This window comes from Dipodomys spectabilis, unplaced genomic scaffold (genome assembly GCF_019054845.1).
Source record: "Dipodomys spectabilis isolate Male_0828 unplaced genomic scaffold, ASM1905484v1 ptg000207l, whole genome shotgun sequence".
Lineage (NCBI taxonomy): Eukaryota > Metazoa > Chordata > Mammalia > Rodentia > Heteromyidae > Dipodomys > Dipodomys spectabilis.
In genome coordinates, this window is record NW_024870884.1 from 1,850,862 (window position 1) to 1,922,950 (window position 72,089).

General features: G+C 35.2%; 1 protein-coding gene across 6 annotated transcripts; it reads right to left on the reverse strand.

Moving 5' to 3' along the window:
- Positions 1–23,942: 23,942 nt before the first annotated feature.
- On the reverse strand, positions 23,943–40,900 carry Zwint (ZW10 interacting kinetochore protein). Of its 6 annotated transcripts, none has more exons than XM_042696542.1 (8): positions 40,835–40,900; positions 39,766–39,856; positions 39,497–39,620; positions 39,176–39,330; positions 38,990–39,046; positions 38,668–38,810; positions 38,477–38,587; positions 23,943–24,181 (listed from the first exon to the last, which is right to left on the reverse strand). In XM_042696542.1, the coding sequence occupies exons 1-7, from the start codon at positions 40,873–40,875 to the stop codon at positions 38,479–38,481; spliced, it is 720 nt and encodes a 239-aa protein (XP_042552476.1). In that variant the 5' UTR covers positions 40,876–40,900; the 3' UTR covers positions 23,943–24,181; positions 38,477–38,478. The 6 variants fall into 6 exon arrangements, with proteins under 6 accessions (XP_042552476.1, XP_042552474.1, XP_042552472.1 ...); XM_042696540.1 differs by having other exon boundaries at positions 23,943–24,243; XM_042696538.1 differs by lacking the exon at positions 23,943–24,181 and adding an exon at positions 37,393–38,020.
- Between the last annotated feature and the right edge of the window lie 31,189 nt (positions 40,901–72,089).

The following is a 72,089-nucleotide window of genomic DNA, read 5'->3' on the forward strand; positions in this document are numbered from 1 at the left end:
AATATCCCATCTTCCAAAATATGGATTCTGGGATAATTAACCTTACAACATGTAGACCATCTTCAGCAAAATATTCATTTAAATCTGTTGCCTGTTTTCTTGTTTGTTCACCATGAAGTTGGAGTTCGTCTTTAAAATGGTTTTTATTAAAGGACCTTCTACACATTCTCAAATCTACAAAGTTTGGGCAAGCAATGCAACATGGTTCAGCCACAAAACACTGACAAACATCATACTGTTTTAGCTGGTTAGCTCGTCTTTCTCTTCCATCATAGTGTGACTGTTTTCCTTTTGTATGTTTGTCTTCACATAGTAATATTTTCTCCGTATGTGTACGTCTATTACTGTGTCTTTTCTCCTGTTATTTTAGTAATTTAATAAAAATCTTATAAAATTAAGGAAACACTGACTCCAGTAAAAATCTCAACTTAAAATTTAAGTATATCTATAAAGTCTCCATTTCCAATGAATCAAGAGGTTAAGGGTTCAGCAGACCTTCTACAAGGACATAATTATGATGTTGGTATAATTTGTGGAGGAGAAGGGAAAAAACAAATCGTTTAAATAGACAGGTGGACCCATTGCAACAATGAGATGTGCAAGTGGAACTTTACAACTTTGGTGGGGGGGGGGAGAGATGGGAAGGGATGGGAAGAGGAAACAAAGAAAGAGGCAACAATGCTTGATAAGAAATGTGCTTATTATCTTGCCCATGTAATTGTAACCACTCTGTACAGTATTTTCACAATAAAAAAGGACATAATTTATCCACCATTAGGTGTTTCACATGTATTAAGGGGCCAGAGCAATGTGGCCTACATGATGTTAGCAAGTCCTAGGCATTTGAGTGGTAAGAAAATAAGTCTAGTTAATTACTTTTTGGTTAAGTGCTTTGCCTAACAGTGGTAGTCTCCTCAGACATTCTCATCCAGTAGTATTCAGATAAATTCATAAGAAGATATTTTAAGAAATGACCATCTTTCTCTGGATGCTTCTTGTTCTGTATTTAGTTGCCTTTGTTCCTGAAACTTTGGCCTCTGCTTTTCCAGCTGCTTTTCTAGTCTCCAATGAAGACCACTAAATTATATTAAAGTCTTTATGGAATGCAGCTTAGAATTTTTTTTTTTTTGCTCAGGAGGTAGGGGCATTTGAACATATTCTCTTATTTCATTCTGACAGGTTTAGTCATCTCCAGGGTGCCAAATATCTCAAAACTTGTTTCAGATGGAGTGTGGGGTATATTTTAACTGTGTAAGACAGAAGGAGGACATCTCAAACCTTCTTGGATTTTTCTCTAGTGTTCCATCATATTTGTCATTAAATTTATATATGCCTTTCAAATAATCTCTAATCCTTGTAAGTAAATGTATCCTATGAGCTTTTATGTGTCTATCTTTAATATTTCCTATAAGCATATTTGATTTAAATGTATATGTTAGACTAACTTACATCATGTATTACATTATATTTATTTTGTGTTGTTGTGAACAAAAGATCTACCACTCAGCTGCATAGCAGTCATATGCTATCTTTTCATGAAACCATATTAATATTATTTTACTAAAAATATTAGTAGGAAAAATAATATCGTGGCTTAAGGACATTTAATAGTTTGCCATCAAAAATTTCTTGATCTTAGCATGGTATTTATTGTATTGTATTTAACACAAGGCTTCTCACATGCTAGGCAAGTATTTTGTGACTGAACTACAAATAGATTGTCACACAAAGTCTAGCATTTAGCAAACTAAAATATATTAATTAGAAAACTCACATAAACTGATGCTAGATTGATAGTAACATCTCTTATCTGTGGGATAATTATAATTTTCACAGCTTGCATAGAAAAAAATCACCAAACTATTATTTACTTCATATCATTAACATAAAAATAAATGATATCTTGGTTTTTTAATATGTTAACTGTATATGTACATGACATTTCTGGTTCTATATTGAAAATGACTTAGAGGGCTGGGAAGGTGATTCAGTGGTTGAGTGCTTCCCTTGCATCGAACCCATGCCCTGGGTTCGATTCCTCAGCACCACATAAGCAAAAAGAAAAAAGAAGCCAGAAGTGGCGCTGTGGCTCAAGTGGTAGAGCGCTAGCCTTGAGCTGAAGAGCTAAGGGACAGCGCCCAGACCCAGAGTTCAGGCCCACTACCGGACCCCCCCCCCCAAAAAAAAAAAAGAAAAAAAAGAAAATGACTTGGAGAAGTGCATTTACTAGAACAACCAGTATTTTTTCACATGAAGAAATTGTCTTCTAAATGTAGTGCTCAATACAGTGAGAGTTTGTGTTTTGCTTATTTCCAAGACAATCTTCAAATTTTAAATAGTGTAATTTGGTGGTGTTATTACTTCACTTTTTCTGGTACTCTTTTCAAATATTCCTCTTTAAAACTGATGGATTGAGATGACATTTCTATTTTAGGCTGGTCTTGTCTTATCCTTGTTGTCATTTTTAGTTACTCAACCTATTTTCTTTGATAACTTACATTAAGGTGGACAGGAACATTCTCTTTGCAATATTAGTTTAGTTTTCTCATTGTTCTTATACTAATGAATTATCTGAGTGTACTTAGTGAATTTAGCCATATCCCTATGCTATTCAATGAATAGCTATTATATATGAATTTCATAAACTCCAAAGAGCAGAAGCATCATGGATGCTAAAAGAGAAATACAGGCAATTTTGTTCAAATAATCCATTTCTAGATTTCTTGAAATTTATGGCCAAAAAACCCCACCAAATAAACATGTAAGACTGGTGTGTTGGCTGACCTCTGTAATTCTAACCATGCAGAAGGCATATAGAAAGAGAGAAGTCCATGGCTAGCTCCAGGCAAAAATACAAGACACCATTTGAAAAATGATTGAATCCAAAAGGGCTGAGGATATGACTCAAGTGGGTGAATGCTTGCCTAGAAAATGTAAGGCTTTAAATTCAAACTCCAATACTGAAAATAGAATATATATTATACATTATACTTACAGCACTATACAGGAATTGATCAAATTATTTTGTTTTTCTGTCATTTTTCAGTTTCATTAACAACATTCCACATTTCATTTAAATAATCATCCTTCAAAAAGGTTACAATTCTCTAGACTACATCTGTATGAAAAGGAAATGCTACTAAGCTTTAATCTAGTGCCTGTAACCATTCCCGTAATGGGCATTGCTGGTATTTCAGATATGCTTTGCTTGCTCTCCCACACATCTCAATTCTCCCAAATTTTGTTGATTTTTAGTACTTTTACTATTGGAAATTCAAGGAGAGGCCATAATTGTGAGAAATGTGAAAAAATTTTTCAGTTAATGCATCTCATGGCTTGCAAATGATTATTTTTAGCAATGAAGTACCACATAGCCTTGTGTTTTGTATGCAGCATTATTGAGCATCTCAAAACTTTTCTGTTTCAAGTAATGCCTAGTATTTGTTATTATGGCAGATTTAAAATGTCTCCTCGCATGCAAATCAGGCTTGACTGGATAAAGGGTTAAACAACACTGTCAATTCCACTGTATTTTCCTTGTTTGTTTCTCTGATGTTCATTTAATTTACTTCTTTTGTTTTCACAGCTGATGCCTAATATTCACTCACCTGTGTTTTAATCACTTCTGCACCTTGACATAAAATCCACTGTCCGAGACAAAATTTCACTTCAGTCTATAAGGCTTTGACTCTGTTAGTCAGGGCCTAACTAGATTACACAGAAAGCTCTGGAGGACTTTCAGGATGTGATCATCTGGAAAGCTGCAAATCTGTCTCTTCTCATGAATACTGATGCTTTCATTCAAATATAAATTCTGAAGGTTAAAGTTCTTCCATAATGAAGCACAGTATTTCAAAAACAGAAGATGATGAAGCACAGCACAAAGGGAAATCATGATTTCTCTGGCATTGCTTCAGAGAGGCCTGCCCACCCTGCTCTCATTAGTGTCAGATAAAATAAATCAAAAATATTTAGGAAAACATTAAGCTCATGTGAGAGAGAGATGGGCACCCCTTTCTCCACTTTGCTCATGGTGAGACTGAGACCATGTGGCTAGACCTATGAGAACAAGCAATCACAGAAGAGAAACATATTGGTAGAGAGGTTAAAAATGAATGTGTGCTTTTTTTCCTTCCCAATAAGTATTCACTGTATGATATAAAAAAAGGAAAATTTTTGTGAGAGTTCCAAACCAACGAGACTGGCATAGAACTGTGGTTGTCATTTTCTGATCATTTCTATAGATCTTTCTTTTTTAATTTAATACACCCCTCCCTCACAGTACTCTTGCTTGCCAGACAGGTGTTCTACCATTTGGGACACACTATCCTTCCTCCATCTTTTTTTATTTTGTGAGATGTGATTTACTTTTTTTCTTCAACAGCAGTGATCTCTGGGAAAAAAATCCTGACCACTTAGATTGTGTCAGGCTATGCTCATTCTGTGATAGTATTAAGAGTGGTAATAAACCTAGAAATAGTGTATGTGTGAATTACATAGAACGGTTCAAAGTGACTACTGTGAAATGTAATGAGCGCTTTTATGAGAGGTTCTTTCAGACCTGCTGTTCTCCACATTTCATAGTCATGCAAGTGATTCATCCTCCCATTAAAGGCTTGACATAAAGAAGGTCTCTGCTCTGGAGTTTTGTACATGCTCCTGGATTCCCAATCTGAATATTTCCTAAATAAAGGTTCCCAAAGACTTCCATAGTCCTGAATCTGTGAATGTGTTATTTTATGTACTAAAAGGGATTTTATAGATTTAGTAAAGGCTCTTGAGATGAGAAAATCATACTTGATTAGTTGAATGGGACCCATCTAATTAAGATTCCTCAAGTGAGTGATGCTGAGCTAACTATAATCCAAGTTACTCAGTAAACAGAGATAAGAGTATCACCATTCAAGGTCAGACAAGACAAAAGTTTAAACTCTATCAAGAAAAAGTTGAGCCAAATAGGCTGGAGGAATAGTTAAGAGGATCTTAATCCAAGTCCAGACTAAAATAAGAGACCCTTCCCCAAAATAACAAAAGCAAAAGAGAGCTGAGTGGCTCTAGTAAAAGAGTATCTTCCCATACCTCAAAAATGAAAACAAACAAAAGACCCTCCAATAAAATACAATGGTAGGGCTGGGAAGGTGGCTCAGTGGTAGAGCGCTTGCCTTGCATGCCTGAGGCCCTGGGTTCGATTCCTCAGCACCACATAAGCAAAAAGAAAAAAGCCGGAAGTGGCGCTGTGGCTCAAGTGGTAGAGTGCTAGCCTTGAGCTGAAGAGCTGAGGGACAGCACCCAGGCCCAGAGTTCAGGCCCCATGACCGGAACAAAAAAAGAAAAAAAAAATACAATGGTAGACTAGAGGATGTGACAAGGATTCCAGCCATTAGAGTGAAGTGAGGAAGGAATACAGGGATGCTGAAAAATGTAGCAGCAATTAGCAGAAGGAAGAGTTAAGCAGAGAAGGGAACCTTGCTGCATTGTTAGTGGGAGTGCAAACTTGTTTAACCACTTTGGAAAGCAGTATGGAGGTTCCTCAAAAGACTCCACATAGAGCTCCCCTATGACCCAGCAATCCCACTTTTGGGCATTTACCCAAATGCTCACAAACAAGACCACACTAAAGCTACCAGCACGACTATGTTTATTGCAGCATTATTTACCATAGCTAAGATATGGAACCAACCTACATGCCCTTCAGTAGAGGAATGGATCAAGAAAATTATATATATATATATATATATATATATATATATGAATAGTATGCCTCCATCAGAAAGAATGATACCACCCCATTTGTTAGGAAATAGAGTGTCTTGGGGAAAAAATCCTATTAAGTGAAGTAAGCCAAACCCAAAGAAATATAGGTCTCATTTGCAATAATTTCTATGACCATATAAGATGATGCTAAGCAAAATTAACCCCAAGATATGGACAAAGAAGTCTTTCTTTGTTGTTGTTGTTTTTAATGTACTATGTGATTTTTTTTCCTTTGTATGTTCTTTCTCTTATGGTATATCCCCTGTTGTCATTTACTTGATTTTTGTGCCCTGCATCTTGTATATACATTTGTCGAATTTGGGAATGGGAAGAAGAATAACAAAATGTTGAAACAAGGACACAGGATGACCCATTGCCACAGTAATACCCACAAGACACTATACTGGCAATGAACTTTACAACTTTGGGGAGAAGAGAGAGAGAATTGGGGGAGGGAAGGGTAGAGAGAACAACAAAGAAAGGAGTAACAATGCTCGACAAGACATGTAGTACAGAATCTTACAATAACGCATTTAAAATACAATTCGTACTTTGATCTGAAACTAAGGAACAAACCTCCTTTATGTATTAATGCCTGTGAAGCAGACCTATAGCATACACTTAATTTCCCTTCCTTCCTGATAGCGGAGATTAAACTTAGGCCCTCACAACTGTGATGCAAGCAAATCTCAGCTTCTATTGTTTTGATTTATTTTTCAGGTAGGGCTTCTTATTTTCAGCTCCTTCTGGGCTAGCCTCCAAATATCTGCCTCCAAATATTCTGCGGTGGTTATAGGCAACAATTCATCAAGTCTTTCTTTTGCTTTAAATTTCTTATATCCCTGAACAAGAAATTTTATTTTTAGTATTTATAGGGAATAACATTTGTTGTGTGAAGTAATGAGACTTGTGGATAAGGACTATGTAAAATTTAGGCCTCAGGCATTTGGGAAGAAATGCCTAACTTTTCTCAATGAGTTACCTAATTCTACTCACATCTAATAAAAACTGATGCGGACTTCAGCTCTGCTTTATGGATGTCATAAATAACATTTTTTCTTTCAAGGGGAACTCTTTTTCTTTTTCTTTCTTTTTTTTGGTCAATCATGGGGCTTGAACTCTGGGCTTGGGCGCTTTCCCTGCGCATTTCAGCTCCAGGTGAGCCCTCTACTGCTTGAGCCATAGCGCCACTTCCAGTTTTCTAGTCATTTATTGGAGATAAGAGTCTCACAGCTTTTCCTGCTTTTCTTGCTCGGGCTGGCTTTGAACTGCGATCCTCAGATGTCAGCCTCCTGAGTAGCTAGGATTACAGGTGTGAGCCACCGGCACCTGGCTCCAAGGGGAACTCTTGAACATGATATTAATGATATATTGACTCAAGTCTGGTTCATATTTTCTTACTGACTAAGTGGTATGGAGAAAGGAAGGTTTTACTGGTGTTCTGTTGGTCATAGGTACTCAGAAGACTTAGAATATAAGCTCTACTGATGAACCAATATTCTTAAGTAAAACGTAGGTATTACTCAACTGTATATGAAGTCACGGGCCTCAGGCTGTGCATTACTGACCCATTTTGGTCTCTAGTGTCTCACATGAGATTCTCTTTGTCGCTTCCACATTTGTGCTATTAATGAGGAATGAATTTTACCCTCTGGAGCTAAAAATAAGTAAACATAATTAATGTTATTTTCTTTACTAGCACATAAAGAATAAGAAAAGTAAAAAAAAAAAGATAATTTAATTGCCAATGGATACAGAGTTTCAATTCCCTGTGATGAAAAATTCTGAAGATCTGTTGAAAACCCACATAATTATGAACCAACATTGGTATTATTAAACTGTATTCTTAAATATAGTTGGGATGGTAAATTTTAAGTTAGACGTTTATGTCACAATAAAAGACATAGTAGAACTACAGAGAATATTTTACCCAACATGAATGTCCCTATTACCCACAGCTAAAAATGTTAACATTGTCCAAGTGTAGTTCTGCTTATCTAAAAACATTACATGATTAAAATTACTGAATTCCCTTTTTTGTCTTAATAATATATCCCTCCTGCTTTCCTCAGTACAGTGTGGAAATAGCACTAATCCACATTAACAATGCATGCATGCAAACACACACACAAACACACACACACACACACACACACACACACACACACACACACACACAAACCACACACACACACAAACCAGGCATAATTTATAAAATCTGCATGTAGATTTCTTCAAAGAAATCATACTAGTCTTTTTTTTGATGGGATTGAATCTACTCAATTTGGGGAAAATAAACATTTCACAATGCTTTTTTTTTCTAATCTATGATACCATCTTCATTTCTTAAGATCATCTTTAATTTATTTCAGTAATAATTCTTATTGCATACTTCTTTGCAACTTTTATTGGTATTATACATAAAGAGGTGATAATATATAAACTAAACAGTGAAACATATATCCACAGGGTTAACTTAGAAAGTTCACAGTAGCAGATGAGCAAACCACTTTACTAAACTCATTTTGATACCAGCTTTATAAATTATAAGGTAAAAGTATATCACATTTCAAGAGGTAAGAAAGAGGTCTTATGATAGTGTTTTAAAAAACTACTTTCTTGTGTAATTATTTTAAAATATTTAAATTCTATAGACTATGTGGAATGAATAGTATTTAGGGAGATATTAATGTTATTTAGATCATTACACCTTAATACTTGTAGTTAACTGTACTGTAGTATTCCACAAATGAGGAAAATGTTGCATGATATATTAAAATAAATTTAGAAGTCCATGTAACTTGTTAAAACGATCTTTGATGGATGCTGTTAGTTCACCTGTAATCATAGCTTCTAAGAGGTCTGAAAACTAGAGGACTTCATTGTGAAGCTAGCCCAAACAGAAATCTCGGTCTCTAAAATAACCAGAAAATAAAAGGGCTAGACCAGAGATGCAGTTCAAATGGTGGAGCGCAAGACAAGCTAGAATGGCAGATCTGAGTAAAAAGTGACAAGAAAAAATAGATTCATATGCTAGGCCTGAGGAAAACAATGTACTGATATCAAATTTATATGCTCTTCTATCCATTATTATTTTAATAATACAACTATTATCCAAATTTACATTTTACTAGTGAGAACATTTGATTACAGATGAGATTCATCACTTACATTATATCACATGGCTAATAATGTTGGAACACGTTTAGGCTTCAAGCATCAGACTCCAGAATTGAAGCTCAGAATATTGACATACTATTTCATACTTTCTAAGATAATCGTTGTTACTTAGAAAGCCCAGACCCAAATTATATGCTTATGATTGTCAAGAATAGAAGTGAGATTAAGAAAACTCTCATCAGGGGTTGGGGATTTGGCTCAGTAGAAGAGCACTTGCCTGGCAAGTGAAAGGCTCTAAATTCAGTCCTCAGCTTGGAAAAAAAAAAAAAAAAGCTCATCAACCCATTAATACTGTATCATTTCTCAGAGTTAGGGCTTCAAGTTCCCCATTGCACAATGAGCTTTTGAGTAATTTATACTAACTTCCATTGGAGTTAATGTCATGCATTCTAATAACAACAGTAGATCAAAATCATCAACTGTTATGAAATAATGAAGAAATGTTAAATTTAAATCTTAGGTGTCCAGTACTATCACAAATGAGAGATACATTTATCTTCATTATAAGGCCTGTTGAATTATTCTAAATTGGAAAACTATCTTGCAATTTATTTCTAAATGTGTTGGTCACAAGAGCTTACTTGAGCTGACTAAAAGTCAACATTACATTATTGAAATAATTTTAAGACTGTTTCCATAGTGATTGTTTTGCATACAAGATAAAGCCATAAATATCTAGGGGCATGTATATTTGTTACGTATGACAGAAGGGTTGCTATATGAACAAATCATGTATCTGAAGTGCTTAAGCTTTTATTTAAAGATCAAAGCACTAGTAAACTCCAATATATCTATCGTCATGTTCTTGAACATGATCATTATATAGATTTATATAGCTACTTCTTTGTATTGGCATTGTGTATACACGAAATTCAATAAATATCATTAAAAACATACCACAGATCTTCAATATAGTTAATGATACTGACATAGGATACAGAGACATGATGCAGATGATGATAAACGTGAATAGAAAGAACCATTTCCCAAAAGTCATGTTGGGAGAGAGACAAAGTGATATGGACAGAGTCTAATTTTGTCAGAACTTACAGTGAATGATAAAGTCTTTCCACATCCCTGTGTCCCATTTTTAGGTGACATATTCCATCAGATAAATCAAGGCCTAAGTGGGATAATCATTTATAGCTTAAAAATGAGTTTTTAAAAAGCTTTGTTCTTAGAAAACATGCAGAAATATAACTGAGAGTTAGTAATCCAAATATCCAAAAATCACTTTAATAACAAGATAAAAGTGGCAACATTGATCAAGATGCCTTATATTCATAAACTACTTTGTTAAATGGCAATACCTTTGTACAACTACTTAAGTTTTGAAAATTAAAGAAAAAGAAATAGAAAAAAAACAAAGATTTATAGTTTGGGGCATCGAGAAAGAACAATGGTTTTTGAAGCTCATGGCTGCTTCTGAGTAATCAAACATTTAATCTTTATGCCTTTTGAGGAAAGAAAATCTCACATCAATAGCCCCTTAGCTCCAACCCTCCTTATATAAGGTAAAATTCAGCTTCCTGTTTTGTTAAATTATTTTGTTAATTAATACCATGGAAACCCACATCTGTCAGTTTGATTATGTGTATAGATATATATATGCATATAGCCCTATATTTGTTTTCATATAGGTTTATATCTTAGGTCTAAATTCTATATATGAGAGAAAATATGTGCCACTTGTCTCACTAAGCCTGATTTGCTTTAGATGACATGATTTTTTCCCTAGGTCCACTCATTTTCCTGTTAATATTATTCTTGTTGAGAGAATAATAAAATCCATGTATGTGTATATATCACAGTTTCTTATTCTGGGTTGTTTTCAAAATTTTCTGCTGTGAATAGTGCTGCAATGAACAGGGGTGAATGGGTGCCTTTACTGTATACTGATTAGATCTAGAAAAAGAATTTCAGAAAACACAAAACTGTGAGAGAGGATCTTGTGGCTGGCATGGAAAGAACTATAGGAAAATTTCTGAAAACCAACCTCAGCGGTTAAAGGGATACTCCTCTGATAGCCAAGACAGAAGGAAGAAGCTCATATCTATAGGTAGTTTAATTCAATCAAACAAAGGAACTTTGAAGACTTCCCCCAGAAGTTTAAGTAGGAGCTGAGCATGGGAAAAATTGATTTAGAATTTATGTGACCCTAAACGAAGACTCTATCCACATCATGTTGAACAGACTGGGAACTATGGAGTGGGTATTGCTTTTAATCACAAAACTTTGGCAGCTAATTATGTAAAAATGGGAAATGAGTACATCAACCATGTCATTATGGCCTCAATTAATTATAACATAATATGCATTTTAAAATGTTATTATTCAAAAACCTTAAGAACACAAGAATTATAGACTCAGTGGAATAATCATTGAATGGATCATGATGATCAATAGAAAATAGATGAATAGATGATAGCGGTATATACATAGGCAAAATAGTTAAAAAATTAAATAGATGACATCCTTGATGTTAGAAATTGTACTTCACAATTTAAATATATATAATATATTGTATATATACTATACAGTGTGTATTTATATTATATTATATATATATCATCCATACAAGCATCTACCCGCATCTATTCATCCATTAATTCATCCATTCTTGTATACTCTCAAGAAACTATGGCGAATTGTATTCATCTCTAAATATTCAATCTAACAAACAGAATGTAAATAGTTTCTGTCTTTATCACCGCTTTCTATGAAAAAAGTAACTTCCCATTGCAACAACAAGATGCCATGTCGAAAAACAAACTTTACAATTTTGGGGGGGGATGTAGTTGAGGAGGTGGGAGGGAAGGGATGGTAGGAGAAAAACAATGGAAGAGGCAACAATGCTTGATAAGAAATGTACTCATTACCTTGCTCATGTCTGTACAGTATTTTCACAATAAAAAACTTATTTTAAAAAAGTAACTTCTACACTTCTTTTAACTGTGAATAAAGTGTGATATTGTATGTTTGCTCTTCTATGGTGATATTGGGATTTAGACTCAGGTCCTCAGTCTTGCTAGACAGGAACTCTACCATTTTTGTTATAGCCCCAGTCTTGTTTGCATTAGGTCTTTTTCAGATTGGGTCTTGTGTTTTGCTTAGATTGGCCTGGACTGTGATTTTCTTAACAATGCCTCCAAGGTATCTGGTGTTACAAGTTTATTACCACCATGTTCAGCTGATAACAATATTTTAATGTTATAAATTGTATGTTATTTCCATAATTTTAAGTTATACACTTTTGTAGCAGGAGTTTTAATAAATTCTAATTTGTGTTTTTATCAATAAGTCTACAACGTCAATTCTTATTATTGAGAATGTAAAAGAATCCATTATGAGATAGAGCAACCTGCATAGAGCAATGGGTGTGAATTGTTCCAAAATTATTAGAACCATAATGGAATTCACAAATAACTTAAAAGACACTTTGAAATATAATGATGGAAAACATTTTGTAGGCCTAAGTATCACCGTACTATAAAAATTAAAAATATTAGGTCATTCAGAGTTATTTTTTAGAATTTGAAAAATTATATTCAGTGACTTAGAAAATGTAAGACTAGATAAGGTAATGTTATATGAAATGAAAATCTATTTTGCAAATAGAAGACAATTCCAAGAAACATGGAAAATTAAATCATTCTCTAGAAGAGAACAAACGCCTATTGACACAGTGCAACAGTTAACTTAATATTGTCAACTTACCTCACCCTGATATACCAAGAAAAAAACCACGCACAGAGGGTTATATTAATGGGGAGAAGAAGAGGAAGAAGATCAACTATTTGATGCTCCTTGCCTTCTTAGCTCCTTCTATGTTCCAGGATAGCTTGTAGGAAGACTATATACATTCTATTTTATTCCTCACCTCATAATAATGCATCAAGTATCAACTGTTCCTAATAAAAAGGAGAACCATAACTCTCAAAATGCTAAAGAATGTATTCTGATTTTGAGTAAAATAAAAACTAAAAACAAAGAGGATCAAGGATTTGAACGTAAGATTATGCAGCTTCAAAAATCTTTACTTTTACCTTCTATTCCAAAAAATCACCCAAAAAATCAATCATATATTTTCATATTCAAAAAACACTTTTAGTCCATGACTCATGTTTATAGAAATTTTAGGAGATCATGATTTCTGAGAATACGAAGTAGAAAAAAATAGTTCTCTCTTGGACATTTCAATATCACTTCAATAGATTGGCATATACTCTTTCAGCCTTCACTCTTCTTCAGATCTTTATCTATGAAATGAATTTATTTCAGATTCCTATATTCAATTACTCACTGAATAGCTTCCACTAAATTTGCTAAGTATCATGTGGGAAATTTCACATTCAGCCTTTAATCCTTCCTTTTCTGCACCTGACAGAATAATGTGATTTCCTGAGACATATGTGGAGTGAATGGTATTTATTTCTCTATCTGTTCCATTCTTTGAATCCACTATCTAGTGTTGTCCATCGCATTTCTTACCTATTTTTTTTTCTAGAAAAGGACCTTCTTTGTTCCAGCCTGGCCATCTCTTTCATTAGATTGGAGAGTAGACTTTCTGGAATGCACACATGCTTCTTTGTACATAACATTTTCGTGTCAACTGTGAATTTTAGGACAAGGTCAAGTTATTTCTATTTTTAATCACATATAACAGTTCATGACTTTCTTCTACTTCCTTTTGTCTTGTTTTCCATCCTTTCTTGAAAAGTATAATTATTTACGACTTCACTTTGCCAAAGGCATTAGTTTCACAATGCTGTTTCTGGGTTCAGTTTCTCTGCTTCTTTTCCCTTCTTTTACATTGACTTTATAACTACAACACTTTCTCTTCTATATGGTAAACACCAATTTCCTTATGGCCATTTATCCAGTATTTAAAGAGTCCAAAAAAGTAAAAATTTGGTGTCTTTATAAGGCTTATAACAAGTGCTCCCTCCTTGGAATAATTGATACATTAAAAAAGGGATTCAAGAAAAATAGTTACAATTTTGAAAGACAAACTAAGATTCATGAAAGTTGGTGAAATTGACCTAAGCCTTGAAATACAGAAAAAAGTAAAGAATTTTGTAAAATTCACTTTACGGAAATGATATGCTAAGTTATCAGTGAGATACAGCTTGTGTATGGGGAATAGAAATATAAATTATATTTTATTATGCATTTAGAAAGCCAGTCTTGGGAGATAAGGATAGAAACTAGATGGATTGGACCATGATAAGTAATGTTTTTAAAACAAGTAAAAAACATAATTAATTCTGAAAACAGCAGGGAATCAAGGAAGATATTTGATTTTTTGAAAACTAATTAAATATGTTTGAAAAAAATCATATAAAAAGTTTCATCATCCCAAAATGAGATTTAATAATATCTGATCTTCCACTTTTACTTCAAAGTAAGAATATTTCAAAGTATTGCTATCACACAAATAAAATAGATGCATGTTCTCTGAATCCCCTAATCAATTATGAGCAACTTGGAAAAGTATTTTATTTTTCTAATCCCAAAATTACATACAATGTTGTATGTCTCAAAGAAAATATACAAGAAATATTTCATATATTGAATACTCTCTATTGGCATTCAATATTTAATATTGGCATTCAGCACACCACATTTAACTCAAATGATTTCTGTCTTGTCGCATTGTTATCCTAAAAGGTTTTATGTTGATCTACCTTTGTGTGTTCTATCTATTATTAGACTGGCTAGATGACAGTATTGTGCATCAACATCCCATCCTGTGCAGAATGTTGATGTTGATAGTTTCAGTTATTAGTGTAATTTTCGCTATTCGTCTGAATTTTTTTCTGAGTCTTGTTTTGCATAAGCCAGGGTACACCAATAATATATCTAAATTACAAAAGCAAATACAATCATTAATACCTCTGATTTTACCCAAATCCAGGACATTTGACTAGTTCTCCATGGTTATATGTATAAACTACCTGAAAGTAGTGCTTCATCAACTTGCCTCATTAGTATAATTGCCATTATGAACAGATTAAATAAAGACATAAAGCCAAAAGAAGTGTCTTGGAAACCTCTCATCTTGCAAAGCATTTTTCTGGACAAAGAGTAGATGTGCTTATTTGTTATTACACAGTATAATTTTATTATAAAATGACTGATATCACGCATGTATTTGTTCATATTTTCTTGTGGTATAAGTTTGGATATTTGCAAGTTCAGCTAAGTTTGTGGACGATATAACCCAAAAATGAAAGCTTACACTTTGTTTCCTCATATTTTTGTCATTATTTCTTCAACATTATACAGTATTACTAACCCTTCCCCTGCCCCTCTCCCCCCTCAGAGGACATGCAGAAAATATCAGCCAGGCCTGGTAAAATACCCAAATGAAGAGATTACTACAGTTAATCTGAGTGTGTGTATGTGTGTGTGTGTATGTATGTGTGTGTGTGCCAATACTGTGGCTTCAACACAGGGCCTGGGTAGTCTTCCTTAGTTTTTTTTTTTTTTTTCTCTCAGGGTTGGTGCTTGACACATGAGAAATGGCTCCACTTCTGGGGCTCCTGGGGATGAGTCTTACAAACTTTCTTGCTAGGCTAGCCTCCTTCCACAATCCTCCAATCTCAGCCTCCTGAGTTGTTAGGATTACAGGCTGGAGCCAGCAGCTCTGCAACTTGTTCTATTTTTGCAGTGGAATGGGACAGTTAATTTGAGGTCCTGTACATGACTCATATTTACTTAAACTCATATTCTTTGGGCCCAATATCTTCGTTTTATAGATGACTCAACACCTTCCTTACAGACAGAAGTGATGGCAGAAAAATAGTAGTGTACCAAATGTATAAAGTGTAATCTCCTACACATTACACATATGCCCTAGAATGTAGATGCAGATCTATAATCAAACTTCTATCATATTGCTTCCTGAATCTGATCTTAAAAGAATGACTGAAAGCTCCACAATGCCTAGATAGCACCTTTTGCAATGAATATTAAAGTACACACACAATACTAAGTCTGTCCTTGATCAAGTTAACATGAAACAGTTCAAGAACAAAACAGTGCCAAACTATACTTAGCTGCTATTGTTAAAGAAGAACAGCCTGAAGTATTTGGGGAAGAATGTCAGTTTTCTTTTAGAGAGCAAGATTTCAACATTTGTTAGCCATAATATCCCTATGAGAAGCCCTGGGTGTTTGAATGGCATTTTGTTTAAATTTAATAAAAATGAAACTTCTTGAAAGAATTTTTTGTCCTGTTTAGAAGCCCAGTGGTGGATAGCCTGATAACAAATGGTTAGTTGCGAGCTACTCTATGGAGTTCTGCACTGAGTTAACTTATTGCCATCATCTGCTTCCTAAGCTCATTTGGAGTCTCCAACTGTCAAGGGGAAGTTTTTCCATTTAACAACAGGAAACATGCATCTGGACACCAGATTTCATGTAGTTTTTATAGATATCTGTCATACCCTTTTAGAAAAGAGAAGCATTCATGAAGTTGCAGTTGTAAAATTGTTTCAGAATATTTATTATGAATATATTTAATGTCTTTGTTTATGTGTCATGTCTTCACATGGATACATGTTATTGACTTTAATTTTACACTTAAATAACATCCTGCCCATAATTCAGAATAGTTTACTAAAATTTATATTAACAGATTTCTATACATGAAGGGCTATCTAAAAGTGAAACTACGTAGGGACGGCCTTCTGTTCTTGAATAAAGAGTTAATCTTCTGCAGTGTGGCATTTTCTAATTAAAATTTATATCATTGATGACAACTATCATTAATGTAAATACTTTAAATGAAGCACACCCTGTGGCAGATCCTTGACATTTTCAGAAAATAGGTCATAGTACATTTGAAGTTGTATTGTTTATCATGACATTGGTAAATAGTTGGAATATCTGAATATTAAGGTATATTCTAAGGGTTTTCTGTTTTAACAATAAAAAAAAAAAAACCAAAACAGTGTGACTCTGACTTGTGGTGCCTGGTCTCATTCCCTCTTTCTGGGTTTCAATTTAAATATTGATCTTGTTTACATTTTGTATTTCAGCAAAATGCTAAGTAATTACATAATATTGATCCTGAAACTCACTCTTAAATAATCAATTCTACAAATGTTAAAAATAGAATGGTTACTTTGATTCTTTCAAGTTTCTTTCCAAATGTTTCTTATTTTCTGCAAGTTTGAGGTTATAAGGTCATAACTCCTAAATCATTAAAATTTTATTTCTCTAAATGTTTTTAGATCAAGCATTTTTAAATGTGAATTATTTGTGGGAAAGAGATAAAAAGTATAGTTTCGAATGCACTGCTATATGACATATTTAAAAGAAATACAACACAAGATGATCAGATTATCATGTATATTATTTGAATTATGATTAAATAAAATGGTAATTTTTATCTTCCATGGGAGTCAAAAGTAAGTTAAAAAGTCTGCTTGGCAATGCATTTTAGTAATGTCTTACTCATTACAATTGCTCATTATAATTGCTAAATATTTATTAAGGGGAGTTATTAAATCTTTATCATATGCTGCTTGATAGGATGACTTTAACACCCAAAGGAAATGAATTCACATTCTAAATTCAGAAGTTGTCTAGCACTGAAATTCTTAATTAAGTCCTCTAATTATCAGTTTTCCCAAGTAAACATGGAGGTTGTACTTTCAACATTAGTTTGATTAGTAATATGCTAGATGTATTATCAACACCTTCAACACTCTATTATCTGCTGATAAAATTTTCTATGTGCTACATCAGGTGAAGATTTCAAAAGAAATTTTTATTTTCTAGGAAAGGACTGGAACATTGAAATAATGTGACAACAATCTGACCAAAAGATGTAGAATTAGGTAATATATTTATCATATGCTTAGAAAATATATGTAAGGAAATAAGAACTAACATCTGTCTGCCTTTTGCATGCATATGACAACATAATCTTCATTTTAGCCACATAATTTGCTATTTGTAATAAGTAAAAGAAAAAATTAGTTCTCAGGCCAAACATACATTAAGAAAGCCATCAGTAAACCAAAGAAAAGTAGGCTTATAATTCTCTCATCTTTCTCTTATATTTTAATTCTGACTCTTCTGGTGTCCACACGTGTCATTCAACGCTGCAAAGTGAGTATTAACTCTAAATATTGCTGTTAAAATTGACCATCATCTAACCTGCTACCCATATTTACTTGCAAGGTTCTGGAATTACAATATAGTCATTGCTTTTGAATGATAATGAAATAAAACAGAAGATATGAGTGGCCCTCTACCTCACTGTTATTATTTTGTCTCTGTATGTAAATTAATAGTGTGTGGTAGAAATGGCAAAATCTAGGAAGTAAGCCTGATTCTGCATCTCATTTGAAGCAGTCACTATGTATGTATCTTCTTAGAATAAGTAATCATCATGATGAAACAATGAATCAATGTGTACAGCCTATTTCTGTCTATATAATATACTCACAATATATAGTGAAAGTTACTATTTGTAACTGTCAAACATTCTAACACTCTATTAGGAAAGAATCATGCTTTTAGTTTCATCAAAATTATTTGAAGTCTTTATTTTCTTAAATATATATTTTTATTGTAAAGATACTGTACAAAGGGATTACAGTTACATGAGTAAGGTAATGGGTACATTTCCCATGGAGCACAGTTACTCCCTCCTTTGCTTTCCCCCTACATCTCTTCCCTCCCTACCTCCAGAACTGTGAAGTTAGTATCTTGTAGATCTCATTGTTACAATGGTCAAAATGTTTCCTTATTTCAGCATTTTGTTATTTCCCTTCCTCTCCGCAAATTAGAAACATGTATATATAAGATTCAGAGCACCAGAATCAAATGGAGTGAAAACAGGAGTTATGTTATGGGGGAAGAACATACAAAAGAAACAAAAAAAAAATTACACAGTACATTATAAGTATGCCAGGTCCAAAGAAACGTAGAAGTCTTTATTTTCATGTTACCTGTTGGGGAAGTTCTATTCTGCTTTCCATATGCCATGAAGTCTTATGGCTTGGTGGTGCAATATTCTTCTTTATAATAATTATGATTAATATCTTTTGCCTGCCCAACATGTACCATAATGTTAAGCTAAACTCCTTAGCTGTGACAAATTATTCAACATATCCCAAATCTTAATTTTCTCATGTTCATACTATAGGTAGAATTACTGACTCAATGCATTATGAAGATGGTCTGCCACCTAAAACATTAGCACAGTGATATAGAATATATTTAGTCTACACTATATTATAGCTATAATTGTAACTCTATTATTATTATGAATGAGCAATGCAATAGTTGTTAATCAAGTGCCAGCTCCATGTATCCATTTCACTCTCCATCTTTAGATGACTTAGCTCCCATCTAGAGACAAATCCCAAATTCAGTAAAGTTTTATGCTACTTCTGTTCATTTCTTTCTCTTAGTTACACATACTCTTTTTCAGAACTTCCAGAATAATTTAAACTGTAATGTATCTTAATAAAAGAATGCATCTTGCATATTTGGGATCATTGTCTAATTCTGATGAGACTATAGAGTTATGTAATATGACCTTACAAGACAGGGGAATTTTGCCCCATGCCAGAGAAATCAGAGTTTATGAAGATAATTTAAGAATACTAAATCCTACATGAGAGCTCTCATGGAAAACTGACCTTCTTTTAAGTTAAAATTGTAGATAAAGCTTAGAATTTTCTGCCCATGAATCCTAATATATTCACCTTCATGTATTCTTAAATGTTCTCTTCTTTTGTACCTGACTGCAAGTCTCTGGAGTTCTAGGAGAGTTTTACTCTGAGAAAATGGAAGGAAGACACAAAGCCATACATGTAGTTCTTTGATTAGGCTTGTGGTAAAATATCTGAATTATTTTACCACATAAGTTTTCAGAGAAGTGGTATATTCTTTCATCTTTTTTATGTTTTTTTTCCTACCAGAATTCATGATCAAGAGCAGGTAATATACTGTCAGGGCTTTTTTTCTCACAATACACTGACAAAGAATAATTTGAAATTAAGTGCTGGAGAAGACTTCTATTCTTTCTAGAGGCATATTTTTATAACTATATTTCTGGTGTACTAATAAGGTTATCAACCTGGCAGTGCAAGTAGAAAATGAAACAATATCAAAATGTAATAATGATTTAGTAATTTAGTGATGAAAGCAACTATCTATGATGTCTTCAAGTGTTCTTTTCACAACTGAGTGAATAGCTCATTGTATCAAGTTAATACACCTTGACTTATAAGCTAATATTCTACCACATTGCAGTATAACACTAATTAATCAAGATCAGATTGAATATAATAAATACCATTATTTAGAGATTTACTATGAAGATGCAGTGGATTTTGAACCTTATTTACTCAATGTATATCATATACAATGGGGCTTGGTCTGTACAAACCCATTCAGAGTAATACATCTCAACAGTACAGTTGTACTTTGTCAGTCAACTCTTTTAGGTGGATATAACACAACTTTAGCTGCTAAAATAAGTTTTGGGCTGGGATTGTGGCTTAGTGGTAGAGTGCTTGTCTAGCATGCATGAAGTCCTGGATTCAATTCCTCAGTATCACCTAAAAAGAAAAGGACAGAAGTGGTGCTGTGGCTCTCAAGTGGCAGAGTGCTAACCTTGAGTAAAGGAAGCTCTGGGACAGTGCCCAGGCCCCGATGAGTTCAAGACCCAGGGCTGGTAATAAATAAGTAAATAGAAAAATAAATCTTCTTAATTTAAAAAAAGGACATCTTTGACCTTCTATCCCACAATCATAAATCATATCATTTCAAGGAAATCTTGACATGGGATTAGAATTGAAAATTATGTTTAGGGTATTTATATAAATGATATATACTAATGGACATTGTAAACGTAATACAACCAAAATTGAACTTCTGACACCAGCCCCAGGTCTCCAAGCCTCTTCATCTCTGCATGGAATGGCTGGCATGGTACATGACTTCCACTCCCTCAGGACAAAAGAACTCTGGAGTCCTCTTTGACAGGTTGTTACTTTAACATTTCATTTCCAATCATTGAGAAGCTTCTGCTGGTTTAATCTTCAAATTCTGTACAAAATGTGATCATTTCTTGCCATTTATATCTGACCTAAAAATAAATCATCCATCAACTGCTTTGCTTTCATAACTTCCTAACGTATTTTCTCATTTCAATATTGCTATCTATAATCTAATCTCCACACAGAAACTGAAGTGATATTTGTAAACTTAAAACAGGTAGTGTTATTCAAAATATTCTAGTGGCATTCCTTTCTCTCTAAATAATATTAAAACCTTTATAGTAGGCAACAAGGCCTAATATAGTTAAGATTTACATGTTTCTTCATACCATATTTCTAACTGTGAGTAAACTACAGTGACTTTGTTATTTCTTCAATAAATGACAGTCTCTTAAACATTACATAGAATCCATACATCCACATACATCCCATAAAACATGCCTAGCTCACGTTTCCTTAGCTTTTAAATGTTACTATGTCAGTGTGGCATGTTATTGCTCTAGTCAGATGGTCTCTAACAAACACCAAATCCTATGATAATTATCCTTCTTTGCTGGAATACTCTTTCCCTACTTTCTAAATTTTTATTTACAGAGTTTTACAGTTATTTGTCTGTTTCACTACCTCTTACTAGGATGTTAGTGTTATAATGCTAGAAAAAAAAAACAGTAACAATTTCTGAGTATATAATTGACAGACAAGGTTAATGAGCTCTTCCTGTTTAAGTGACATGGGAAAAAGGCTGCAGGAAATGGAAATGAAAAAAAATTCTACAAGATGTTTGTTGTCAATATTTATATACTGAAATTAATTTTTAAAGTTGTGAATCATCCACAAAAGTTGGGAAAAAATAAAGTCTATCTTAGTGTAGTAATACTTATTTTGTAGTTATCTTACAAGCTTATTTTACCTAACTATCTCTGTTTTGCAGTATTTGTTTAGGCCCCAGCATTTTTTTAGGGAAAAGCTTTTCAGTATTACAAAATGAATGAGTCAGGGAAAAATGACATTTTCTATATCTGACTTCATTAAGAATTCTGAAAGCAGTCTTTCTTTTGGATTATTTTTATAAATTGCTATTGGGAGAAGTGTTTGCCATTGTTGATGTGACTGGCAAGCAAGCACACTCCAAGATATTGTACAAGTAACCAGAATTGAATATAAAAGAGAGTTGATATGAATCAAATTTGCCAACAGCTACGCTCAGCTGAGAAGGCCTGTGGCTTGGTAGGGAAACCTCAATCCCTCTACACCTGACTTTTAATAATAATGATAAGCTAGGTTATCCTCAGCATGACTGGGGCTTGCCAAGCAGGTAGAAATACAACTATACAGTAGGTAAATCTATTCTGGGGTTTCTGAAAGAATTTCAACATGCCTCTGTACTGACATCATTACAGTGATTTTTTTTTTCATGTCTAGGAGATATAAAAGGGCAAATTTCACTAAAAGTAGTGCTTTCCTCTTTGGAAGAGTTTAGGAAAAATATTTTAAATTCTGATAGTAAAGTCCACAGTGGACCACATGTGGTCAGAGGGGAAAGCAGCTCCCATGCTGAAATGTTATACTTCATAGATTTTCAGAATTTCGTGGACAATCCTATCGTCTGAAACCCTTCCCAGAATCAAAGTTTTTAAGCTAAAGAAATATATTGCATGTATGATTAAAGCTTGTGAAACTGAAAGTAAAAGACTATTTTCAGAATATATTTACTAGAGTGAATACTTATTTTTCCTAATGTGCACAGTTTAGAACCAAGGTTAATATGAGTGAGAAAAAAAAACACTTTCATCACAGAAATGAGTTTCGATGACATGATGAAGAAAGTAATTAACTAGTCTTCTTACATTATATGTCTAATTACTAAATATTTAGCATTTCCAATAGTAGTTTGTTTCCTACAAAACTGTTTTAAGCCGGGCGCTGGAGGCTCACGCCTGTAATCCAAGCTACTCAGGAGGCTGAGATCTGAGGATCGCGGTTCAAAGCCAGCCCGGGCAGGAGAGACCATGAGACTCCTATCTCCAATAAAACCACTAGAAAACTGGAAGTGGCGCTGTAGCTCAAGTGGTAGAGCGCTCGCCTTGAGCTGAAGAGTTGAGGGACAGCGCCCAGGCCCAGAGTTCAAGCCCATGACCGACCAAAAAAAAAAAAACAAAAAACTGTTTTAAAACCTAGCGAATAGGGTGGCTAAAACAAACAACAAACAAAATAGGCCATAAACATAGGTCCCATGGTTTCCCTTATTTGCAATATCTAGTATAGGTATGAGTCAAGCGGAAAAAGTCAGATAATGTGATGTTAGGAAAACGAACCCTCAAATATGTATTTTAATGTTTTTGTTTCTTTCATGCATGTGTTTCTAACGCATTTATAAGATTATTTCTTTGTTGTTTTGTATGTCCCTCCCCCACAGTGTAACCCCCGCTTTCACTATATTTGATGTCAGTATAACATGTGGAGGAGACGGGGACAAACATGTCGTTTAAGGATTCAGGTGGACCTGTTGCAACAATGAGAAGTACAAAATGTCATGTCAAAACCAGCTTTACAATGTCGGTGTGGGGGGGGGGGGAGGGGGGTATGATTGGGTGGGGGTAGGGGGGAGGCTGGGAAGGGAGGTGAAGGGTAAACAAAGGAGGAGGCTGCAATGCTTGGTAAGAAATGTATACATTATCCTGCCCATGTAATTGTAACCCCTCTGTACAGTATGTTCTCAAATAAAATAAAATAAAATAAAATAAAAAAACAAAATAGGCCATAGAATTTTGCATTTGAATTTGTGTTATCATTACCTAATCATTTTAAAGAAGTTACTAAATATTTCATAGCTGCATTCTCCTTATCTCTTTATCTTAAATGTGTCCTAAAACTTGAATTAACAGATCAATCGAATGTAACATATTAAGCACAATGTCTAGTTCATGGCAATAGGTATCTGAGAAATAATTACTAGTATGCATTAGTCATTGTAAGAAAATACAATCATTTGTAATTTTTAATGTCATTGATTAAGATAAAAACGAATGCATGGCTGATGTTACATGCTATTTAGTGGATCAGTAGTTTTAAAATGGATAAAATTCATGAAGACAAAAGGGAACGTGTAAGTAATTAACTTGAAAGTCATCCACATGCAGAACACATCCGTAGTCCTGGTTCCAGACTCTCACCACATCCTCCATCTTCCAGCCTCTCTTTCTGAAGACGTTCACAAGTCTATTTTACAAATGTTGTTAGTCACGTTATTTGTAAGCATATACGCTTTGCAATTAATTTACCTAAAATCACAATTTAAAAAACAAGACGTTGGTAAACACACAAAAAAGAATATGCTATTGGTGGTTGTAAATACGAGTTAAGGAAACAGATGTAAACATGTATAATCAAGACTCACATCTGAATACCCCCTATTTGAACATATACTAAAGTGAAAGGAACAAAAAGATTTAGCATGGCCACTGAACAGGGACAGCAAGCACATTTTCAGATTTCATGCTTTTGAAATCTAGATCTTAGCAAAAAGAACATGAACATAAAAAGGGGATGATTTTGTGGAGAAAACAGTGGAAAAGTGAAGAGAAAAAGATAGGATGATGGGAATTGAATATGACTAAAGTTCCTTATTTATACACATAAAATGCCATAATGAAGCCCTTGAATAATAGTAAAAATTCTAAAGGAGAGGAAGATAAAGGGAATAAGACAGTCATAAATAATATGACTTAAGCACCTTAAATACATGTATGAACATAACTTAATGAAACCTCATACTCTGTACAATTAATATACATGCACAAAAACATTCTAAAACCAAAAAGTCCCACTTGAAGTGCATATAGTGTGTTGGATCAGAAAGGTGTAGAATGACTCTGGCAGACAAGAGTAAATATAAAATCTCAATAAATAAATCTTAAGACATATTTTACCATACAACAAACTTAGAAAAAAAAACCTCTGCAACATTTTATTGATATTTATAGATCATAACTGAGGTTGAATAATTTCAAAATACTAAGTAACTTGTAGGAATATGACATAATGAAGCTCGGTGAAAGTTGTTGATCAATAAGGCATTAGGGAGCAGGGACAGAGTAATGAGGAGTGTCATTCTGATTAAAAGATAGTGTGTGGATATCTGAAAAAGGATGGTAAAATGTTTGGTATAATTAATACAGACTTTAAAAAGGAAAACAGGCTCCGTTGGAGGTGGATAAGAGTAAAAAGCAGGATGGTAGATGGAAAAGTTGAATGAGGATAAATATGATCAAAGTAGTTTGCTGACATATATGAAGATAAAATGAGAACTGCTGAAGCCATTTTACAAGTGGGGAGAAATTAAAGGAGAGTGATAAAGTGGATGAGTCTGATTCAGAGACATCATTTGCATGTACAGAAAGTCAAAATGAAGTGCCCCCAATACTACTAACATATACTATTATCAAAACTATAAAAAAGATATTCAACATAAAAATGGTACTATTTGGTGGAGAAAACTTTTGGAAGGGTTGGGAAGGAAGAGAAGGTGATGGAGTGAATATGATTGAAGTACTTTGTATACACATATGAAAAGGTCATACTGAAACAATGAAATCAGTGTTTAAAAGGAAGAAAAGGGAAAGGGAATACGAGTGACAGAGGGGTGAATATTGTCAAAGTGCATTAAATTAATTTATAGAAATAAAACAATAAAACCTCTTGCTCTTTATAATATACACACCAAAATGTTAAAATATGAAAGTTCCAACTTCCACAAGGAAGGTAAAGAATGATGGACAGACAAGAATCATTCAGTCAACAAATCTCAAGACAATGCTTTTCTATACAAGAAACAGAAAAAAAAAAAACATATCCTCTGTGACATTTTATTGATATGTAGGAATTGCAGCTTGGATATAAAGGTGTCCTTATAGAATTTAGAGAAGTTATACTGACAAGAATTCTTTTTTTCAGTTCTCATGGGCAATTAGCAAGAAATTAGCAAACATTTCCTATCCAATATCCCTAATTTGCATGTATAGTTTCCATATGCCACTGCCCCCCCCCCACCAAAAGCAATATAGAATAGATAATAATATCCTGGGGTCTTTTGTACAGTTTTCCAAGATGGAGATGGATTTTATAAGTATGACTTACTTTAAACCATTCACATAGTTCTGTAATAATTTTTATCGATTTATTTTATAGAATGAAAAAGCAGATAAAAATGAAATGTATAACATTTTTCAGGCTTCTGACTAAACCAGACGGAAGAATTCTGTTTCTGTCAAAGCTCCAAAGATAACAAATAACTAAAGCTCCAAGAATAACAGAACAATTACAAGTCTAGGAGTTAAAGGTGGAATTAAGCAGCCAAGGTTTTCTATCTACAGGTCTTACTTGATTAAATCTTTACATATCAGGTTGACTGTAAAGGATAGGCCAGCTATCCATCTGAGCCTGTAAACTAGTCCAGGCTCTGCTGCTATTCTCCAGTGTTATGACAGAGGATTAACTTTTGACATTTACACATCAGTTATCAGATAAACTAACCTTTAAGACACTTTCCAGCACTTAAATTCCACGATCTTCTGATTGTGAGCATTGGAACCAGTGAATATCAAGGACAAATATCCCTTGAGGAGGCTGACATGCCAGGGAGAGCAGCTGCCTGCTCACTGATGGGTACAGATGTGGGGAGATGACCTCCATCTGGAAGTTCAGCAGGCCCTCTCCCCAACAGAGCCCTATCTAAATGACTGTCTGTTTGCATTTCTCACTTGCCTCCCTTAGCAAAGCTTGAATAACAAGGTCAAGCAAAGACACACTTGATCATACACCCATCAAATTCTACCGCTAGCAACCAAGACGAGATTTCTAAAAAAGAAATGTTGAGAGACAGGCTTGACAGTCACAGTCTGAGGTTATCCCAGAGCAGAGATACTTCTTATTTAGGAACACTCTACACTGTTTCTTCCTGTCAGCTCTTGTATTCTATCACATTTATTATTTTGGATATGCTACCTGGTGTCATGAGAAGGGTTCCAACCTATCGAGACCTTGCCTAGGTATATTCTGCCAAATGATTGGTGGCCATGCAGATTTTCATTTCGCTCTATCATATACTCATTTACTTAAGGCTATGCATATGTCAGGATCTGTGTTAAGCACATTTTGTCAGATCTTTTCTTATTTCCATATCTAATCATTTACCACACTCCCAAATGAGATTATTCCTCTGTATGAGCTCTTGCCCATCCCTCCCACTTACGATTTTTTTCCACGAAGATTGTTCCTTGATTTTCTTTTATATTACAGGTTAAACCATGCCATTCTGGCACCAAAATCCTTGCTAGCTTCTTAATTAATTCAGGATAAAGTCTAAATTCCTTACTATGAAGTACAAAGCTCCATGTGATCTGACCCTGAGCTTTTTTTCAGGCATATTTCGTGTTTCTCCCCCCTCCATGCTTATTCTTCTCTAACCTTCCTGATCTTCCCTTTACTCCCTAAAGCCAGGAAGCACTTCCCTATCTCAGGGTCTGCTTTAATGTGCCTATCTAAGAACTACACCTTCATTCACTATCTTGGGTTTTTGCCATGTTTTGCCCTTGTCTTTGCTCTGATGTCTCCTTCCCAATGTTAAGCACAGATATAAGTCTTTCTATCTCTTTTATTTTAGCTTTATCTTTTCATATACTAGTAGTAATGTACTCAAAGTCAGAAATTTGGGTTTTATTGTTGAATCTTACATGCTGAGTATAAGCCATGCATACTAAGCACTGAATTAATGTTTAGAACAAAAAAAGTCTATTTTCATATGTGATGCATTTCAGCAGACCAAAATGGAGAGAAATCAGTAATACAAACCATTGGTCCAAACTATACACAGGTGTATTTTTCAGGCAGGACTGAGTTACAGAATTTAATCAACTTTGAGAAGATTTCATATATAGTCAGCCCTCCATACTCATGGATTTTGCAATCACTGACCAAAAATATTTGCAATTTGCTTTAGTGTTAAACATAATCTGATATCAGTATTCCATAAACATTATGCATATCATATTAGCTATAAGTAACTATAGATGACTTGAAGTATACTGAGACATTTAGGTTATATTCAAATGGTATACTATTTCTTATTTTATTTTATAGTAAAGATTATGTACAGAAGGGTTACAGTGACAAGAGTAAGGCAATGAGTACATTCCTTGTTGAGGATTGTTATACTATTTCTTACAAAGCTGTTTGGTGGCCAATGGCTCACAGATTCAGATAACTAAAGTTGGTTATACAGCTATCTTACTATAAATTTTGTAATGATCACTTAAGCATATTTATCTATTCTGCCTTACATGGAATAAGGCAAACTCCTCCACCCATATTGCTGTTGAATATATACTATATGTTGATTTTAATGTATTTCAGTAGCCACAGCAGGTATTTTACATGGAAAATGTCTCTCCCTTAGTAATGGGCAAATGGAGGCAAAGTTCTGGGGACTATCTTTTCTAGGAAGGAGGCAGAATTAACTACTGTTATCTGCTATAGGAATACAAGCTGAGAATGACCATTAGTAAAAATTGTTTTATATACAATTTACATCTATGATCAGAATTTGGCACAACATGGCCTTACAGCAACCTTTCATCTAACCTCAAACTATAAAACCTTGCCATAGATATTCAAAGATGTTTGTGATCAAAGGACACTGAACTGTCATGATTATACACAGGAGAAAACTTGCTTCTCTCAGGACTTCATTCCAATAGGTTGTACATTTTTGAAAGGCCATTTTATGAAGAAAAATCTGATGTTCAAAAGACCCTTCAAAAGACTATTCTCCCGAGAGATATGCTTAAAATAATACCAAATAAGTAACGTGAATGATTTTTTTTTTACTTTGTTATTGTAGAGGTGATATACAGAAGGATTATATTTACATGGGTCAGGTCATCTGCTCCCTTGCTCTTTTCCATTTCCTCCCACCTGTCTCCACTCACTAATCGTATAGTCCACTGCGCTCCCCCTACTGCACTTTTTCACCATTTCTCCTCAGATTCTGTGCTCTTCCCTCCACCTTACCTTTCATTTTGTTTCACAGGAAGAAAGTTCAACAAGACAATCAGTGCAAGCAATTAGTTTTCAAAACAACATAAGAAATCCTAGTACTTAAGCTTCTAATTCAATAGAATGATAAGGGTAAAACAAATGAAGTCAGCCCAAGAGGGATATATGAACATAAAAATGGATCTTGGCGTTAGAGAAATCAGAATGGAAGAAACTAAGGACCAAAAATGAAACATTATGAAAACTTCTTTTTTTTGGTCTGTTGTGGGGCTTGAACTCAGCCTGAGAGCTGTACCTGAGCTCTTCAGGTCAAGGCTAGCGCTCTACCACTTGAGCCACAGAGCACTTCCAGTTTCCTGGTGGCTAATTGGAGATGAGTCTCACAAACTTTCCTGCCAGAGCTGGCTTTGAACCAGCTGGCTTTGAACCACTATCCTCACATCTCTGCCTCCTGACTAGCTAGGATTAAAGGCTTGAGCCACTGGTGCCTGGTTTATGGAAACTTTGGAAGGATTGTTACAATGGAGATTCATTATCCAGATTACTTATCAAGTACATGTAAAGATAGAGATGCCTGGAGAAAATATAGTATATTTAATTTCCCTATTTTAAATTATATAAAAATTATAAATGTTTTGTTAGATATATGTATAATGCATATATATAAGTATATATCATACATATGAACATACAAGTATATATAGATATGTATATATCCATATGCATGTATATATCTATCTATATAGATAGTCCATATTCATATAACTGCATATATGTATAAATATACACATCCATATACATATATATGTACATAGGTATGTATGCAAGTATATATAGATATCCATATATGCAGATATATAGATATGTACATATCTATATGTACATATAGAGATACATACATACATATAGATATATGCATATATATACATGTGTATATACATGTATCTATGCATTTGTATGTATATATGTGTATCTATATATACATGTATAACTATATACACACATATATGTTTAGAATTTTATAAGTTAAACCATTCATAATTTACATATAATTTAAAGTATATGCACATATTTACATTTATATATCTGTACATATACATCTGATTGCATACTGCTATACATAAATATATATATATAAAACATTATCTCAGAATTAATCATATGGAAAATATATAGTTCTCAACTAAGATTAAATTTCAAAAAAGACATGTTCTCTTCACCAAACTTTAATATTGTCAAAGTAGGACAAATATTTAAAAAGCAAAAGTCTTGAACTCTAAGATAGCATTAAATATGAATATTGCTCCTGACAGAAAATTGAAAATTGAAAAAGGCTGTTATTGAACTTCTTACAAATAAACAGGAAACTATGGTAAAAATACAGCAAACTCTTGACAGCAATCAGTACTGCACCAAAGTTAGATGAGATTCCTGTAGCTTCCAGGTGTTTTCATAATTAAAAGACTTTAAAAAATAAATCAAAATACCATATGAAAAGAGAGAACACTTCACTTCACAGTATAGAATATCTATGAATGTATATATTTATGAATATGTATATACTTTTCCTCAAATATTAGACATATTAGATACCTATAGAAAGTAAATCAGAGTCAAGTAGCTTTTATAATGTAAGATTATAAATAATAAATAAAATATTATACAATATAAACTACATTTTTAAATTTAATGTATATATACTATATATATATATAAGCAGAAAATTATAGAAGTCATTTAATACAGAATTTTCCTAATAGTGGCATCCTCTTTAATAGGAATTAAATTTCTAGAGATAATATGAAATGTAATGCAAAAGGGAAAATTATTAGATATAGAAACAAGCTATGCAGTAACCATTATCAAACCCTGATTTTTCTGATTCAAAATACATACATTACTGATAGATTGTGATGGTTTAGACACAAAATTATCCTGCCTCCCCCCTACTACATACACAAAAGATGCCCAGCTGGTGTTGCTCCTGAATTTATTGGCTCATCAAGGCTCTAATTTCATCAATGAATTAATCCATAAAATCCTGGTTACTTAGAAAGCTAAGATTTGAGGACCAAGGTTCCAAGATAAATCAGATTAACTAGAAAAATAAATAAATAAAAGTTAGAACTAGAGACATGGCTCAAGTGGTAGAAAACTAGCTGTGAACACAAAACTAGCTAGCTTGGCACTCCTGAGTTCAAGTCATGTTACAGACCAAAATAATTAATAATTTTTTCTTATGATAGTGGAATTAGGAATAGAGGGAGTAAAACAGAAAATCCTTCTTACAATGCCAAGTATTTTCTTAAATAAAAATAAAAATTATTATTTTTGTTTAAATTTAGTTTTCTTAAATTACCTGTAAAGGCTTGACGGGTTAGGTAAATTCCAAATTTCCATAATCATAGTATGAGGAATTGTGATCTCTTCAGGTTATATGTTTCAGAATAGGGCTGGACTGTCTTTAAATATTCTAAAATATGTTATTTTCAGTCACTTTATTTTCATAAACTACTGTATTTAATGTTGTCCAACAAATTCTTTGGAATAGTGAATAAAGGTTTAAAAAAAGAAATGGGGCTGGGAAGGTTGCTCAATGGTAGAGTGCTTGCCTCACATGCATGAGGCCCTGGGTTCGATTCCTCAGCACCACATAAACAGAAAAAGCCAGAAGTGGCGCTGTGGCTCAAGTGGTAGAGTGCTAGCCTTGAGCTGAAGAGCTGCGGGACAGTGCCTAGGACCAGAGTTCAAGCCCCATGGCTGGCAAAAAAAAAAAAAAAAAAAGTAATTAAGACTGTTTGCTAGGCAAGAATTGCCTAACACCGAGCAATGTGTATTCTGATTCCTGAAACATCTGATCAGTTTTGTAAGAGTGCAGTACAGTGAGAGAACCACTGTAGAGGGAGGCTATCAGCCCCAGAGGACAGAGTGTTGAGTGTAATCATGGTGAGTTTAACTAGGGTAAATAAGATCGCCATACTTCCTCCACACCAACATCTGTAAAGCAGTTCTCAATAGCAAGATTACCACGAATAAGGAAGGTGAAGGGTTGTTGGTGGCAAACTCTATATACGATACTCCTGGAAAAATATTCTGACATACATCTTATCTTCTAAAATTTTCCTTTGTGTTAGATCTGCAGTTGTACTTGGTAAGCTTCTATGGATAAGCATCCCATAGCAAAAAGTCTGAAAGGCAAAAATTGTCCAGAACATTTTCAGGGCTCTACCAGATCATATTTAGGAAATCATGTAAACATTCTACTTCTCTCCAACTCCAACCATGTTAAGAATACTTTATGAAGGTTCTTGTTTAAATTAGTATTGTATGTGTTATTTTTGCAGTTAGTATAGCTAGTGTATATATACATAGTAATATAGTATAGTTAGTATAGTTAGCATAGGATTCATAGTTATTGACAATCTATACTGATTTTGTCAATTAATGTGAAAGTGAACCCCATTCTTTATTAATGTTCCCATTACAGATGAATTGTTTGCCTTCCTATTTTCAATTGTTACCTGTAAAACTTTGCTAGAGTTTATTACTCCGGTGCAATTATGGACTCAGCAAAGCTGCAAATGCTCTCCAGAGTTTTCAGAATGTCATGAGCACTCAGTGACTATTATCAAAAAGCACCAGCCTGGGAGTTAGGGGGCTCATTACTTTCCAGGTGGGTTCTTGTTTTGATTGGTAACTGTCACCATCCCAGAATACTAGCGTCACTGAGGCGGTTTAGTGATTATGCACAAAAAATGTGGGCATAATTACAATCCCTGTGTTCTGTTAAAGTAGCCCTTTCAAAGTAGCAACATTTCAAAAAAGAGGCTCAATTCTGGTGCCATTCCAGGGTTGCTCTCATATGACACTTAATTGCCTAAAATGGCTTCAGCTTTTCAGCTGTCATTTTATCAAGTCCCAGTAAGCAAATAAGGATGGAAGAATTTGTTCTGCTTTTCTAAATGAGTTATTTGTCAAAAACTCATCAGTGAGCATGACTTCCCTGTTTTATTTCAATATATTAAAATGTACTTGGAGGATTTTTGCCAGAGTAGAAAACTTCTATTGGTTGCTATAGCTTCAGAGTGAGATGGCTTTGACTTTATAAGCATAACAGTAGTTTGAAAAACCCACATCTGTAGTCCTAGAGACTGATACCTGAATGATGTTGGTTCCAAGCCAGCCTAGGGAGAAAGTCTGAGACTTCAATTCCAATTAACCAGCAAAAGGCTGGGCTGGAGATGTGAGTCAAGTAGTAGAGTAACAGCTAGGAGCAAGCAATCTGAGAGTCCAAGACTCTGAGTTCAAGCCCTGGTACAGACCAAAAACAAAAGCAAGATGAAAACATTGCAAACTCTCTAGGTCTTTGCTACCTTTGTATCTTCTATTCAAAGTTCTAAGTCCTAGCTTGCCATTTGCATTTGCAATTACACTTGTCTCTCACATCCTAAACCTCATTGCTGATGTTTCTTTTATGTTAATTATCCTGTTTCCTTGCTGACAAAACATTGGTTAGCTTTTAGTACCAATATATTTGCTAGAATTAGCTTCTCAAGTTTTTGTTTTTTTTTCTCCAAACTTTAACTTTGACAAAGCAAGACTACTGTTTGTAATTTTCAAGTCTTATATTCAGCCAATAACAATATTCAATAACTATTTGAGATAACTTACACATCAATGATTTCATCTATTTGAAATTGAGTTCAAATGGCAACTCTTTGGGAAGCCTTCCATTATACCATCCAATACACACTTACTAAGTTCTATTCAAAATTGAGGTCTCTGTTACATATACTTATCTAAGAATGCAAAGATAAATATGTTCCTATTCAGAGGAATTCAGAGAGCAATGGTCATGACAGGATCAGCAATTCAAAAAAAAAAAAACACACAATCTGTCAGTCACATTCACTTCCTGCCTTCACTCCAGCCTCCTGCCAATTTTGTGTTTGTGTGTGTAGGTGAGCACCATGTATGCATTATACATATTTACTGTTGAATTCTTATAATGAAGCAGTCATTTTTTTTCATTTTCCTCCTTTTTCTCATATTATAAATGGCACACTGGAAGAAAAGGTAGGGATGACAGTCCATTTAAAATCAGTGTCTCCTCTCCAGTTACTCCATTATCTCCGTGGAGTAAAGAAAGCATGCTTGCTTAGTTGTTACTAAAGGTAATTCTACATTTCATTAAAAAGATTATTTCAAATTACGTCTTTAATTGTAGACTATCTAGTCATCTTAATCCAAGTCACACTTGTTTAGAGATTGGACCAGCTTCTGTTCCTAAAGAGAAATATTTTTCCTTAAATACACATATAAAGCATAAATTGTAATCATGTGATTAGACATATAATCAATTTGAAATATCATATAACTATATTTTAATGAAAAATGCTTATGAATATGCCATCTAAAATTTTATTTTGAGTAAAGGTCCATGAAGATTTCCTTATCATTGTTAATAGTTATAAATTCAAATTAACTAAGTGGGAAAATTATACCTTACAAATATGTCAGTTCAAAAAGGCTCAGAACAAACAAAAAATGTTGAGGCCAGAACTAATGCCTGCTGGGTTACAAAGGGTTTAAGAACAAAGTGTTTCAGTGAAGCATGTTTGTTAATTAATAGATTACAATTCCAAGCACTGTTCTTCAGAGTCCAATATTCTAAGTATCAAAAGGGTCATTTAAAGACTAGGCTGAGAATAATAATGAAATCAATTTATTTAATTTCACAGTTCACTAGTATTTCAAAACTTATGCATAAAGAAAAGACATAAAAAGGTTTAAAAGGAAGACATAAACATTTTAGTACAAGTTACATAAGTTCTATAAGATTGTATTATCCTCAGAGCAGCTCTGAAATGCGAGAAAATTAACATTGTGTGAAACTAGATAATTATTCTGTTTTCAAAGTTAGCCCAAATTTCTCAGGTACTATGGCTAGTAATTCTACACACTTGTAGCTACTCATTTTACTTCCTTTAGGAAGAATACATTCATGAAAATAATGCTACAATAAGAAAACAAACCCACTTTTACATTGAATTCATACCGATGACAAAGAAAAAAGGCATTTATTTTTAGGTATATTTATGACCTTTGTAGATCAACATTGCTACAAAAACTACAAGTCTGGTATTATAAAGAAATGTTCTTGTCAGAACATTAACAGAATGGGTCGAAAACTATGAAGCCAGAGTTTTTAAATTCTTATAAATTTCAAAATGGTACAGAAATAATAAATGGTATCAGCTTTGCTGGAACTCTTCTGTAGAAAAATCAAGAATATTTGACAGAAAGACATCATATAAATATCAAAGGTACTCAATAGGTTGTGATATAGTACCTTGAGCAAGGTTTACTTTTGTCACAGTTGTAGTACTACTACTAATAGTATTTTTAAATCTATTAACACACAGATTTAAGGAAACTCTAATTCATTTAGAATGAATAAACTCAAAAGAAAGTTTATGCCTTAGAAAATGTAACTGGTATGGTATATATATTTCTATGCCTTTATCAGAAAGAATGACATTGCCCCATTTGTTAGGAATGGAAAGACCTGTAAAAAATTACGTTAAGTAAAGTAAGCCAGGCCCAAAGAAACATAGGTCCCATGGTTTCCTTTATTTGCAATAACTAGTACATGTATAGGACATGTAGAAAAGGTCAAAGGCTATATACATATGACCAGATAAGATTAAGTTAAGCAAAATGAACCCCAAGATAGGGACACAAGTGCTATTGTTTCTAACGTATTTATAAGGTAGCATGTGATTGTTTGTTGTTGCTTTGTATGTTCCTCCCCCATGGTATAACCCATTTTCACTGTATTTGATGTTGGTAAAATTGAGGGAGGGGAAGGGAAAAAACAAATTGTTTAAATAGGGATACAGGTGGACCCATTTTAACAATGAGATGCACAAGGCAATATGTTGAAAAACAAACTTTACAATTTAGGCTGGCAGGAGAGGGGGGGATGACACACAAACACAAAAGATGAGGCAACAATGCTTGATAGGAAATGTACTCATTACCTTGCTCATGTAACGGTAACCCCTCTGTACAGTATTTTCACAATAAAAAAATCTTACTAAAAAATAAAGAAAATGTAACTGGTATCTAAATGTAATTGACAGAAACAGATAAGGAATGTTAAGAATGTTTCTTAAAAACTTAAGGTTAAAATGCTCTAGAATTATTGAAAAACTACCAATTATAGAAAGTCCAACCAACTGCAAGTAAAAGCAGACTTGAAAGACTTTATAACACAGTAAGCCCTTCAAATGTGGAGGATTTTAATAAGTAGCCAAGGAGAACATATGAGGAAGTTTTGGAGATCTAGTACATAAAATGGTGACTGTAACCAATAACGATGTATTGTATATTTAGAAATTACTAAGAGGATAGATCTGAAGTAGTCTCATAAAAATATGCAAAAAAATAGATTTGTTTCACAAGACATAATTTATCACAATATATATTCATAAATATACATATTTTTAAGCCAGGCTTACCTTAATAAAGCTGAAAGGAAAAATATTAAAGAAGAGGTTTTAAATAGCTAACTGATTTCTCATTAACAGTGAAAACCAGGTAACTAGGGAATACACCTTTAACATATTAAGTTATAGTTCCTGTCTACAAATCAGTTTCTGAATAATTTTTCAGGAACCATGTTAACACAAAAAATGTTTTGCACTTAAAAAAAAAGCACCTAATGGAATATATAGGATATATACACACAAACCAAAGGAAATCAGGTGGTATTTATTTTAGATGGTAAAATTATTCTACTTAAAAACAATGAAAAAAGGAATGAAAAATTGTAGATAAGTTATATAAAGCACCATCTAAATAAAATGATTAAAAAACCTAAGTTTGAGAAGATAAATGGCCAGAATAAGCTGAACAAATTTATTAGTTAAGATTAGGCCACAGGGTGCCAGTAACTCAGTCAGAAGCTGAGATTTGAAGATAATGGTTCAAGGCCAGCCAGGACAAGAATATCTGTGAGACTCTTATCTCCAATTAAGCAACAAAATGCCAAGTGGAGGTGTGTCAAGTAGTAAAACACTAGCCTGGAGCATAAAAGCCCAGGGACAGCATCCAGGCCCTCAGATCAAGTGCTAGCCCTGGCACCTAAATAAATAAATAATAAAACAAGACAAGATAAAAAGGATGGTTCATTAATGAACCATCTATGTTTTCCTTGGTGTTTAAAATGTCTTCTTTATATTTTAGATTCATTCTATGAAGCCTAACCTAGCAAAGAGGTGTTTATAAACCCCAAAAAATGAAAAAAAAAAAGAAAGAAAGAAAGAGAAAGAAACAACAGAAAGTGGAAAATGTCATGAAAAACTGAAAGTCAATAAATTTATAATCTTAAATGTTTATTTGAAAAAACAAATAAAAGTCCAAATACTGCAGGTTATATTCCAATTTTAAAAAAAGGAAATTACAAAGGAACTTACTTTTCCACTGAAAAACAGAAGATCCAACTAAACAAGTAATAGTAGATTACAAAAGCAAATCTTAGAATTAAAATGAATGATCAAAGAGTGATCAAGGAACTATAATGAACAAAAAGACATTTGGTCATTCTAAAACAGGTTAGGGGTGCTCACTGTTTTATGCTGCTACCTGCATTCACATCAAGGATCTTACTTGACACAAGGTAAGAACCCAACAACCACATGAATCAATAAAATTGTTTTCTCTGGTCTAACCACTTAGAATTAAGCTCAAAATATCTGCCTCATATGATCTGAGCAAACAACTAATCAGACCACCCATTCTCTCTCCATTCATTAATACCAGTCCCAGCTGTTGTAATGTTAACTAGCTTTTGATTGACTGTTATTCTTCCCACCATATTATGAAAGTAACAAATAGGTAACAGAGACAGCTGGAGTTTGTAATTGAAAAAAAAAAAACAAAAACCCACACACTAGAAATTATAATGGTCAGAAACAGTTGAACTCAAGTTCATGGTCCACTCTGCTGGAGAAGAAGAAAGCAAGAGTTACCATAGGAGAGTCAGGCATGAGAACAATGTGCTAAGTTTCAACCCTTCAACTGTAACACGTTTTTTCCCACTTCCAAACTCGATTCTCTACTGGACAAACAGCAGACCTCAGATGGAAAAGGAGGTAAACCAGAAGCCCCCTCTCTTTCCACGCCTGTAGATCAAAGACATCAAAGTCTGAGTTTGAGCTCTGAGTACTCTAGGATCCTTACCCATGTTCCTATTCCCTAGTGAGCCAGGTTTTCTAAAGACTGTGGACTTCTGATCTCAGAGAAGTAGAGCCCAACAATTGGTAATGTCAGCTTCCCAACTTCTCTTTAAACCTGCCAGTCCCCTTTTGTACCCTGAAAGACACAGCAAGGAGTTTCCCCATAATGTTCCAATTGTTCTTATCCTGGGGCTGAATTAATTAATAGGTTTATCCTTACCCTTAGGGAGATGAAGGTGCAGGGGCAGCTCCTATGGTAGCTTTGTCTTCAGACTCAGGGATAGAGGATTTACCCTGTAGGGTATATAGCAGTTGGAGAAAAGTCTGGTGCCTGGAAGGAGGACATAAGCGTGAAGAGAAGGAATCTCAGATGGATTACCTCAGTCTTCAGTCCACACTCTTAAATCTCACCTCTGTAATTTGTCTTGTTCCTGCCCTTCTTGCTGTTTTAGAGTTTCAAGTTCCTGATTCAATCGCTCAAGCTGTTGCCGAGTTGCTATCTGCTGTTCCTTTACCTCTGCAGAAATTTCCGCCAGATTCCGTAGATGCTTCTCCTAAGAGGAGTGAGAGAACATAGCTCATCAAATGACGCTTTACATCTAACTCCCAATCCCCTCCAGATTAATCTAGCTTAATGCTCAAACTAATCAAAAAAAGGGGGGGGAGGGGAGGAGAGGGAAGAACCTGAGCACTTTAAAATAGGAACACAATTTAGAGAAAAGGAAGAACTCACCTGCTGCAGCTGCCACTGCTTCTGTGCTGCTCTGAATTTCTCCATGGCCATGTGTTTCTGCCAAGTAGAAAGGGAAAGAGAGACAGAAAATTACTTTTTTTTCAGGGCAAGTAACTACAGCTCAGCTTATTCATCCTTTCCTCTTTCTCTTCCTGCCTTTCCCTCCCTCAAGTATCCTAGGTGTACCTTAGCCTGGAGCTGCTCAAAGGCCTCCTGGAGCTGGACTCGCTTCCTCTGGGCCTCCTCCACCCGGGACAGGACACTTCTTATGGCCTCCACATGCTCCTGGTAGGTGGCTTTCAGCTCTTTCCATTGTTCTTTGGCTGCAATGGCCTTCTGTCCTGAGGTGAGCACCAGGAGTAAGAGCATGAGCGAAGGTGTCCTCTAGCCTGCTTCCCTAAAACTAGGCCTCAGTCTCCCCACTAGCCATATACCAGAACTAACATATCTCCTCCTTCCTTACCCACCTAGGCCCAGCCCCTATACCTCAAACCCTTGTCTACTCACGGCTCATTTCTTCAGAAACCAAGGGGTCCAGGCCCTGGGCAGTATCCTCCTGAGCCAGGAAATTCTGCAGGAAGTCAACTACCTGAAGCTGGCTGCAAAGTAGTTTGTCTTTCTTTCTGGAGTTCTGTTTGAGAGGGTAGAAGCAAGGAATACCCTTACCTCCTCGTACTGTAAGCCAATAGGGTCACCTTTCACAGTCCCAGTAACTTAACAGAAGATCTAGGGCCAGCTCCCAACTTTGGGAAACCTAGGGCCCACCTCCGACATACCCTCACAAATTCAGCCAAGATCCTGGCCGGCAATTCTGTCTCTTCTTGCAGGCCCATGGGTTCTAGCACATGTGCTGCTTCATCCAGGACCCTGGAGGAACAAGGAAACAGCAATGAAACACAGCTATACAAATGTACATCTGTGGATGAGTGTTGTCAATGCTGAACAAATCACTCTGGCCAGTCTGCAGAAGTGCATGAAGAGCCAACAGTGTGACAACAGTCATGTCCATGTTGCATACTGTGCTGTCATGAGGAAAAGGTGAAAGATCAAGGGAGTGATGGGAGGGGAATGAAACAAAAGTTAACAAAAAGTTAAAGAAAAAAATAACTATTGGGTCAAGATCTGAAGACATGAAGGTATGCAGCGGAAGGGTAGATTAAGGGCAAAGCTTGGATGGAGCTTGAGAAGAGATCACTAGTTGTGAGCTAGGGTGTCAGAATCTCTGAGAATGGACACCTGACAGAGGGCTCTAGAAGATGCACACATTGGTCTCGGGACCTGACAGGACTGGATCTGCCCATTGCTTGGGCAGAGATGGGGGGAAAAAAAGAACTCACTGGGGCGGGATGCCGGTGGCTCAAGCCTGGAATCCTTAGCTACTCCAGAGGCTGCGCCGTGAGGATCACAGTTCGAAGTCGGCACAGGCAGTCAATTCCATGCCACTCTTCAGTTAAACACCAAAAAGCTGGAAGTGGAGCTAGAGACCGCTCCATTCCACCTTTCAAAGAAGAGCCCACTGGGGAAATGTGTTGGGAGCAGCGAGACAGAAATCAACGTGTCCTTGTAGGATGGCTGTGGGGTGTGGACACTAAGAAGACGTGAGAAGGCATAAGGGTAGACAGGAATGGAACTGTTCCCTTTAGGACGCATCTGGAGGGACAGGGGGACACCAGCCCACGGAGGCCAATACTCGCGGCGCGGGGCCTTCAGGAACTGAATAAAACCCCTAGAAACTGAGTACAGTATCAATTCACAACGGGGTCGGGCCCCAACAGCTGATCAGGGTATAAGCACTAACTCCCATCTCAGGCAGCTCCCAGCTGCCATCCGGCCACAAACACTTACTTCAGGGTTGCGGCTTCCAACGCGGTCTCAGACGCCTCCATGGCTGCACCGCGCTCCGCAGACTTGGGTCTGATTTGGATTCACCAGGAACTGCGCGCCAGGGCAGACGATTGGCTGCCGAGGGCGTGGGCGGGCACTAAGGAATCTTGAGCTCTCTAATTGGTAAATTCAGATTCACCGCCCGCGCCTCGACGCAGACGCAGTGGTAACTAAACACCGAGACCGGCTAACGCCGCTCCTGCGCCTGCGCCATAGCTCATAAGCGTTGCCGGAAAGCGGAAGTGGGTTGTTTTGCAAGCCGGTCGCTTGCGCACCGTGTACGCATTTTAAGTTCTGAGACGTAAAACTTTCCCCTGAGTTTCTCTTTCAGGGGAAATGGCAGTCGCGCCCCCTTTAATGAAGTTACTACTGCAGTGGTAACCGTGGGTCTGTCCACTAAAAAGCTGCGATGTAGGGAACCGTGTGAGCTCCGCAGACCGCTCCTGAGCCGGACGGAGGGGCAGCAGGCAGCGCCCAGCGCTCCTCGGGTTTCTGGAATCTTGAGGAAGCTTTGTTTTCTGCACAATGTGCGAGAAAGGAGAGAACTGCTCAGAGAGGAAGCGCGGCGCTCTGCAGTCTTCTTGAATACTCACTTGCACACACAGCAGCATCTGGAGAAGTTTCCCCAGAGGTTTGTAATGATGCCTGGAGACTATACAGAGGAAGAATTAATAAAGTAAATTAATAAAGTAACTTTTGCATCAGAGATGAAATTTAAAAAAGGCAGGGAGGAACAATGTACAAGCTTGACTCAATGAAAATTTACAATGAAAAGAAATATTAGTCACTGGTCACTTAAATAGGTGTCAGAATCAACAGACAAGATCATTGAAGTAGTTGTCAAAACTACCTCCCCTACGTCCAAAAACATTAAACTGATGATAATAAAAAAATAGAAGGTAAGAATGTGGAAAAGGAGGCACTCTGATCTTGGTGGTGGGAATGTAAAATGGTTCATATGCTTTGGGAAAGTTTACACAGTTCCTCAAAATGTAAACCATAATTAACATGTAAACCACAATTTCACGACTATATATATATATATATATATATATATATATATATATCCAAAGAAAAGAAAGCACATGCAAAAAGTGCCTGGTACAAAAGTTCATAGCAATACCATCCTTAAAGACCAACCTACCATGATCTAGAGAATGCGTGGGGTGGGGGTGGGGGGGTCTGGGCGGCGAAGAACATCCCTTTAATGGAATATTAGTCATAATAAAGAATATGGTAAGAAGACATGGTAAAAGCAATGAAGTCAGATCCATCCATTATAAGGCATCTGAGTTCTTTCCATAACTTGAGTGTAATGAATAATACTTTAATGAACATGTACATACAAGTTCCCCTGTTATTTTCTGATTAACATTCATTTGGATAAACGCCCAAGAAGGATATTTTTGTATCATAGGATAATTCTACATTTTGTTTTGGTGGAACCTCCAAATTGATTTCCATTATGGTTGCATAAGTTTAAAGGGCTACCAACTATAAAAGGTGATTTCTGAAAATTTTCACTGTGTTTGATTTCTTGATAGTATTAACACTTTTGTTGCTGTTTCTGTCAGCTCATTAAAGGAATTACATGTAAATATAGGCCAAGATATGAATAATGCCATAAAGTATTTATCAGTAATTCATCATATAAGAATTTAGGGGAAAAAAAGAATTTAGGAAATGCTTCAATGGGTAAAACCTGGATTATACACATTTCCCAATCACATCAATGTGTATGATTTACATCTTTACCTTTCACAATTTTTTATATTTTTTCCAAAGCCAACTTGATCAATAAACTTAAAACTAATTTTGGATTTTACTGAAACAACACTTTAGAAATGTTATCCCAGATGCCTAGCATTTAGTTCAGAAAGCTATTGCTGGTCTTCAGTGAATTATGAATCAGAAAGTCAGTGTTAGTATGATGATAGATACAGTGATGCTTTGCTGGAACTTTCAGATGAAGAAAATATATTTTATTTTGGGAAAGACCTTCATGGTAAGCATAAGGCAATTCTTGCCTTGGCTTGCTAATTCCAGATGGATAGATTGTGACTTACACATTGCTCAGTTCACCATCTAGTCTGTCATTCCTCCAATAATGCTCAGCAGCCATGCAATTTGGACACTATCTGAACTAAATTACAAGGCTCTCCTGAGAAAGGATGTCTCACTAAGAGCAAATGCCCATGAAAGCCTGTTCAATCTTCCCGATTATTATCTAACCCTCCAGCTTCCTAGCTTTCGTTTTCTGATAGTAATGAACTGAAACAATAATGAAAGACAGAAAGCTAGAGATCTGTTGTTTGGGTTTATTTCAACTGTATTTTTTTTCGTGTTTCATACTGGGGATTGAACCTAGCACATTGCACTTGCTTGGCAAGTGCTTTGCCACTGAGCTACATCTCAGCCTGATTACTCTTTTAAGAATTAAAACATTCATGGAGACACACACACACACTACACTTGTAATTATGTTTAGGTTGCTTCCAAGGCTTCTATCTCATTTTTAGGGATGTAATTTCAACTTACCTGTGCAAATATTTTTTCATTTTAATGAGTTATCTTCATTGTACCTAGTTAAGGTAAGCTATGTTAATTGAATGGTTTTACCATTCAATAGCCCTCACAAATCACACCTGCACAACTAATTAGTCATAGTTACATATAGTATAAGGTTTGGAAAAAGATAGGACAAGTGCACTTTGTGCCTGATTGGATGCCTGAGGGTCACAGTGTGGCCCTCCTAATAAACATATGCTATTTCAATAATAAAAAGCAGTGAGATGATTTGGGGATCCCTCCTAAAATCTTATCCATTCCTGTCTACTCTTGGATATGTAATACTAATATAGAACCAACAAATCCATTTGGAAATTTTATTTATATAAGATTAAGAAAAAATAATTCAGAAAACCTCAGATAGGCTCATATTTCATTATATAAAAGTATACCATTTTTTGGTCTTTTCTTGAATATGTCGCTATGTCACATAACTATCCTATATCCACAGCAAATGACTTAGTTATTTTAGTTTATCAGATAAGTAATATATATATGTTTATTGTGATAATTTACTGGACTGTGGTAATGATATTTATTTATTTGTGAAACTGTACTTCCATATATTGCATACACTGGTCCCAAGTTTCTGGGCTCAAGCAATTCTATTAGCTCAGCTTTTAGATGCTTGGACTACAGTTATGGACTGCTATCTGTCCAGCTCATTTTCATTTTCAGCTTCACAAACTGCAAACTGTAGAAAATTTATCAAAAAGATTTATATTAGGGTCTTTACATGTAATCAATTTGTTTATAACACAAAGATTTTTGTCATACATTTTTAAGATTTTTGAGAATGTAACTTAGGGTTTACTTTATATAGATTTTCTGCTTTCAATATCCCAATGATGTCCTTTCATTATTGTTGTTAGTAGTAGACACAGCAAGAGTGGGTCTTGCTTTTCTTCAACATATTTCCTTAAACAATCTGTGTCAGTTAGAATCTCTCTTGCTTAGTGATGCTACTCAGTGTCCTATATTCTTGCTAATTTTATATTATGTCATTATCCCAAGTAAGGTATACTGGTATGCCACCCATTTGGCATGGTGAGGAAGATTCCAACTGTATTTGTGAATTTCTCTAATCCTTTTTGCATCTCTATTAGTTTTTGCCTCCTGTAACGAGTGTTTTGCTTTTTGGTGCACACATTTTGAGAATTGCCTTATCTTCTTGATGCAACACTTTACTTGTATAATTTTATTCTAATTATTTTTATTTCTGGCTAAGTTTTAAGTGCACTGATTGAATTGACATTGAAAAACTCAGGATAAAAATTGTAAAATGTAAAAATTATAAATCCTACTTAGCATTAATGCATTTGGGAAATTAGTCTAATACATATGACACCCATATATATGACATAGAAATTCTTATATGATGGAATCATTGCTATATAGTTTATGATTGGATTGGAACTTGAGATCCTCCTACCTCAGCTTCCCAACTTTTGAGATTATAGGCTTGTGCTACAATGCCTGACTATCACATTTTTATATCATGAGAAATAATCAACAGGTCTAAAACATAGAGGTACCTGTGAATCAAAAATGTAAAAAGTTCATTAATTTAGTGTTTATAGAAATTAAAATAAGGAAAGAAGGACAAAAGGAAAGAAAGTGCAGTTGGCAATAACCTAAGGTCATGACTACATTGTATATTGGAAAGAACACTGCTTGTATTAATAACCAGTGCAGATTTTGAGATAGTGAATTTACTACTTTAAACACATTTCTTGTTGATAAAAAGTGTTCTATTAAGTCTCTAGTTGCAATTCTCTCATCAACATGCAGTCTCCTTGGAACAGCTGGGAGCAGTATGAAAAAGTAGCAATTCAATTGAATTGGTAAAAAACAGTAAGGGTTTGTGTTCATTTGCCCAAGCAATGGCATATGTTTGGTATGTGTTTAAGTGGTGAAGCTCCCAAAAATGAAAAGCTTACAGAGTTTTCACCTGTGAGCAGCTGCTCACAGAATTTTGGTTTTCCAAATATGGTCCATCTAGTGGCTATTACCTTTGAGCATCAAGGACAAGTACATCAGGGATAATTTCCATCCAACTGTTAATGCAGTCTGTGCCTTGTTAGAACTTCTGGCCCGCATTGAAAGAATATTTTATTGCATTGGTACACTTTGCCCCTATGGTTAGTGCAGTGTATCATTTTAGGTACCATCAACACTTAAAATAGTTTTTCCATAAAAAAGTCATTAGGAATATGCTGGAATATGTTAATTCTTTTGGCCCCAACTCACTCATGATCATACATAAAGAGTATTAAGCAAGTCTTAGAATTGATAATTGTCAACAAAAATACATAAATGTATCAATGAAATATTACTTGTGGGAATATAATACATATTTCTATAAGCACATTTTAGAAATAAATATAAACATGCTACATTATTATTAATGGCACCCGTAGTCACACTTTTCAAATGGAAGTGGAAATACCATTCATACTAATATGAGATTTTTCCATAATGTACTTTTGAGCTTTTACACCCACACATATATACTCACTGCTAATGAAGTTTTTAATGCATATTTTGAACATCTAATGCAAACTCTATTCACTGAATACAGTGTGGAGTCATGGTACATGGTATACATGAAATACATGTGAAAAATTACAGTATTTTATATTCATTGCCTCTAAATATCTTACAGTTTTCTATACAATATAGACATTTGTAAACTTTTTTCTATTTTCTCCTCACTAATTTTTATCAATTCATACCAAGTAAAGTCTGTTTGCTATTCTTTATCTTTATGACACTCTCTCCTTTTTGACTGAAATTCTATCTCTTCTTCCAAAGGCAAATCCTCAGCTGTACACATTGAGTCTTGCTCAATTAAATAAGGTCAAGTATTTCAGCAAAGTTTGGGGTCTGGGAAAGCTTTAGCAGATACACAGGTGATAGGGAAGCAGAGTCGTGTTTTGCCATGGAGACTAACATCTAAGCATAAGGTTTTCTCCCGAAATTCACTGAAAATGTATCTCACAGAATTTAGAGTTACATGAAGGATCAAAACATGTAATAAATACAGATTAAATAGCAGAGTGTCTGGCTTATGGTGCTATCTTATGTAATGTAATTACCTACTTAGGTTATATAATGAACTATCCCAATTCCTTCATATGATTCCCTTGTTTTTCTGAATGTCATGATAACCCTGAAAATAAGTATGTTCATCTAGAATACAGTCCAAAATAACTGGAAGGACCAATAGTAGCATATTTGTGGGTAGCCAAGAGTACTATTCGCTAATACCTAATACTTTGTAATGAACTTTTTTTAAAGTCAATACTGCTTTGAAGTGAATTGTGTCCACTCTAGTTGAAGTCTTGTACCTCATTGTAACTGTATTTGGAGATAGGGCTTTTTGGAAAGCAAATCATGATTAAACAAGTATTACTATATACATCAAATATGACTTCAATTAAGTGAAAAAAGCAGAGCCACAATCCAGTTCCACTGGTATCTTTATTTTTTTTTAAAGAGGAAAGGTGTCAAATAAGCATATATCAAGAAGAAAGCAGTCTATAAGTCAATAAAAGAGGTCTCATCAGAAACCAGTGCCTTTGGCACATGCATTTTGTACTTCCAGTCTCCCGAACAATGAGACAATAAATTTCTGTTTTAAAAAAAACAGCTAACTCTGGAGTTTTGTTACAGTAGCCCAACTTGTCTAATAAACACATTTTACCAATTTGGAACAGAGTATGATGCCTTAGTTTTAAGTCATTCAGTTACATAATCACATAATTTAGGTAATAATTTTAATATTATTTTTATTCCTATAACCATTTTGGTATCGTGCTTTATTTGTTCTTGAAAATTGAAATTGCATTTCCTGTTATTCAGATAGCTGGAATGCTTTGATCTCATGGAATGCTTTGATCTCATTGATCTTTCTGGAGAAAAGAATCATGGAATGGTACCAGAATTAACTAACCTATAATATGGGCAAGAATACTTTGTGTTGTAAGACTGATGGTCATATAAAAACTTTTTATTTAAGAAAAAATAAGCTAGAGATAATTGCATATACTCAGTTACTCAACAGTAAGGGAAAAGGAAGTAATTGATTATGGGCTTCTGCATGTGTATATTTATTATTTAAACAGAAAAATGAAAGTCAAGCATGTTTTTAAAATTAAATAATATGTAATGATACATTCAATGCTTATTAAACTACACCCTGTTTCTCATGAAGAATATAGTAGACATATACAAAATAAATATAATAAAAATGAATAACAATGTAAAATAATGAATGTTAGTATTTTGCTAATAAAATATTGTTAAAAATTCCAATGTGCTAATCATTTTATGCCTGCCATATGTATCTTGTATTAGTGACTGAGGAACAATGTACAGTCTTATCTGTCATGTTTATAGGTATCTAGATTAATTGAAACATAATAAAAATAAAAGCATCATGAAGAAAACAAGGGAAAATTACTGGAATTTGAAGTAGTGAAGAAAAGAGAAGTTCATCCGTTTTTGAACTAACTTTGGAGAAGAATGGGTACAGAGTTTTCTAGTAATATCCTTTTGGTGACTTAGTAAGTCAATTTCACTTAACATTGTAACTAGGTGGGGCCAAGTTACAGAAAGAGAGCAAGGCTGAGTGTCAGTGACTCACACCTGTATTTCTAGCTACTCAGAAGGAAAATAGGAAGAGGAGTCTAACCTCTGGAGTCTAACTTTGAAAGATTAATCAGCAAAATGAAGAGAGCTGGAGGTATGGCTCAATTGGTAGAACTCTAACCAACCAAGCCAAAGGCCTTGAGTTCCAGCCCTGCTACTGGGAAAAACAAAAGAAGGAAGGGCGGGAATGAGGAAGGAGACAGAGAAGGAGGGGAAGGAGAAGGAGAAGAAGAAAAGGAGGGAGGAAACAATCCATTATCAGAAGACTGGTACCAAGTCTTGGCTTCACCTTCACCTAATAGCCTGATTTTGGATAAGCTGCTTGCACTTGTTGAAATGCCTTTACATGTGAAGTGGTGGGGTGAGGGGAACAGACACAGTGACATTGATAGTACCTTAAACTTTAACAACTAATAATGTTTCACGTGTCCTTTTTTCCTGCTAACCTAACATTTTCTTTAATATTTCAAAGTGGAACCTAGTAAGTGTAATGGGAAACACATAATGACATTCTCGTGGGATTGCTGTAGAACTCAAACCAGACAACATAAAATTGTCTGCTGAAAAGTTTGTCCTCTAGCTGTGGGATATCTGTTTCTTTGTGCCTCTGATTTTCATCTTTGTGAATAAAGCAATATTGTCCTTTGTGTGCAAATGATCCTCCCATTATGTTAGTACAAAGCTCAGGAAAAGCATGATGGGCCCTTCAGTTAACATTCATCAAAAAGTAAAGTCATCTGCATAAAAGAACTTGGATGATGAGCTAACTGTGCATGGGCTGACATACATAAATTTCAGACACTTAAACACTGATGAATGCTATCATTTTTCTCACACACACTCTTCTTTCTGTTGCCTACTGCTGTTCCTGAAACAAGAAGGCAAGAAGGCTTTAGATCATAAAAGACTTCTAATTATTTTCAAGATCTGGGAAGTTCCTGTCAATAGTTAACTTCCTGGCAAATATAATAAAGACCAGTGAAGTGTATTTTGCAATTCGTCTTGTCATAATTTTCTCACATGCTGGGCAGGTAAATTTGTCTGTAGAGGAGCTCATGTACCTTGTGTGGATATAATATTCTACTAGGGAATATGAAAGGTTTTGTGTATTTGGGAATTTTATTTTTACTGATTAGTAATTGAAAATGTCCCTTGGATAGGACAAAATGAATTTTTATTCCTTTTAAGAAGATACACAACTCTAAAATGATGTGATTAATGCATCCTGCATTAACCTTTAATGGTTCTCTACAAAGATTGCAAATATGGTGAAATGGGGGAAAATTAACTCTCTGAATAGCAACAAAACTTAGAAAAGGGACCGAATACGCTAGATCTTAAGAGATGATACATTAGCTATATTCTCATATCTGGCTTTCTTTACATCTGAAGTCTTGCTTCAGAAAAGGGAATCTTGATTGTTTATCAGACTAAAGGCAATAGATTTTAGAATCTCTTTGAGATCTTGGGTAGCTTTGAGAGTCAGGACTCTCCATAGTAAATATGATTCAGTGTGTCAAGATTAATAGCTTATCTGTAGTGCTATGGTCTGAATATGTTTGCCCACTAAAAACTAACATGTTGAGTTATATGGCCTTGTATATATGTACTCCACTGGATGTGTATCTCCATTGTAAGAGAAGACTATGAACTTCAGGACAATGAGCCCTACGGGCAGATCTTCCATAATGGATTTACTGCTTTTATAAAAATTAAATTAAAAAATACTATATCAAGGTTGTTCACACTTTATACCATGTGTAAGAGAAGGTTGACTAAAAAATGTCAGTCCTCATCTGACACCTGATCCTCCAGCTCTTTCATCTTGTACATCTCAACCTCTAGACTCATAAGAAATATCCCTAGCTATCTAGCTTACAGTGATGTGTTATAGCCTCCCAAAGGAAGTTTGTAGGTTTTAAATTTGAGTCATATTAAGCTGTGACCTTATTTATAACAGTGATATGGAGAATATCTGTAGGATCCCTAATTCAGCCACTTAACAAATATCCATTTATCTTGAGCCTAAATTCTACTGCTTCTGACTTCTGTCATTTCCTTCATTTTTTGAAATCCTCTGTCTCTCTCATGACTCATATGATCTTTAGTTTTCAAGAAGATTTGTACATGACACTATGGAGTCTGGCTAGATTTGAAATGGTAGGAAATTTGGTTCTTTAGATTCCCCCAAATACTATATATGTGGCATAAACTACACTGTGAATAGTGAATATTTACTTCTTACACACATTTAAAAAAAAAAAGAAGAAAAGCTAAGCACATTATAACCAGACTAAGCAGATTTATCTCATAATGTCTCTTGTGGCATGCTGGCTATTGAGATGCAAATACAATTCTTTAAAAATATTACCATGAAGTGTCCTTGAGAAGGAAGAGGGACCTTCATTCACCCATTGTTGAGAATATTAATGTGATAACTAGCACTCTAAAGCATCCTGAAATATGCATAGACTTTTAAAGGAATAACAAGTGAGAAAAAGCCGATTACTCTGACAATACCCATTGGTGACAGCCATTAAATACCTTATTTTCTTTTTATGTAAGAATGAACATCTATTGGCCTAGGACATTTTTCTCTAGACCTTTACTACTCATAGCCTTTATTCTAGCAAGTAAAACCCACATATTAAGCACATATTAATAATCTTGATAAATGAATATCTGACACTAATTTTGTGGGCTATACCTATATCTAGGTAATAAATTTGTGAATCTGTAATTTTATCAGTATCTGTTGTATATAGAAAGTAACTCCTGTGGCAATAAGTGTGAGACCTTGAATTCTGTAAAGTTTTATTTAATTCTGGTTTTAAATTAGCATAAACTTTTTGTTCTTTGAGCACTTTAGAGAAATAAAAAGGATAAAAGTATGTAAAGAGCAAAATGGACATTAAAAATCACCCAAATAACATATGTTTTGCACTTGCAGTGACTCCTCATAATAGTAGTAAAAGTGAAAAGATGTGTTAATCTAGTCTATCTTATTTTCCAGATAGTTTTAAAAAGCACTTTTGGTCAGCATATTTCCAGGTCAGAATATCTTCTATGGTAACTAATTCAGTGTCCAGTCAACATATATTTACTCATGGTCTACTACTCCCTGTGTATTAAGCATGAGCTGATTCTGACAAAGTGAGATAGAGACCCCATAGAAGCCATCACGAGGCATGTGATTTAGCAACAAATTTGGAGTAAGGAAAGAAGTGAATATATGAAAAATTGTCGTTAGTAAAGAGACTAAACAGGTACAATGAAAGGAAATGTCAGTAGGACCTGATTTATATCAGGCAACCATGGGACATTTCTTCAAAGTAATCTTTAAGCCCAGTCAGAAAGGATAAGAAAATGTCAGGAAAGTGAATACTGTGAAGGATGTCTGTTTCAGGATCTGAGAATAGTCTGTGTTGGGGGAAAAATTTAGAGAGGAATAATTCTAGAAACAATGAGAATTTGAAAAAATTTCAAGGTGATTACAGCATGTATATGGAAGACAAAGTGCATACTATTGGCTAAAAATAGGAGCTTAGTCATTAAGAGCTAATAGGGCACATGAAACATGGATTATTCTTTCAGAGGGAAATTGGAGGGCAACAAATGATTTTAGTCAAGAAGTGAAATATTTCCTATTAAGTTCTTTTGAATTGTATAGAGCTCCCATATCACTCTGGGCAAAAAAGAATTAGATGTGATTGAAGTGTCGCCCTAAATGTTGAAGTCAGAGAAATAATGATGTAATGATACTGTCTACTTAGAGAATAGCAGCAAGAGGAACACTGGAGGGGAGAGGGGGAAGGAGGGGAGACAGGAGAGGGGAGGGGAGACAGGAGAGGAAGGAAGAGGAGAAAAGTGGGGAGAAGCAGAGAGGGGGAAGATGGAAGGGAAAGAATAAGAAAGAGAAAGGAGGTGTGAGAAGAGAGAGAAGGAAAGGAAGGAGGAAGGAAGGCAGGGAGAGAGGGAGGGAGGGAGAGAAGCAGACATCCTTGGCTCACTGATCAAGGAGGCTGAGAAGTCCAAAAATCTGACAAACAAACCAAGATATTTAAAACCTAGGATAGCTGGGTTGAAGCCTAAAGCCAGTCTAAAACACTGATCTTCAGGTTGTATTGGATTATAACCAACCAAATTATGGAGCCACCTTGTTAATTCAAAGATAACTAATTTAACCAAGTTAAATGTTATTATCACTCCTTCAAACAAAGGATAACAGTTTCATAAAAGGGATAAATGCTAAAATGGGTTTCTGAATAATTAGTAAAAATTAGCTAGAAAGAAAAATGTTATGTTTGCATACATGGAGAAAAAATGAACATAGATTGAGAGTAGAAATTTCTAACACAAATAAGGATATATATATATATATATATATATATATATATACTCTTCTTTTGAGGTTTGTGTTAGACGCTGCTTTTTGATAGCAATGGCATTTTCTATTTAATGTTTATTTTCCTGTGTATCCAATATAATCATTGTTGGGCTACACTTTTTTTTTCTTTTTCCCCTTTCTTTTTTATTGTGAAAATACTGTACAGAGGGGTTACAATTACATGAGCAAAGTAATTAATACATTTATTATCAAGCATTGTTGCCTCCTCCCTTGTTTCCCCTTACCATACCTGCCCTCCCACCTCCCCCCCCTCTCCTCCCCAGGGCCACTTTTATTCTGAAATTAGCTCAATTTATTTTGTAGTCACCAGACTGGAGGGTCTGTATGCAAAAGCAACAATATGGGATAAAGAAAAGGCACTCAGATTCCTCTTTATTATCAGAGAAATAATCCCCACAGATGGCTACGCTGGAGTTTAAATCCCAAAATTGATCTCAATCATACATAAATGCTTCTCTACTCATAATTACATCAACTTACAGCCAGTCACAATTGGAGATGAGGCCTACTGAAAGTGCATAACCATTTTAATAAATTTCACTTCCTCAGAGATAACTTCCTTTGAAATCAGCTATTTTTACAAACGTTGATTATTCGAATGACATGACAAATAGGCACTCTTCAGTGTGGCTCTTTTCATTTTTCTACTCCTCTCATTTCCTTACAAAAATACCTTAATCTTTCCTCAGGGGAAGATACTGTTGTATGGTGAATCAGACAAGCATTGAAACTTCAAAGCACTTATATATGTTTTCTCTGATTTTTATGAAAAGTTTAACAAGTTCCCTTAATGTAAAATGCCTATTGTAGGAAACAAACAAACAAAAAAGATAAGTAAATAAACAAAAGAAAAAAATTCTGCATCCTGGGAAACCTCACAGAGGAATCACCTTCTTGCTTAGTGTATAGAAGTACTTATGGAGAGTCATTTTGCGAGATAGAATTGAGCCACCATCTGTGAAAAATCTTAATGATATGGCAGCTGTCCCTTATCTCAGGCAATTTGGTCCCGAACATCCATGGGCAAGAATATGCAACACAAGTTACTAAAGTTAAGATTTCCTGACCATGTACTCAAAAATAACTGGATCATGCCCAGTTTCTCCTTTCTTCCTTTTAGTCCTTTATAGTCTTCAGCAAAGCTCTCAGTAAATAGCTGAGTGGATATAGACTTGTAACAGAGCTGTTAAGGGCTCTTTGAACATACTGCCACAGACAAGCAAGCTCATAGCACATACAATGACACAGCCAGTGCTAAGCCACAATTGTAAATAGGAGGTGAAATGCCTGTAACGTGATGTACTCATGCCTGAGGACTGTTTTCATTGCTCATGTGACTGGTTCCTTTTTATATTTCCAGTCTCAATAGACAATGTTCAAGAGATCCTTAACACTGTCTTATAATGTTTATGTCATGATTAATTGTGTATGTCAACGTGACAAGCATTTTGGTGATGAATTTCTCTAAAGATTATTTGGGAAGTGTCCATGAGGTATTTCTATATATAAGATAACATGTGGATCAAGAGCCTCCATTGAGGTAATAATACTGCTCTCATCTATCTGATGGAAGCTTGAATAGGCCAAAAAGATCAGGTAAAGAATTCACTGTCTCTGCCTTCTACCCACCTAGGATATTGTCCTTTTATCTACTCACACAGGAACTGCATTACAAGCACTTTCAGGTCTTCAGCTTTGGTGACAGATTTGGGGCTTCCCATAACTGCATGAAACAATCCTTATAATTCTCTGTCTGTCTCTATATCGGTCTCTGTCTCTTTCTTTCTCTCCCTCCTCCACCCTCCTCCCTTCCTTTTTCCCTTCTGTGTTACATACATATGATCTTCAAATCATACTGTCTCCCTAAAGAATCCTGACTTTTACTCATAATACTGTTTTGAAGTTTATAGTTATGTATTTGACAGTTTGCATGTTATCATCCACATCTCCCTTTACACATGTGAAATAAGTCCTGTTAAGACAAATGCCTGTCTTCTTTCTATATATAAACTATCCATTATACAACTCAGAACACAAAAGCTACTAAATCAATTTGAGCTAGTTAAATAAGTGAATAGATGAATTAATTATATTAAAATATGAAATAAAACTTTTCAGTATTGGACTAGTTAACTTTTGAACTTTAGTTTCCCTGTTTGTACAAAGAAGAAATTATAATTTTAAAAATATATTTAATGGTTAATGGGAAGAAGCACTTTGAAAATGTATGAGAAAGTATTTGGAATTTCTCAACTCCATTGAGAAACAGAGGATACTGTAAATATGATTACATGTAGCAAGCTAGTAAGTCCCAGCTACAAATACTATGGTCTTAGTATCTAAGTATCAAGCTGACTTATCAGAATTTCTCTATCTGTTATTCTTTTCTCCTCTATTTTTTGACCTCATTAAATACAAGAAATGCTCAGGAGTTCAGTGGCTTTCTCTAGATGAACTGGTTCAAGGAGCTACAGTCTATTCAACCTTCCTAGCTTTTAATAAATGGCAGTCAGAAACACATGTTGTATATCGTGGCTCTGTTTATCCATAAGTATAATACACTTAAAGATCTGACAGAAGTTTTACAGTTTTTGGAAGCAGTTCTATGCTTACTTATTTAATAATAGAAAATTCAACCAAGTGTTATTGTGGATTATTAATTATACATGGTAGAATTCTAAGCCAAAATAGATTTCCCTTTTCTACAACATCCTTCTAAATTCTATCAATTGGTTCATTGCCCATTTTTAAAAAGGATTGAACTACAATTTCAGAAATGGTTGATTTTAACCACAGAGATTGAAACACTTCAGATGCTACCTGCCTCGCTTGTAGCTATACAGTTCCTCTCAGCCATGCTTTATCAACTTGCCATTCATGTTAGTGCTATCCACTATTGCTTTGCTGGAAGGAAGGAAGGAGGAATGAACAAATGAATGATCAAAGGAAAGAAAGAGGCAAGTAAGCACAGGATTTTCATTTTCTTGATGCAAGTAATTTGTGAGTAAATTTAAGATTACCTTCCAGGACTAAAATTTAACATAGAGTTCTTATGTTAAAATTATGTATATAGTTGTATATATATACATATAAAATTATGTATATATATGTATATATATATACACATAAAATTATGTATGTATATACACATACACACATACATATACGTCGTGTGTATGTGATTATGTCATGACATTTTAAAATAAATAATTTTTAGCACATTGAGAGAAAAACATACTGAAAGAAAATACCTCTTGACAAAATGTCCTATTTAGATGTGTGCATGGTTAGAGAGGACCAAGAAAATACAGGTATGTGGTTGTCTATAAAGCAGTGTTTGTGTGTGTGTTTGTGTGTGTGTGTGTGTGTGTGTGTGTGTAATTTCTTCTTCCTGTCTTTGACTTTCTAGGTAATACAGAGTTATCAATACATAGTTATCATAACCATAAATAACCATTTTTCTAGTTACCTTGATATTCTTAGTGGAGCACTTTTGGAAACAATCCTGACACACTCTTCTACTAGCTTACCAAAAAATGTAAAATTACACTGTAAGTAATAATAAAATAAACAAGTAAAAAAATAAACGTTTGGTAGACCAAATAATGTCTCCCAAAGATGCCATATCTTAATACTCAAAACTTGTGCATTTTTTACCTTCCATGGAAGAAGGGACTTTTCATAGATGATTAATTAAATGATCTTGAAGTGAGAGTTGATTGATCATTCAAGTGGGTTCATGGTCAATGTAAGGAGTCTCAAAAGGGAAGCATGAGAGGATCACAAACAGGTAATGTGAGGATGGAAGCAGAGACTGGAAATTGGAAGAACTTGTGGTGCTGGCTTTGCACATGGGCAAAGCCATGTCAGCAAAGATAAGCAGGCCACACTTGAAAAATTGGGAAAAGAAAAGAAATAGATTCTCCTCCACAGTTTTAGAAGGAGGGCAGCCTGCCTAACATGAAATTTTTTTTTTTTTTTTTTGGGTCTAGTCCTGGGGCCTGAACTCTGGGTCTGGGCGCTATCCCTCAGCTCTTCAGCTCAAGGCTAGCTCTCTACCACTTGAGCTACAGCACCACTTCCGGCTTTTTTCTTTTTGCTTATGTGGTGCTGAGGAATCGAACCCAGGGCCTCGAGCATGCAAGGCAAGCGCTCTACCACTGAGCCACCTTCCCAGCCCCTAACATGAAATTTTTGGCTCATTTAAACTCATTTCAAATTTGTGACCTCTAGAAATGTAAGATAATACATTTCTGGTATTTATTCCCTAAACGTCTTTCTGTTTCAGCGGCTATGAAAAATCCACTAAATAGTATAATTAATGAATACAAAAATCATTTTTCACAGTTTTGAAGGCTGGGAAGTTAAAAGATCAAGGTTCTGGCTGACTGGATACTTGGGGAAGGCCCAATTTCTGGTTGATGGATGGTTCTTTCTAGCTGTGTCCTCACATAGTAGAAGGGCAAGAAAACTCTCTGGATCCTCTTTCATAAGGACTTTAGAAAAGACACTGTAAAACAGCCACTCTCCTGAGCAATCACCTCTGAAAGACCCCTGCTTTCTACTACAGTCACACTACTGATTAGTTTCCAAATCATGTAATTTGAGGGAAGAGGGCAAAAAACATTCTGATTAAAGCAAGTTGAAAAAGGGAAGTAATCTGAAAAGAAATAATACCTGAAGTTTATGCTGTTAGAACTTTGATTTTCTTTATTTATCAATTACATTTCTACCAAATACTTAGTATTGAACCTGACACTAAAAGAAAATATTTTATCAACTATTCAATAAATATTTACTGAGAATAAACTAAATTCCAACCACTTACAGATACTGGAAATAAATATAAACCCAAACAATAATAAATCTCAGTGATAGGTACCTGCTCCAGAGAAAGGGCTGGAAAATATCACCCATTATGAATGTCTGAGCACAATAGGCTGGAAGAGCCATGAGATTAGACTCGCATTTTACACAGGGTAAAATTCATGACAAGGTTCAAGGGAGGTTACCTTTAGTAGTATCTATAATTCAAGTAACAGCTTTTGTGAGTTTCAGTAACAGCTGAAATTCATTCATCATTCCAGAAAGAAATAGATCTCCCAGAGAGTATCTCACACGAATATTTCTAAGGATTGGCTCTGACTTATGGTTTCCTTTTTTTGTATGCAATACAGAAGTTTGACTTTTGTACTGGGACAAATGATGTCATAGTATCTAGGTAAGTTAGTCAACTATCCATTTGAATCAAAAGCAAAACAGTGAATCAATTTCCTTAGTATGAACAGTAGGGTCCTGCCACTTTTCAAAGTAACCAATTGTGCCTTATTTAGTCACTGCTGCATTGTGTTCTTAGCATCTATCTCCTTAGAGTATCGCCAGTATTATTCATATACTATTTGCTACAGTGCCTAAAGGAAAAGGGATGCATACAATAATTGAAGAGATACATTTTTCTAATTCTGTTAAACTCTCATTTTTAGGGAAATCATGGAAATTACTACAATATTTTCAATTCTTTCACTAGGATAAACTTTAAAAAGTTGCTTCATTTATTTTAAAAATTATCAATTTAGGGCCAACTTCATTTCACCTATACCGCTATTTTTTTTAATTTGTGTGCATTGATGTCAGTGTGCATCTGCAGAAGGTTAAGATGCTTAAAAAGACACAGCAATAATATTTGTAAATATCTATAAATGTAATTAATTTTAGGTAAAGTCTCAAAAATCTGCATAATAAGTCTGAATTTCCTTAGCATATAACACTATCTTCTTTGTTTCTGAAAAATAGTAGAGAAATTAGGATGGGGAGTTCAAAGCTAGCCTGGGTGACATATTTAGATCCTTTCTAAAAGAAAACAGCCATAATGGGAAAAATATGAATTATTGATTCTCTGAGATTAGTCAAGTCCTTTTTGAAGATAAGGAAACTTAAGCTCGGGAAAGCTGCATTTATCTACATTAATAAACTCAGTTAGTGGCAGAACTTGATTCCCAAAAGCAATAATACTTCCCCAAGCCTATTCTTCAGCTATATATATTTCGTGATTTAGCCTCCAGTACTTCCTTTGCCATCCTTATTACCTATGCATAATGAAGCTTTCATTTTTTGTTAGATTTCTATTACAATAAAGGAATGCCAAATATGCATTTTCCCATCAACATTACTTTTAGGTGAACATGTTTTACAAAAGAGTTTTGAAAAATCGCATGTGAGAGGTCGGAGGTAAAACTTTTATTTTGAAATTTTTTTTTCAAGTTGAACTTCTTGAGCGGTGGCCTTATTTCATTTCAGATTAACTGCTTTTTAGAAAGAATAAAAAGCTGAGAAAGTTTGTGAAAACTTCACTGAGAGTCTTACAAGAGTCAGTACAAGGTATGTGTCTTAGCTTACACATGAAATATACTTTATTTTTTTTTGTCACTCTTGGGGCTTGAACTCAAGGGCTCTGTCCCTGAACTCTTTTTACTCAAGACTAGCTCTCTACCACTTTGAACCACTGAACCACTTCTGGTTTACTACTGGTTAATTGAAGATAAGGATCCCAGTAGAGTTTCCTGCCAGGGCTGGCTTTGAATGGTAATCCTCAGATCTCAGCCTTCTGAGTATCTTGGATTATAGGCATGAGCCACCAGTTCCCAGAAAACATAATTTAAACTATAAGAGTTAAATCTGTGATTTTTTTTTTATTCTGCTGAGAAACTTTTATTTAAGTACTCAATTTAAAATAATTCTCATAGCACAGAATGTCAAAAATACAATTGTAAAAAAAAAACAATTAAAATATTTTGATTGATTCACAAAGGTTATAATTTTTTTTTAATTAGTAAGGAAATAAGTGGTCACCAGTTACCACAAATGTAACAGAATCTCATTTGTTTATTCTAAGTATAAAAACCCAGTCATCTGAAGGTGGAAAAGCACATTTGGAAAGTACAATGAGCAGGAACAAGACTGGGCAGCAGGAAATTAAACCCTCATGCAACACCCAGTATGACATTTTAGAAGTTAAATAGAATGCAATTCATTTCAGATTGGATGGTCATTGTCAATCCAGATCACTGTTTGATTTGCAATTTATATTGAGATGAAGCAAGAAGAATTTTTCTGCCTCAGCTTCTTGGCTTTTAACACAATGTTTCACAGATGTCTGACCTTTGAGTTTTAATGTGATAATTCGGCTTCCGGAGAACAAAACTTAAAAGTTGATTGTCAGAACAGAAGTTGTTTTTCAAAGGCGAATGATCCCAAGTTGTGTACAAAAAAGATGCCATGTACTTTTTTAAATGCCTAGGCACATCAAATGTCAAATTCCTGGGGCTATTTCAAAACTGGTAGGTAAATATAAAAGACAGCATATGTTAAGGCTCTGCTTTTTAAAGTTTTTTTTTTTTTAAATCAGTGAGTTGCTTGAGAAAAACGCTGGTTGTTTTTAATTCTCTCCTTGAGAGGGATACATATTCATTATGACAGCTGCCACTTTCTCTTTAAGTTTTACAGCATACATCATTGTTGTCACATCCTCTTGATAGTTTGTATTTGTTGTTCTGCCAATTTCTATTTCACATCCCTTTTCTGCATATTAAATTCTCAATAGCTATTGTTTCCTTATCTATATTCTTTCACTCTCTATTACAGGTTATATGCTCAGCTTTGTTGATAACTTTTGTTGTTGCTGTTTTGAAGAGATTTAGCAAGGATTTATTTTATTATAACAGGTAAAAAGTGTGGAGAAGTGTGTGGGGGGGGGGCGGAATTTCCTTCCTGAATGCAAGAAATGTAAGCTAAAAACTCATAATGAGCTTTCTTAGCACTTCAGTCTGCCTGTCATATCTTTCATTATTTCCAAATCTGCCTGTTCCCAGACTTCTACTGTTTTAATATATATATATATATATATAGTCCCTCCTGGAGGTTGGACTTAGGGTGTGGGTACTGTCCCTGAGCTTGCTTGCTTGCTTTTTTCTTTTTTCTTTTTTTTTTTTTTTTGTTCAAGGCTAGGACTCTATCAATTGGATCCACAGCTCCACCCCCGGTTTTCTGGTGTTTAATTGGAAATGAGTCCCAGGGAATTTCCTGCCCAGGCTAGTTTTGAGCCTTGATCCTTAGATCTCAACCTCCCCAGTAGCTAGGATTATAGACATGAGCCCAAGCACCTGACAGAAATTGCCATTTTTATGTCTTTTATCCTTTTAAATTGACATCTAAAAGAAAGTATGGATAAGAAGCTTAACTTCTTTTCCTTTATTCCCAGGCCTGGTCCTATTTAGATTTGTTTTAAAATAGTATAATTTACCTTTGTCCTCATCTGTCTATCCTGCCTCATTGCCCTCTTAAAATGGCTTTAGTTCTTTCTAATTTTAGGAAGATGTGTAAGGGATCAACAGTCTGTCTTCAGTTGCTACTTCAAGTTGAAGGTGGTTTAAAGGCCATTCCCAGGCAAAGAGAGCCAAAGAGATATTTCCTGTCAAATTTAGCAAAATAGGGAAATTCAGTTGACTGGAAATTTGATTGACAGGCTACCTTGATCGGCCTGTCAGTCCTGTAAATGATTAAGACCAGAAGATAACCAAGTTATTCTCTTAAGTGAAACATATAGAAATTAGTGAAAACAACTCTTTAAAAGTTAAGCAAATAACTCTGAAATGCAGTGCAAGCTTTGTTGATCTCTTTCTCATACTTCTATTCTCAGATTTCCAATCATTGTTAACATTTACAAATTTCTTCTCTGTTTGTAGTTCCTACTGCTATATTGAAGGCAATTTCCCTTATTGGTTATTCTCTGAATTCCTTTTGCATCAATTAGATATATTTTCCCTGCACATAAGGGTTTTCATTTTCTTTTGTTTTCACCAATAATAATTTAGAATCTCAAAAGCCAACTGTCAATAAAATTGAGCTTTCAACAATAGTTGAACCGGTGACACATTTTCTTCCTTTCTTTTGTACTCAGACAAGATGGTTTCAATTAATTCTTCTGATAAGATCAGATCTGCCCATATTGCGAGTCATTTGTGCCAACTTCTGTTTCCCCACGTCTTTCTCCACATCTGTTCTTTACTGTGAATTGACTGCTTCCCTGTGCCCACTTTCCTACTTATCTCTCTTACTGACATCAGCGCTTTCATACTATCTGACATTTTAATGCACACTTTTCCTACCTCTAGACTACCTGAATAGCTTTGATCTACTAGATGCTTCAGTACTTCTACTGATATAAAGTGCAATCCTGTCTGGTGGCATGGTTCAAATGGTAGAGCACCTGCCTGAAAAGTACAAGGCCACAAGTTCATGTCCCAGTATCAAAAAAATATAGAGAGTATACACTGGATGTATGTCCATCTTCTGTCCCACTCCTAATATGCTGTCAGTCTAGAAGCCATATGACAGGAAATACCAACAATCCCATGTGCTTACTAAAGGTGTTTTTGATTGCTATATGACCAGAATCTAATTAAAAAAGAAAAGATTTCCTCAATTTCATTTTCTTTTTTTATATTCCTCAACCAAATTCAGGTTTTCCGTTTTTTATCATTTAAGTGTTTCTTATGCTTAATGTTCTGTACTAAGTGATAGCCATTTTTCTGACTTACTGATGGTACATCGCTGATAGTCATCAGCACTCATCCATTCTGTACTACCTCATCTCTACTTCAGGTTGTTCGTACAATAACTAGATTCTCAGTGTGGTTTACATTCCAATTATTTCATCTCCATTTCCTTAATGTTCTCTCTGCCTCACATTATTTCCCTCTTGTACTATTCTATTTATTTCTGTGTATGACAGATTTTATTTGAAGTTTCCTCTTTTCAGGCACATTATACATTTCACTCTTCTCTAAGGATTTTCAAATGTTATATCAATTCTGGCTTATTATAGGAAATCTTAACCATGAGATGTTATCTTTAACTCTCCTCTTTTATCCAGATGGCAACTATCATTATATGTCTTTAAAACATAATAAAAGCACTTGTATTCTAAATACAACATATTTTATAAAACCATGTCATTTATGTGAAATGAAAAGACTATTTGGATACTCTTCTCTGGGAGTGCATGGTATATAGGGATTATAAAAGAATAAATATTATATTTACATTATTTTCATAAGAGTTAAGACAAAAGTTATGCACAGGATTGCTGGGAAGCTAAGAATCAATCCAGGGGAGTTGACAATAAATGATTGATTAGTTTCCAGAAGACAAAGAATGTATGTGTTCATTGCTTTCCCCATTCTAGCACTTTCTGTGCATGTTGAAGATGCCTAAGAAATAGTGAGGGAGTAAATAAAGAATATGAAGTTTATGTAAGTTTCTAGAAAGTGCTTATGTTAAGCCCAAGATTATCAGATCAGTGAATGAAAAGCCACCGAGGACAAAGAAAGTGTGGGGAATTTGACATGACAATTTTCTGTATGCAAGTAGCTCACCCTAGTGAGTTTTTACTCATAGGTGATCAGAAGCCATTAAATAATGTAGGTAAGAGGGTGATATGATCAGACAGGTGTTTCAGAAAAGCAATTTTGACCTGCAAAATGGATTTGGTTAGAAGAGAAACAATATAGAGGGTGTGAGAAATGTCTTAGGTGGCACGGTTGGAAAGCACTGTCATCAAATGGACTTAACCAGGTAATAGCAAGTGTCCCTTTATCCTGAGTGCCATAATGAACTCACAGGGAGAAAAGGGAAAGTTACATTTGTTGTCCCACTGAAAGACTTGTTTTGGGAATGAATAGAGGTTTGAAGGGGTTCTGACATAATGTCTGTATTCATCAGGAAAATTCCATTTCCTTTGTCCTGTGTCAGGTACTTAACAATCTTCAGGTGTCCTTTCCATAACACAGGGAGATAAGGATGAAAGTGACTTTGTTTACAGTTAAGGACGCTTCTTACTGAGTTGTTTCTTCCCATTTTGTTTCCAATTTGGATAATAGCTCATTGTATTTTACTTTCTTCTTCTTTTTTTTAGAGGTAATTAAGTCCTAATCTTCTTCCATTGTTCAAGGAAACCCTTCTGTGCCTTTTCCATTTCTACACAGCCATTAGAACTCACTAGGTCATCAGTAGATTTCTTTAAAGGGTTTTCAATATATCAATACCCATTAATAGAATGCTTTTATATCTATAAAGAGACTATGTGAATAGAGTAAATATAAAGCACTAATTCAAAATGTAACAAGTATACTCAGAATTATATCCTCCAAGTTAAATTTATGTTTCAAATTCTTATTCTATGTAGGTGGATAGGTAGCTATTAAATGTTAATTGTTCTACAGTTTTTTCACATACATTGATTGTTTGAAGTGGAGACGAATTATAATTGTCTATACTATATCACTAATATAACACTGTTGAGTATCACTATTTTATGTGAGGGTAATATTTTATTAATCATAGAAATCATGTGAGGACTCATTTACTTCCCCTGAACTACAATAAAAGAGTATTATTCATCAAAGGGAAAAACACAAAGATGATTTTTGTTGTTAAGGAACTCATGTTTTTATAATTCAATCAAACCAGAGGAATTTGTTATTAATGTGCCAACAAATATCTTTTGACTGAACATTACATTAATGAGAGAAAAGAAAAACAATCTCATCAGTCAAAATAGATTTGGAGGAGATATCAAAATAGGTCATCCCTTACTTTGCTTCAGAGAGTCTGAGATCAAAATGTTCATGTTATTAATGGTTAAAATTAGGACATTCTTGAGATTTGCATATGTAAAGATAGTAATAGAATTTTAGCTGCATGGGCATAAAAACATTTGCTTTTATTTTCTTATAGAAATTCTAGAAGTGTTCCATTTCCATCCCTCTGTAAATAAAAGAAATAGGCAACCAATATTTTCTCAGATTTATTTCCAATGTATTTCTCTTCAGCAAGTGAAAACCAACAATCTTACTCTGATAGAAAATGTATCTATCTTCTAATCTGAGAAAGTTGAAAGTAATGATAGTGGCATTCTTGAGTTACTGTTTTGTCATGATCTGCCTACCAGAGCGGAAAAACACAGATAATAAGAGGAATAGAAGCTAGCGACTTACACATAGATTTCTGATTGAGATGCCACTCCAAACGCTTCTCCACATATAAAAAAGCATTATGAAAATAGAATAAATACATTACCTGTATATCCAGGTACTATCTAAGCAAATAGCATGTCGCCCCTTTCAACATTTTTATCCACCCCTTCCATTCCACCCTTTCCCTCAATTATTATTATCATCACCACCACCACCACCACCTCCTCCTCCACCACCACCACCACCTCCTCCTCCTCCTCCTCCTCCTCCTCCTCCTCCTCCTCCTCCTCCTCCTCCTCCTCCTCCTCCTCCTCCTCCTCCTCCTCCTCCTCCTCCTCCTCCTCCTCCTCCTCCTCCTCCTCCTCCTCCTCCTCCTCCTCCTCCTCCTCCTCCTCCTCCTCCTCCTCCTCCTCCTCCTCCTCCTCCTCCTCCTCCTCCTCCTCCTCCTCCTCCTCCTCCTCCTCCCCCTCCTCCCCCCCCTCCCCCTCCCCCTCCCCCCTCCCCCTCCCCCTCCCCCCTCCCCCCCTCCCCCTCCCCCTCCCCCTCCCCCTCCCCCCCTCCCCCTCCTCCTCCTCCTCCCCCTCCCCCTCCTCCCCCTCCCCCTCCTACCCCTCCCCCTCCTACCCCTCCCCCTCCTCCCCCTCTCCCCCCCTCCTCCTCCTCCTCACCTCCCCCCCCACGTTTATTGGTCCTGGGTCTTGAACTCTGGACCTGGGTAATGTCCCTCAGCCCTTCTGCTCAAGGTTAGTGCTCTACCACGTGAGCCACAGCACCACTTCCAGTTTTCTGGTGGTTTATTGGAGGTAAGTGTCTCACAGACTTTCCTGCCCGGACTGGCTTTGAACCATGAGGCCTCCTGAGTAGCTAGGATTACAGGCATGAGCCACTAGAACCCAGATTTCCCTCAATTATCTTAATTTTAGGTTATGTATTGATATTTTTGCCATTCAACAAAGCAGTAATGCATCTTGATCTTCCATCACTTCAACATCTTCACCCCCTTTTACCCACCCCTTCCTTTATTTATATATATCTTAATTCTGCGTTATATACAATTAAATTGTAACTATACTCTTTCCCACCCCTCTTTCATTCTTCTACACCTCTCCTTTTTACCCCACCCTACTCTGTTGCAAGTGCCCATATTCTGCTACTTATTATCTTGATCCATTTATCCATTAAGGGGCATCTGGAATGATTCCAAGCTTGGTTATGGTAAATAATTCTGCAAAGAATTATTTGTTGTGTTGGTAGCTTTAGTGTGCCTTGTTTGTGCTCTGGTGGATAAATGTCCAGGAGTGAAATTCCTCAATATAAAATCTCTATATATGACAAAACTACAGCCAGAATTATACTTAATGTTGAAAATCTAAAACCATTTCCTCTAAAATCAGGAACAAGTCAAGGATATGCACTGTCACTCCTCTTTAATATAGTACTGGGATTCCTAACAAGAGCAATAAGGCAAGAGAAAACATAAAGGGGATCCAAATACAGAAAGAAGTAAAAACCAGCCCTTTTGGCAAATGACATGATCTTGTATTTAACAACCCTATAGACTTCTCACCCAAGCAACTAGAGCTGATCCTAACTTTGGGCAAAGTATCAAAGCACAAAATCAACCCACAAAAATTAGTTACTTTTTCATATGTCACCAATGAGAAGATGGAATGAGAGAATGAAATCAGGAAAGTAACCTCATTTGTAATAGTATAAACAAAAGCTCAAGTAATTGACCAAAGAAGTGAAAACTTAAGAAGGAAATTGAAGAAAATTTAAAGAAATGGACAGAACTTCCAAGCTATTAAACTAGAATTAACATCATGAAAATGGCCATAATGTCCAAAAATTACAAATTCAATTCATACCCATCAAAAGCCCAATAACATTGTTAATGAAGTAGAGAAAGCAATAAAAAAAATTCACATGAATTAATAAAAGACTTCAAATAGCAAAAGCAATTTTTTATCAGGAAGAAAGAGGAATATCAATATCAAACTACAAACTCTATTACAAAGCCATAGTAATGAAAACAGCTTGGTATATCCCCTGTTGTCACTGTATTTGATTTTGGTACCCTGCACCTGCATTAGACATATACATGTGTCTACTCTGGGGAGAGGAAGGGGAATAACAAGACGCTGAAACAAAGACACAGGATGACCCATTGCAACAAGGATACCCACAGAACAGTGTATTAGAAATAAACTTTACAACTTCCGGGAGTGAGGGGAGGGGGAAGGGGGGGGAGGAGGGCAGGGAGGAGTGTGAGAGGTGGGGAGGGAAGGGATAGTGGCACAACAGCAAGGAAGGGAAAGGGTAACAATGAGCAACAAGTAATGCACTCACTGTCTCACTCATGTAACAGTAACCCCTCTGTACAGCATCTTAACAATAAAATTAAATTAAAAAAAAAGAATAAGCCTGAGGACCTATGGAATGGACTAGAAGTTTTATTTGCATTTAGAGTCTCAATTTAAAATATGGATATTTGTACCTCACACTGGTAATCTTAGCTAGTGTAGGCACAAAAATCATTGAGAGTGTTATCTCCAAATAATGACCAAAAAGCAGGAAGTGGAACTGTGACTCAAGTAATAGCGTGCCACACTTGAGCAATGTAGCTTAGGGACAGAGGCGAGGTCCTGTGATCAAGTCCAGTAATGACATTAAAAAAAAAAATCCCAGTTCAGTTAAGAAATTCCATGACCACTCTAGAAATGTAAAGCACAATAACTTTAGTTTTACACCGATAATGAATTTTAACTCTAAAATTTGATAGCATAAAAAGTTATCATTTTAATCAAATACTTGGTTTGAAAATGTTAAAAAGAAAAAACACTGCGAAACAGGAGTAACAGAATCACTTTCCTTACAAGTAAAGGATGAAATCCCCTGTGAAAACTGCTTTTCCAGTATACATTTGAAAGATGCAAAATCACTATCCTCAGGGACATGCAATCAAGAGAATTCTCTATGGACTTTGTTAGAGTAACTCTCACCTATTAAATCTCCCCCAAAAACATTTAGACACATTTTCAAAGTGTGTTTTCCTTTGTCTAATTAGGTGTAAAAGTAACAGCACAATTGTGCCCTGTAAAACTAACATGAAGTAAACTTTTATACTTTCTTCCTTTTGATCCATCTGACCCTGCTGTGATTCTTTAACCCAGCTGAGATCTGAGGAGGGTGGATGTGCAAATTTTATGCTTTTACAGGACTTGTTTATGCCTCTAATTCAGTACATTCTGTTTCAATACTACCAAATATGGAAGTCAAGGTATTCTGTCCATATCTTCTTTAAAGTATTTTTCCATATTACTTCAATATCAAGAAAACTATTTATGGAAGAATAGAGTAGAAAATATCATACATAATAATTTTTGGCACATAGTATGGAAGATAACTAAAAGGCAATTGTTTGTTCATTTATTTTGTGTCAGTCCTGGGGATTGAATCCAGGGTCTGGGTCCTGTCCCTGAGCTTTATTGCTCTAAGGCTGGTACTCCACTGCTTTAGCCACACAGATCTATTTCTGGCTTTTTGTTTTGTTTTGTTTTTGGTTTTGTTGATTTTGTGTGAGTGTGGGTGTGGGCATGGTTTGTTGGAGAGTCTCATGGGCTTTCCTGCCCAGACTGGCTTTGAACAGTGATCCTCAAATCTTAGCCTTTTGAGGAGATAGGATTACAGGTGTGAACCACAGGTTCACAGCTGCGATAATATATTTTAAAGATGTTTTTCTCCTTGACAGCTCAAAATAGGAAAACTGAATGACAGCTATAGTTCAATGACAGACAATTTGCCACCAAATACTGAAAAAATACAGATATGCTTCTTAAAACTAGAGGTCTACCAGGCCTTTTAATCATTGTTCCCTCTTAAAAATTGCTCTAACCATAATTATAACTTTCTGAGTATTCTGGCATGCTAACTAGAAGAAACGATTTCTACACGATTTCATGTTTTCAGGTTTTTGCACTCTGACCTTCATTATAGTACCTTCACAAAGAAATCACAGAGGCATTTGTTAGATAACATTTTCTTTCTTTTCCTTAGTATCTGATTCTACTTCTACTGGCAATCATAAATAGCATCCTACCTCCAAAGCACTGTTGATTTTGTTTTGCACAATCTTTTAATGAGTCTTTACTCCAGAAAGTGATACCTATACAATCTCAACTTTATCATATCATTGTCTTTTCTGAAACTCAATTCACAAGTTCTTTCTCTACAAAAGTGTATGCCTATAAATATGTGTTGGAAGTCACTTCCTGCACACATCCCAGTACAATACTGAATAATCTATGTTTTGAAAAACTTTGTATTTTTTAATTGCTTTTATTTTTTTTCTTGGTTGTGGGGCTTGAACTGAGGGCCTGGGCACTGTCACTAAACTCTTTTGTTCAAGGCTGGTGCTGTACCACTTTGACCCACAATGCCACTTCTGTTTTTTGAGTGGTTAAGAAGAGAGCTAGGAGGCACAGGGACTTTGCTGCCCAGACTGGCTTAGAACTGCGATTCTCAGATCTCACGCTGCTGATTAGCGAGTGTGAGCCACTGGCTACCAGCTTTATTTTTCTAAATTTTAATTAAATTGACCCATGTCATCTGCTAGCTGATCTATCCAGAAATACAGATATAGCCTTATAACTATTTATGCTAAAGAGAGTTCCGTAAATCTTTGTACAATCACATATTATCCTTATTTGTTCATTTGTATAGGTTCACTAGGTGCTGTTAATGGCTTTTTTTTTTGCAGGGGGGTTGGCGGGGAGTAAGTCATGGGCTTGAACTCTGGGCCTGAGCACTGTCCCTAACTCTTCAGCTCAAGGCTAGCACTCTACCACTTGGGCCACAGTACCACTTCCAGTTTTCTTGTGCTTCATTGGAGTCTCACTGACTTTCCTGCCTGGGCTGACCTTGAACCATGATCCTCAGATCTCAGCCTCAGTAGCTCTCAGTAGCTAGGATTACAGGCACAGGCCATTGGCGCCCAAGTCTGTTAATGGCTTTTTGATCACAATTTAATATGGAATTTTCAGTTATATTAATGAATCATTAATATTTTTTAAATATTATAAGTACAGGAAGATCTATATCTTTACTCTCATAATTAATATCATTTACAAATAAAACAGTATGTTATACAAACATGGTTCTAACTTAATATATACATATATGGGAGATAGGCAATGCTAGATGAACCAGGAGCTGATATTTGGAAAAGACAAATGAGAAAATCTATTGTCCTTGAAGGATATTAACTCCTCTCTATAAACGATATTCATTTAACATCTCACAGAGAAGAGTATATGCATATGATGATAATAATAATCTTCACCACATTCCAATTAATGTATATGCACTGAAATTTTTTGAGCTACTATCACCGAGAAAGTTTCTCAGGAATATTTTATATCAAGTTCCTAAATAAGCAGGTCTTATAGTGGAGAAAAAAAAAAACCCAAAAACAAAACACAATTTCCTTTAAGCAAAGCAAGTGTTCTGGCTGTGGCCTCAGACTTGTTGGAAGAAGAATGAAACTTTTTGAGGACAAAACCAATACTACATCAGTTTTTCTACCATGCCTTGCAGATTCAAGAAGAATTTAGTCAATTGAATTAAATTTGCTGACAATTTCCAGAGAAACAGCTTCTACTTCTCAATTCTTAAAACACAATGGAAAAGTTTACCTACACACAAAAGCAAGAAATAGACTTTATTTTTCATTCTATGAGAATATAAATGATCAAAAAATAACTCATTATTTTATTCGAGGAAGTTTGTCATTAGATCATGCAGCCTTGTGTCTGTCACATTGAAGCCTGTGATTAGAGAGGGAGAGGAGGAATATGTGTTTATGTGAAGCAGTGAGAAGGTAATACAGGTTTCTCAGAATTTTATGTCTTCTACATCTTTGTTTCACATTGAAGAAGTAGGCAGGACTGCCCTGTAATGTCCTGAATACAGCTATCAAAATAGCCTTTGAAAGTCTATTTAATTTCAATAAGACTGGATCCCCTCCTCTTTGATTTTTAACATCTTTGAAGTTGCTCTCTGACAATAGTGGAGGAAGACAGATATTCAATATTGTATGTCAACTTCATAAATTCTTAGCATAGTCCAACCCCTTTTCTCCTACAGAAAACATCATGCTTTTGAGCACCTAATCTAAAAACTTTCCCTCCATTTCCCAACTTGCTTAACTCCTTACTTCAGAACAATAATCCATTTGGGGAGAATGCCAACAAAATAAAAATCATAATATTCAGCAGAAATTCATTCTTGCTTTGGGATTTAAATAATTCTCTAAGATACTTCTGTTCTTAGGAAAGTGACAGAACTCCTTAGTCTAACAGCCCCAGTTCTGTAACTATGATCACCAATAAGACATGCATTGAAACTGTAAAAAGAGTGCTCTGTGACTTTTCCCTTTTTCCTACATTTTATGTAAGTACTATGACCTTAAGAGTACTCAATATCATCATCCTCATTCTGACCTAATAGTTTGAGTAGATTTTATTGCCACTTGCTAGATATTGTTCAGATTCATTTTTGTTTCCCAGAGCATAAAGACTTAAGGAAACCAATGTGAGAAAAGTCACTGGTTAGTAGCAAAATCAACACTAGGAACTGAGTTCTTTTGCTCAGGATTAGTGGCTACAAAAACATGCTTTCTCTGAAGCAGCACTCTACTTGGAAATATGAAAACCCACCTCTGTTGTCCTTCAGCTAAAGGAATAGAATCAAGTACTTCTTGTAATTTTAACCTTTTTGTAACAGGTGCTGGATGAGCTCAAGTGGAACTTTGCTTTGAGAGCTGAATACAACATCCCACCAACCATGGCTACTCTGGGAGGGCATTAAAAAGAGAGAGAGATGGAAGGAAGAGGTGGAGAGGCATAAGTTCAGCAGTGTGAGGAAAGCAAGCACAGTAGGAGGGAGAAAGCAATAAACACTCTTAATGTCATGAAAGTACAGAAAGCGAAGGCAAATGTAAGCAGCCCGCTAAGGCTATAGCACCTCAGGAGCCCATTTGTAGGAAGCACAATTTATAATAGTTAACTTGCAGTACAATCTATGACTTTTAGTTCCTTTTCTGCCTCAAACTTGTTAACATCACTGACCATTTTCCTTACAAATATGAATTGCTGGTACAATAGAGAGTTGAATTATTTGTATTTTTCAAAGCATTAACACAAAGCTACAGTACACTTTACACCTGGTGTAAGTACATTGATTCCTAATATTCAAGTGGTTTTAAGGGGCCTATATAAACACTCCCCTAGTGCATTTTGCCAAGGCAAAAAAATGTTCCAATTCATGGGTAAGCAGTTAAAACACTCATGTGTTGCATTTTGTATAGGGGCTTCCATATCCACACATTGGTTGCTATGTCAGCTTTTATCTTCATCATAAGAAAAATATGCAGGTTTTAGTTAGCTTTGTTCTGTAATCATTTTTGTGAAAGAAAAACATGTAATCAAAAAGAAAAACTGTGATCAAAAGCCTAAAATTAGCATTGGAACAGAAGCAAGCAAGTTCTGTTGTTTCC

Bases quoted from the DNA above. Each gene is read 5' to 3' on its own strand.
- Zwint (XM_042696542.1), bottom strand. From the start codon at position 40,875: ATGGAGGCGTCTGAGACCGCGTTGGAAGCCGCAACCCTGAA. The intron at 39,331-39,496 runs GTGAGTAGACAA...TGCTCACCTCAG, and splicing joins GGTTTCTGAAGAAATGAGCC to GACAGAAGGCCATTGCAGCC. The intron at 39,047-39,175 runs GTACACCTAGGA...TCTACTTGGCAG, and splicing joins TTGAGCAGCTCCAGGCTAAG to AAACACATGGCCATGGAGAA.